Below are 72089 nucleotides of genomic sequence, written 5' to 3' on the forward strand. Positions count from 1 at the left end.
ATAATTTTAAAGTTTTTCAGTTGAACTGAAACTATTTGTTTAACAAGAAAGCTTGAGTAAACAAAAACCCAAGAGCTTAAAATCATGTTTCCCATCTGGTTCATACCATGGCACACACAGAAAGGGATTAGAAGCTGAAACTCTAGCCACTTAAAGAGGCCATTTTAGATACCACTAAGAAAGAAAAAATAATTTCTCCCACCTGTAATTGTTGAGGTTGGTTTCTGATGGGCATCATCTGCTGACTGGACATCTTCCTTCCCTCAGGCTCAGAAACCATCTGATGGTTTATCTCTCCCATGACATATTTTGCTTCATCAGTGTTTACATCCACTTTTCTATATCCATGACTTCCTATGCACACAATAACTTTTTGACTCCAGTGCTGAATTAGTGCATTTTATTGAAGACCCTTTGAGGGAAAGTCAACCCAAAACAAGCAGTACAACAATGTACATTTCTCAGCGGAAGTTAGGAGAATATGAACAGCTGCAACCAAGTTTAGTCAGACCATGACAATGATCTCATTAAGTTCACATGCAGAAGATGACAACCACCTCATCATGGCCACCAGGCCAAAAGCATTTGTAAAATGTTGATGGGGGAACACATTCAGATTTCAGCAATGTTAAATGAGAAGGGAAAATGTATATCATCTGTTGTTGTTCAGTCACTCAGTTGTGTCTGACTCTTTGAGACCCCATGAATGGCAGCACACCAGACTTCCCTGTCCTTCACTTATCTCCCAATGTTTGCTCAAATTCAAGTCCATTAAGTCAGTGATGCTATATAGCCATTTCATCCTCTGTCACCCCCTTCTCCTCCTGTCTTTAATCTTTCCCAGCATAAAGATAATCTCAAATGAGAAGGGGGTTACCTTATTATATCTATGGATTAAGGATAAATGGATAAGGCTTCTCTTGGACCAGAGTAACCAGTCTGAGGGTCATAGCAGCTCCAACCCACCCAGTTTCCCAAAGAAGAAGAACAAAGCTTGAGCACAGTCTGTTTTCTTTCTGGCACACTGATAAGAAGAGCCAACTTGGAAGAGTAGGGAGAGAATTTCTGGATAGTATTTCTCTAAATATGACTCTGAATTATTGTGACTAGTTGAGATGTCACAAATTAAAATCCACTTGACCAAAGTCATTATTTGCCTTTGGCTTTGCAGCCAAAGCTGAGGCAAGAAATGTCTTCTCATTCATTTTCATACTTTCAGAGAACTTGTTTTTGTGTACGTGGTTTGGTTTGGTTTGACAGCAGAAAGCCTTTGCAGATTCTTCAGGGGGCTGTGACACAATAAAATTGGTGTTTGGGAAGGTTTCTTTGGTGTCAAAGTGCAAACACGTGGTAGAGAGTGTGGCTGAGGTCGGGAGGCATGATCTCGGCTGCAAGCTGGCCTGCATATTTGAGTATTTCTAACTGGTAGAGGCTATTGCTCGGGAGCGGAATGTCAAAATATTTCCTCATACTCATTTCTGCCTTTCCCTCACCTTTTAAATCTGGCTCTAGGGTAGTACCACCCCTTCTAATATCACCCTACCCATGCAGGACAAAAGGGAAGTATTTCCAGTCCTCTCCCATTCTTCTCACTACATGAGGTAATGACTTTGGTTGTTGGCATCACAGCCCACCAGTATTCTACTTCCTGAGGAATGGAAACTGGCTTCCTTGGTTTTCGTGTTGACTTCAAGAGCGCGAACCAAACACTCTGAGTATAAGTCCCAGTCCTTGGCCTCTGTCCTCCTCCACACCTCACTCATTCCAACCTCGTTGGTCTCTCTTGTGAAAGCACACTGAAATCCTCCTACCAATTGTCTAGTCATCTTGACCTTGACACTCAGTCCTAGTGAAATGCAATCTATTCCCAAAGTGAAGTCGCTCAGTCGTGACCGACCCTTTGAGACCCCATGGACAGTAGCCTGCACAAAGTTCCTCCATCCATGGAATTTTCTAGGCAAGAGTACTGGAGTGGGTTGCCATTTTCTTCTCCAGGGGATCTTCCCGACCCAGGGATCGAACCCAGGTCTCCCGCACTATAGACAGACACTTCACTATCTGAGCTATTCCTAAAGTCATGTCCAAATTTAATGTTATTTTGTAAATAGGTAAAAAAAATAAGCATATGTAGAACTGAGTATCACATAAATTTCAGTACTTTGCTTCAAGCCTGCAAACACATGTTTACCTGCTTGATCCATACTGTGCATACACAATTCTGTTTTGTTTTGTTTATTTTCCTGTGAAACTTGCAGGCTGTGCTCAGGCCTCCATCTCACAGTCTGCTTGACTATAAATAGACTGACCATTAACCTGAACATTAGGCTGAATATTAGCATGACTGAGCACTCCTAATTATCCATCCATTCATTCATTTACTCACTCACTCACTCATTTAATAAATGTATGCCATGTGTCAGACATTATGTTGGGAATGGAAATACAAAAATAAAATGAAGTTTCGTTCTCTAGGAATTCATAATCTAGTAGTGGAAAAGTCACACATAAACAGGTAATTATAACACAGTGTAATGAGAACGCTGTCAAAGCCAGGCTCTGAGTATTAGGGAAGCAGAAAATCCAGAGTGCCCTAATTCTCTGAAACTCTGAAGTGAGACTCCCCTCCAGCAGATTTCCATCACCATGTGTGAGATTGCAGCTGAGTATTCAGAAGAGATGGTGCTTAGGCACAAGAATAGGAAACTACAGAACAGAAAGCTTTGTGTGCATTCTAGGTAAGGAAATGGAGGGTTAATAAAAGTAATCACACCAATGCAAAAGGAGGAGGAAGATAGCAAAGTATCAGGAATGCAGCTGGATGAATAATTGATGAGCTGGTGGCCTAACAGAGCATCTCATTAATATGATCCTGCAGGTTCATTAAGTACTGTTCCAGGCTTATCTAGGAGGGGGCCTCCTGTGTCTTGATTAGGATGGTGTGGCTTTTGCTTTGACATCAGAACTTTGGGTCTTGGGTTTTGAGGACTGCTTCCTAAGCTCCTATCCTTTTACCTCCGGCACCTTTGAGAAGCTCTTCCGGAGCCCCCTCTCACTAATCATGGGCCCCTAACCATGACAGTCAGTCCTAGTAAATAATATATCAAGATAAATGATAATTGTTCTGTTTTAAGTGTCTCCTAATGAGCATCGTAAATTAAAAATTAATATTGCAAAGACTGTATGAATAGCATCAAATCCATAAACAAAGCAGCGGGTACCACACCGGCAAATGAAAGCTAAACACCTCTCTTGTCCTCTTTTCCCTTCCCCACCTCTTTCTACCCTCCCCCTATTCCTTTCCCACCTCCATCCTCATTCAACAGATCTGAGATTCAAGCTATCAAGAATCACATTGAAAATAACAATACCAGCATTTTTTTTCCCCCACCGATCACGTCTGGCCTGCTACTGACTTATCTGGCTTAGTGTGATTTGAAGCCCTGATCCAGAAATTCTATTTCCCATTATTTCTTTTCACTAGCCTGAGATGAAGAAGGCAGAATTGAATTATGAAAAACTTTTCTGTGGGGTAGATGAACTAGGCCAGGGTTCACACAAAAGGTGAATATACAGTCATTTTTACTGGCATCAAGTTAGTCCTGCCCTTCCATCTTAAAGAATTATACTTAGAATGGAGCCACATTTTAAGGAAGATAATATACCAGAATATCAACAAAAGGTTTTTGTCTGTGTAGATTATACTTACTCTTTTATTTTTTTTGTTGCAGTACTGAATTTTCCAAATTTCTATAGTTTCTGCCAGTTTTGACAATTATTACTGTCACCTGTGTTGTAGAAAAAAGAAAATATTTTTCAAAGGGGAAAAAGAATACTTAGTCAGATGCAAAAATCCTGTCAGAAAGGTTAAAACAACTATCATTTTATAAGGCACCAGACGCTGTGCTCGATGTGTATAATCTCTATCCTTCACAGCAGCGTTCAAGGATAGATGATGTTCTTCCCAGCACCCAATGGCTGTTCAGAGGGAGAAAAAGGGCTTAGCCAACAGGCTAGGAGCATTTCAATTTCTCTTTTGGAGATGGACAAATAGACTGTCTAGGCCCTATGGCCTTAAATACTCCACTCATGTAAATCATGCTCCTTGTCGGAATTCCAGCGTCACCCAGCAACTTGCTAGTAATCATTTGACTTCTCCTGCAGGCTGCCAATGGTGCACACAGGTCGTGTTTGCATAAATATTCCAGACCACGTGTTGGTCGAATCTCGCACTATAAATGAACACATTGGCTATGTTCTTTATAAAATCAATTTGACAAAGAAAAACTTAGGTTGCTTTTGGACTAAGAGGATAAAGTTTTCCAAGCCCTTGTTGATTGCTGAACTCTCTATACCAAACACGTAGGAGCTCCCTAAATGCTTTCTTTTTGTCAATTCATTTATTTTACTCCTCTGAGCACTCACACATTCACAGAGCCGTACAGAGCCATATATGGAGAAAATGTAAAAACAATTCTCCTTTTTGGCAAGTGAGCTACATCGCCAAGAGAGGTAGGTTCACTTCAGGCCATTATTCAGATTACTTTTCCTAAAGTTAGCTGAAATGCCATTCTCCAGGCCTCTGAAGAATGCTCAGAATATACATCGAGGTTGGCATAGCTGTCACGGTCATTCCCTCACACAACTAGAAACACAGTAGTCATAATATGACAATAAAAAACTGGACCTCTCTTTCCATGGGATGCCCTAAACCCTGCAACGGCTAAGCCTCCCAAGAACCGGAGCGCACATAAGTATCCAATGCTTTCACTAATTAAATCCACTGCAGAACCAGGAGAATCCCAAGAACAGCAGTAACACATTTTTATTTGATAAAAATGCCCCCATTGCAACAGCAGATCTGAATGCAAATGTAAAATTAAGCCTTCGATAATGCTCTCTCCACATCTGTCAACATTTTAGAGAAACTTCAACCGGAAAGCATTTGTGGTTCTAGAAATTCTTACTTTTATGCCTGGAATACATTTAAGGTGACTTTGTTTTCTATGGTACCCCAATTTCAAATGAAAAATATCATGGAATTACAAACCTTTGAAGCTGGAAGGGATCAGGAGAGTCACATAGACCTAGTCCTTCATTTAACATGTGTGATGAGAGTTCAGAGAGGTTGAGGCAAGGTTCAAGGGTGTTCACAGGATTAGATTTCAAGAACTCTAAAAGCTAGAGAGAAATTGGGGGCAGATTTTCCATTGTACCCTTAGCATTTGAATGGCAAATGATTCCTTCTGAGATCAAGGGCTGAGCCAGACAAAATTCACTGGCCACCTGACCTTTCCATATTTTTATAAGCAGAATTAAATTGGCAATTGGAACATTTGCCTAAATTGCTTTGGTTAATTTACTGAGTTTTATTTAACATTTAAAAACAAAATTAAAAGCAAGAAATAAGGGTGAATAGGCTGTATGACACATCTTGTAGTGTTTAAATATTAACAAATTCACATCTGATGTAAAATTTGTTGTTTTTATTATGCCATACAAGAATATTTCATGAAAGTTTTCATGTTTTATATATATAATAACATGTATTTATATAAGTATATATATATTCATATATATTTATATATAAAACATGAAAAGTTTCATGAACTAATATACATACATATATATATATATATATATATACCCACACATATGCTAGATTATAATGTTTTTTACTGTGGGTCATACTAAAAGGATGGAAATTCATATCAATAAGAATTTCACTTTAGGCCCCCCTCAACCACTTTAAAACAAAACAAAAAACACCCTGAAATATAAAATAACACTTTCTCATAAAAATTTGGGGAACTTTACATTAAATAGTTACTTTTTAAAATCACTGTATGTCTTCTTTGGAGAAATGTCTATTTAGTTCTTTGGCCCATTTTTTGATTGGGTCATTTATTTTTCTGGAATTGAGCTGTAGGAGTTGCTTGTATATTTTTGAGATTAGTTGTTTGTCAGTTGCTTCATTTGCTATTATTTTCTCCCATTCTGAAGGCTGCCTTTTCACCTTGCTAATAGTTTCCTTTGTTGTGCAGAAGCTTTTAAGTTTAATTAGGTCCCATTTGTTTATTTTTGCTTTTATTTCCAATATTCTGGGAGGTGGGTCATAGAGGATCCTGCTGTGATGTATGTCGGAGAGTGTTTTGCCTATGTTCTCCTCTAGGAGTTTTATATACGAGACAGCAAAAGAGACACTGATGTATAGAACACAGTCTTATGGACTCTGTGGGAGAGGGAGAGGGTGGGAAGATTTGGGAGAATGGCATTGAAACATGTATAATATCATGTATGAAACGAGTTGCCAGTCCAGGTTCGATGCACGATACTGGATGCTTGGGGCTGGTGCACTGGGACGACCCAGAGGGATGGTATGGGGAGGGAGGAGGGAGGAGGGTTCAGGATGGGGAACACATGTATACCTGTGGCGGATTCATTTCGATATTTGGCAAAACCAATACAATATTGTAAAGTTTAAAAATAAAATAAAATTTAAAAAAAAACAAATAAAAAAATAAAATCACTGTAATATATGAAATTAAAAGACGCTTACTCCTTGGAAGAAAAGTTATGACCAACCTAGATAGCATATTCAAAAGCAGAGACATTACTTCTCCAACAAAGGTCCGTCTAGTCAAGGCTATGGTTTTTCCAGTGGTCATGTATGGATGTGAGAGTTGGACTGTGAAGAAAGCTGAGCGACAAAGAATTGATGCTTTTGAACTGTGGTGTTGGAGAAGACTCTTGAGAGTCCCTTGGACTGCAAGGAGATCCAACCAGACCATTCTAAAGGAGATCAGCCCTGGGTGTTCTTTGGAAAGAATGATGCTAAAGCTGAAGCTCCAGTACTTTGGCCACCTCATGCAAAGAGTTGACTCACTGGAAAAGACTCTGATGCTGGGAGAGATTGGAAGCAGGAGAAGAAGGGGACGACAGAGGATGAGATGGCTGGATGGCATCACCGACTCGATGGACATGAGTCTGAGTGAACTCCAGGAGTTGGTGATGGACAGGGAGGCCTGGCGTGCTGAAGTTCATGGGGTCGCTGAGTCGGACACGACTGAGCGACTGAACTGAACTGAACTGAATATACACTTTCTACTCTAGGCTGAGTACTATGTTCTGTAGATTACTAATAAGGAAAAATTAAACAAAAGAAACTAAGGGAAAGAACAAATGCATTACAGATGCAAAAGAAGTAGAACATCCATTCATGGTTTCAAGGTATATTATTTCTTTCCTGAAATCAAAGCTTGAAGTAGATAGCAAATTTAATTTACTCAGTTTCTGGCACAGAGTAAATGTTTAATAATATGTGTCTTTCCATGGAATGTTAATAGATAGCACATGAAAATCATCCATAACTGACAAGTCAACAGGTGGTCCCTTCACTAGATTTCTGTGTTCCTCCAACCTCATCTATGTAGTCATGATCATCCAATGAGCCTTGACTTCCTGACTCAGAAACAATGGCCTCTAAAGCAGAAATAGGCATAGAGAATAGATGTATGGGTACCAAGGGGGAAGGCAGGAGTGGGGTGAATTGGGAGATTGAGACTGACATATATACACTACTACGTATAAAATAGATAACTAGTGAGAACCTACTGTATAGCACAGGGAACTCTACTCAGTACTCTTTGGTGACCTAAATGGGAAGGAAATCCAAAGAAGAGGGGATATATGTATCTGTTTGGCTGATTCCCTTTGTTGTACAAGAGAAATACTAATACAACAGTGTAAAGCAACCACACTCCAATTAAAAAAAAATCAATCTTTCCTAAAAAAATAAAGAAATAAAGAAGAAAAATTCAAAGACCAAAAAGTAATCACTTCATATTTCTTTAATAGAAAAGAAAATGTATAGCCAACTACATAGATCAGAATCTATTAAGTCCCTCCAACTAAAGCACAATAATTTGGGCTGTGAATTTAGTGACCTCTCTTTTACTTTTCATACAGCCTTTATTTTCACACATTTGATCTTTCACAAAAAGGAGAGAGAAACAAAAGACATTTTTGATTCAAATCAATATTTTGACCCAGAGACAGCACAGCAGTAGGTGCTGTGCACCCTTCCTTCAGGAGTGGTTCTGTAGAATCAGCATCTACTTATAGGCTGAAAATTAGCACAAGCGTCACTCACTGCATCTGTGATTTGGGGAGAAAAAGGGAGCCAGATGAGTGCCATTTTTGGAGCTGTATCTGCCATCACCTACAGCTGCCACTCTGGTCTGCAACATAAGAGTTAGGAAACAAAGACTCTGGTCTGAAAAAAACGAAAAACTCTGGTCTGCAACTCAGGTCTGCAACACAAGAGTCAGGAAACAAAACTAACCTGATAACCCTATCTGTAAAGAAATTGAAGTGTGGGTAGCCAGAGAGCATGGTTTATTTGGGGAAGTATAGCGTGATAGTTAAACATGTAATGTTAAAGTAACAAATCACTGAGAACTCTATCAGTTCCTTATGCAAAATGGGGATAAAACTGGAACTTGTCTCATGAGTTGCATATAGAATTAAACAAGAAATATATTTGTAAGGATTCGACCCAATATTTATAGTAAGTACTCAGTATATGGTATCCATTTTTGTTATGATATATTAATAACTAAATCCAGATCATGATTAAGAGATCAAGAATTCAGAAATTTTAAATGATATACTGGTGTATTAATAGACGTAGTTTTCTGTGAAGTAAAATGCTTGAGAAGGACATTGGAGATGGATACACATTGAAATGGAAACTTCTGCTGTTTTCATGGTCCACTTTGTGCATTTTACTGCAGCAGATGGCTTGGAAGAGTTGGAGAAAACCAATTGGTCACCCTTAGATGATTAGCAAATATTATACTTAGTGGGTAAAATGGGAAGTAAGAGAATCATGACATAGGTTTCCATTCTTTGTTTAAAACTGCAGCACACTTTGGACCACAACTCTATACTTTGCAGCCCTTCTGCCATCCTGAGGCTTGCATTTGCCAACAAATACTCTTAGTTATCATTGTTAAGCACAGATATTTTACACTGTAGTCTCTCATCATCTGTATGTGGTCAAAGACGGCTTCCATTCACCTTGGCGGGGATTACTGCCATTCTTTTATCTAAGTGGAGACAGAAACACAGAGAGAAGCAGCAGTTTGTTCAACAGGCCCACAGTCAACACAAGTCACTGGGTGAGTAGAGGCTTAAATATGAAGATCAGCTATATGGTCACGCCGATGCCTCAGCCATTCCACCCAGCAAATAAATACAAATCAGATTCAAATTCCAGACAGATCAGGTTCACACTCACTCATCTAGAGCTGCTCCAGCCGTGAGCACCAGCCTCAATTCTCGCAGGTGTCTGAATCGCAGACATGGTTGACAGGCTGACACAGGGTATATTTGGGGTGGAAAATAAGACAAAGACTTAATTAAGGGGTATTCTAAAGAAGGCAGAAGAAATTACACAACCTATTTGCACACCACACACTGGAAATGAATGGGTTCTTTAGTGTTTGGGACATTTTAGTGTTATAAAAATGTAGACTATAGAGCTATTATATCAAGTAATTTATGGGATGAATATTGTAATTCATTGAATGTCACGACTTATCTTTTATTCATATAGTTACTATTCCATTACCAGCGAGGGAGGTTTGTCAAAGGTTAATTATTTTAAATTGCTCCAGCAAATTTATTTTGATTTGTACAATTTTTTTGAATAATCACAGGTCTATATATTCATACATCTTTATGAGGCTTCTTTTTAAAAAATAATATTCTTTGATGAGGCTGTTAAAGTTAGATAAATGCTTTAGTGATATCTTTTAAATATATTCTCTTTAATTCTGTATTAGATCTACAAAGAATTATTATTATATTATTATTATTATTATTGATATTAACAGTCTTTTTGAGAACTTTCTACTTTTCCAAGAAAAATTCCAAATCAAAATGGCCAGGAAATTGAACTTTGACTTTCTCAAGGGGTTGGTCATGGTTCCTAATTACCTTTTAGCTCAGGGTCATTATTTGGAATGCCCCTCTGAATGGTGGATGAGGAAAACTGTTGACATCTGTTCTCTGTACCCACCTGGGTTTCACTTGAGGCTGCCCTGTGGCCAGGACTACATCTCCTCAGGGCATGAAAATTGGTCCTTGTGGGGAAAAAAATTGTAGAAGGTAGGTATAGAATACCTTAAAAGTTGGAAAAATTATCTTGAATTATTAAGCCTAAATTAGAAAGGAAGCTGGAAGCCAAAAAAGGCTACAGTGTAGAAAGGCTACAATGCATACAATATGTACAATATACAGATTAACCTAGTTCCTTTTCCTGCAAAACCTATTGCCTCTCTCAAGAAGCCTTTCTGATTATGCTTGTTTTCTTTATTTTTCTCAAATGCTTATGTATCAAGCCTACATTTCATTAATATGATCTTGTTGTTATGTAGCTTTTTAATTATTCGTAAATCATTTGCGAGTTAGCGAGATATAGTGGGAAAAGTTTCAATTTGAAGGCAGAAGACCTAGGCTCATGTTTAAGCTCTGCAGTTTATTATCTGTGTGGGTTTAGGTCTATTTGTTTGAAACTCAGTTTCTTTATGTCAAAGAATAGGAAAACCTACCTATGTACTTGATGGAGTTGGCAATACGTCACCTAATAATTGCACACTACCTCAGGTTTATAAAATTCTTGCATAAGTATCTTGCTTAATCCCCAAACAACAGTATAAGATGAGCACTATTACCCATTCATTTTTATGTGAATTACTCAAAAATACTGTTTTTAACACCATAAGGTATTATTATTTTTAGTCTGCCAATTTTATATCATCAATTTAATATTAACATCCCTAGGATCTAGGTTATATCTATCTTTTATTTCTTTTTTATTTTATTCTTCCCTCATATTCCTTTCTTTTAAGTGATTTGATGAATAGATTCAGAAGATAGATTTTTCCAGTACAGATAACAAAATGCTTTGACAAATAAATGCTCAGTAAGATTGTGTCTGCATGTTGCCAGAGTAACTGATTAATTTTACTTGATGCCAGGAAGAAAATAATAATCTACCATTTGATCAATATTTTTACTTTTTAATCATTTGTATTGCTCTTGTGCACATAGTAAAATGTTCTCAGAGAGCACAGCAATTTTGGAAGTACAGAAATAAAACACACATCTTCTCTATAATGCTGTTGATCAAACAAAAGACTCAGTACATGATTCTGGAAAGCATAAATGGTAGCTCAGGTACAGAGGCTGCAAGCTGTTTTGTAATTACTTACCCTACTAGAGGGCAAACTCTATCCAAAATAGGCCCTTGCCTGTCTTATTCACACTCAGTATTTTGGGTGTCTGGTTCATAGTTGGTGCACAATGAATATTAGCTAAGTATAAAGTCTCCCATTAAGCTTATACAAATCAGACCTCTCAGTTCAGTTCAGTTCAGTCGCTCAGTTGTGTCCAACTCTTTGCAACCCCATGAATCGCAGCACGCCAGGCCTCCCTGTCCATTACCATCTCCCAGAGTTCACTCAAACTCATGTCCATAGAGTGGGTGATGCCATCCAGCCATCTCATCCTCTGTCGTCCCTTTTCCTCCTGCCCCCAATCCCTCCCAGCATCAGAGTCTTTTCCAATGAGTCAACTCTTCACATGAGGTGGCCAAAGTACTGGAGTTTCAGCTTCAGCATCATTCCTTCCAAAGAAATCCCAGGGCTGATCTCCTTTAGAATGGACTGGTTGGATCTCCTTGCAGTCCAAGGAACTCTCAAGAGTCTTCTCCAATACCACAGTTCAAAAGCACCAATTCTTCGGAGCTCAGCTTTCAGAAGACTATGAAATTTGCAGTTGAAGAACATGGAATTTTGAAATGGATTCAGGAAAGAGAAACAATGTTGGAGATGGGAGTCATAAAAGAAAATTAAATAACCTTTAAAAATGATACAAATAAACTTATTTACAAAACAGAAATAGACCCACAGACATAGAAAACCAATTTATGATTCCCAAAGGAGAAAGGTGTGAGGATGGGATAAATCAGCAGTTTGGGATTAACAGATAAACACTGCTGTGTATAAAATATATAATCAGCAAGAACCTACTGTATAGCACAGGGAACCATGTACATTTGAGGTAACCTGTAATTGAAAAAATACGAAAAATATTCACATGTATAACTGAATCACTTTGCTGCACATCTGAAACTAACACAACATTGTAAATCAACTATGCTTCAATTAAAACAAAAAAGTTTCTCTTATTCAAAAAGAGAAAGGAAAGGGGAGATTTTGAGTATCATAGACCTATAGTCTAATAGAACATGTTGGCAAGGGGCTCCTTACCTCTGCTGTGAATAAAAGCAGGGGAAATATGTTAATTTGTGATACAAAAGGTGTACATTAGTAAAGGTAAATAAATATGCAAATGCATACATGTGAATACATATAAACTAATTCCTCACTAAGTGGTAGAAAGTGAATAGGAAAATTGAGTTGAGTTGTGCTGGATCAAGCACATATGCTGTGTGTCTAGGTACTGGACTTCCATTGTCTCATTAAACAAGTTCTCTGTGGTCAATATTATCATAGATGAGGAAATAAAGGCTAGGAGTAATTAAATGACTAGTCTAAAGTCACATGCTAGTTGTCAGCAAAGCCTGGAATTAGTGCACATCTGGACCTTCTGGATCAAGGTGGTCATTTGAGACACCCGCCACATTCAATCTCAATGACCAGCTCTACAGCATTTCTTCCGTGGAGCCTAGATGATCCTACAACCGGTCTCTATGTTTACTTAATAGACTACATGAGAGTAAAATCTAAATGCCAGTTGTGATTATGTAAAACCTATACTAACGCTGCCTACAGACTTAGTTTTATAAAAAAAGATATAATACCTATGCCAATATCTTACTCTTACTAAATCTTCCTTTTCCAGATTTCACAATAAAATTAGATACCATTAGGATAGGATCCCTGAATCGGCAAATAGATTTTACTCTCAAAAGAGAATCCATGGTCCTGAACATTTTCCTGTCACCTAAGTATACACCAGTAAAAGGGTCTTTTCAATGAATTATTCCAGACTGTTGTGTAAACTCAATCAGTTAGCTGTATAGTCATCAAACATCCCCTTACTTTCTTTTTCACTGGAGGATAATTGCTTTACAGGGCTTCCCAGGTGGTGCTAGTGGTAAAGAACCTACCTGCCAATGCAGGAGACATAAGAGACATGGGTTTGATCCCTGGGTCAGGAAGATCCCCTAGAGGAGGACATGGCAACCCACTCCAATATTCTTGCCGGGAGAATCCCATGGACAGAAGAGCCTGGTGAACTACAGTCCATAGCGTCGCACAGAATTGGACACAACTGGAGCGACTTAGCACACATGCAAGCAATTGCTGTAGAAGGGAATGGCAACCCACTCCAGTATTCTTCCTGCCTCCTCCTGTGGACGGAGGAGCCTGGTGGGCTGCTGTCCATGGGGTTGCATAGAGTCAATCACTATTGAAGTGACTTAGCATGCATGCATACACTGAAGAAGGAAATGGTAACCTACTCCAGTATTCTTGCCTGGAGAATCCCAGGGACAGAGGAGCCTGGTGGGCTGCCGTCTATGGGGTCACAGTCGGACACGACTGAGGCGACTTAGCAGCAGCAGCAACAGCAGCAAGCAATTGCTCTAGACTGTTGTGTTGGAGCCTCCCTCCCACCCCTTCATCCCACCCATCTATTGTCTCAGGTGGGATTTTGGTGTGAGGAGACACTGGGCCATGGTATGAGCAGTACTGACAGCAATTTTGTGACTGTAACAGTCCAGGGTATTGCTGGAAATCATCAAGATGGCAAATGAAAGGCCCCAGAGAATACCATGGCAGCAATGAGCCCACCCACTTTCCAATTCTATCAAGAACTACCAGAGAAAGTGTTCTGCATCCAGCATCTTATACCAGAAACAATCTGATTCCTTTGGATTGGGACATTTTCTATTTTTAATTCTCCTTAACAAAGACCTCTAAGTCCAGAAGCTTCCTGAAAGGCCTGTGAAGGGCTATTCTGATCACCCCTTCATGTTTCTGAGATGCTCTGGGATAATGTTGGGGAGGGGAGGCCGCCAGGGGAACAGCTGATTGGATTCTGGCAAGAAGGACCAAACATCTGCTTCAAACAAAGGACATCTGCATATTTCACATTTATTTTTCATAATTTACAGAAGCAACCTGCCAAAATTCAGCAAGGGAGAATACGCTAGCACGTAATTAGCTTAAAGTTTGCTTGCTTTAGAAGTGTGAGCGTGAAGCTAGGAGCTCACCTGGGAGGACAAGAAACAGTGGAACTGCTATCTGATTTCTGGAAATTCAGTTTTAGACCTCACATGCCAGCGCAGAAGCCCCAGCCCTGCTAGGCTTGGAAGGGATGAGTAAATATGCCAGAGGTGACACTAGGAGGCTCTTTTGTTCTCATGTCAAATAAAAAAACCTTCCCACCAAAGGGGTGGCCTAAGGTGCTCTCATTTATTAAATAAGATTTGATTAAGCAGAAAGAGTTTGCCTCTGCCCTCTAGCACTGCAGAACCCAGGTCAGATAACAGTGCGATGCTCCATGACTTATCGTTTAAAGTGCATATAGAAAAATATACAAATATCATGCTGAGAAATCACATGTAGGGTGTTGCATTATTTTTCAAAGCATCAGAAAGTTGTTACTTAACAAAAGTACTATATTTGGAATATGTGATGAAAACAAAGAGAACAAGATATAATACACCTTGGTGGAAGGGATACAAAAAATTATCTGCCTTCTGTAAGCCATATCTTCCCAGTTGAATTTCAAACTTCACAAGGTCATTATGGTGTAAAATAACTAAAAATTGCTTAATAGAGAATAGAAGTGGAAGAAGGATTTTTTTATGAGAAAAAGAAAGATTTCTTTTCCTTTCCAGCGAAGGAATTTCAACCCCATGTCAAAAATACTGGTTATGAGATCCTCTGTTATTTCCCCTGATCTTAACTCCAATGGGAAAGTAAACTTAAAGCTAAGTTTGCAAAGTATTAGGTGCTATTGTTTTAAATATTTAAGACACAGGTCCCTGGTGGGAAGAGGGAGTAGTATTTTGGTTTTGCTGACTATTATCTTCCAGTCTTAGCCATTGCTTTATAAAAGCAATTGTATTCCTGATTTAGCTGTAGACCCAATGGTGACCCCATGCAAATTCCTGCAACAATAGCATGGCAGACAAAAAAACTTAACATCTTAAGATAGATGGGCTTCCCTGGTGGCTCAGACCATAAAGAATCTGCCTGAAATGCAGAAGACCGGGGATCGATCCCTGGGTCAGGAAGATCCCCTGAAGAAGGAAATGCCAACCCACTCCAATATTCCTGCCTGGAAAATTATCATGGATAGAGGTACCTGGAGGGCTACAGTACATGGGGTCATAAAGAGTTGGACATGGCTGAGCAACTAACAAGATACGTGTATGCTGTAGAAGCAACGTTTGCAATCCAAGCAATAATTCCTTGGTGACTTCTAACTGGTTCTAAGGAGTGACTTGCTTATGGCCATTCCAAATATCACTCTACGTGTGGTTCCGATAGCTGATGTAGCACTGTATGACATATACATGCCAAACTGCCTTGAAACATTAAATCAAATTCAAAGAGCTACTCCCATTTGAAAACAGTGATTTGTAATTATGCACCAACCTACTCTTCAACATTTGCTAATTATTCTTACACATTAAAAAAATTTTTTTCCAATGCACTTAAATTTCAAACCAGTATGTTACATATATGAACCTTTCATGTAATTATAAATGTTCTTCTCCCCTTTGCAATTGTATCATAACAGAAGAGCAGCTTGTTCTAAATAGACAAGCAGGACTTGATTTGAATCAGATCTATTTATTAATCTGGTTTCAACCATCTATAAACTGGGTGACCTCAGGAAAATTATTTAAACTCTCTAGGTCTTGATTTTCTCTCCTGTATACTAGGGTTGGTATTTTTGCTGTACAAGTTAAATGAGGTAGCTTGTGTAATCTGCACCTAAACTGGAATTCTGATTTGCCAAATTTTGAACTTGCTTAAATTTAGATACCTTACCTACCATCAGTTCAGTTCAGTTCAGTCGCTCAGTCATGTCTGACTCTTTGCAACCCCATGAATCAAAGCACATCAGGCCTCCCTGTTCATCACCAACACCTGGAGTCCACTCAGACTCATGTCTATCGAGTCAGTGATGCCATCCAGCCATCTCATCCTCTGTTGTCCCCTTCTCCTCCTGCCCCCAGTCCCTCCCAGCATCAGAGTCTTTTCCAATGAGTCAACTCTTTGCATGAGGTGGCCAAAGTACTGGAGTTTCAGCTTTAGCATCATTCCTTCCAAAGAAATCCCAGGGCTGATCTCCTTCAGAATGGACTGGTTGGATCTCCTTGCAGTCCAAGGGACTTTCAAGAGTCTTCTCCAACACCACAGTTCAAAAGCATCAATTCTTCGGTGCTCAGCCTTCTTCACAGTCCAACTCTCACATCCATACATGACCATAGGAAAAACCATAGCCTTGACTAGACGGACCTTTGTTGGCAAAGTAATGTCTCTGCTTTTGAATATGCTATCTAGGTTGGTCATAACTTTCCTTCCAAGGAGTAAGCATCTTTTAATTTCATGGCTGCAGTCACCATCTGCAGTGATTTTGGAGCCCAAAAAAGTAAAGTCTGACACTGTTTCCACATCTATTTCCCATGAAGTGATGGGACCGGATGCCATGATCTTCATTTTCTGAATGTTGAGCTTTAAGCCAACTTTTTCACTCTCCTCTTTCACTTTCATCAAGAGGCTTTTGAGTTCCTCTTCACTTTCTGCCATAAGGGTGGTGTCATCCGCATATCTGAGGTTATTGATATTTCTCTTGGCAATCTTGATTCCAGCTTGTGCTTCTTCCAGTCCAGCGTTTCTCATGATGTACTCTGCATAGAAGTTAAATAAGCAGGGTGACAATATACAGCCTTGACGTACTCCTTTTCCTATTTGGAACCAGTCTGTTGTTCCATGTCCAGTTCTAACTATTGCTTCCTGACCTGCATACAAATTTCTCAAGAGGCAGATCAGGTGGTCTGGTATTCCCATCTCTTTTAGAATTTTCCACAGTTTATTGTGATCCACACAGTCAAAGGCTTTGGCATAGTCAATAAAGCAGAAATAGATGTTTTTCTGGAACTCTCTTGCTTTTTCCATGATCCAGTGGATGTTGGCAATTTGATCTCTGGTTCCTCTGCCTTTTCTAAAACAAGCTTGAACATCAGGAAGTTCACGGTTCACGTATTGCTGAAGCCTGGCTTGGAGAATTTTGAGCATTTCTTTACTAGCATGTGAGATGAGTGCAATTGTGTGGTAGTTTGAGCATTCTTTGGCATTGCCTGTCTTTGGGATTGGAATGAAAACTGACCTTTTCCAGTCCTGTGGCCATTGCTGAGTTTTCCAAATTTGCTGGCATATTGAGTGCAGCACTTTCACAGCATCATCTTTCAGGATTTGAAATAGCTCCACTGGAATTCCATCACCTCCACTAGCTTTGTTCGTACTGATGCTTCCTAAGGCCCACTTGACTTCACATTCCAGGATGTCTGGCTCTAGGTCAGTGATCATACCATCATGATTATCTGGGTCATGAAAATCTTTTTTGTACAGTTCTTCTGTGTATTCCTGCCATCTCTTCTTAATATCTTCTGTTTCTGTTAAGTCCATACCATTTCTGTCCTTTATCGAGCCCATCTTTGCATGAAATGTCCCCTTGGTATCTCTAATTTTCTTGAAGAGATCCCTAGTCTTTCCCATTCTGTTGTTTTCCTCTATTTCTTTGCATTGATTGCTGAAGAAGGCTTTCTTATCTCTTCTTGCTATTCTTTGGAACTCTGCATTCAGATGCTTATATCTTTCCTTTTCTCCTTTGCTTTTCACTTCTCTTCTTTTCACAGCTATTTGTAAGGCCTCCCCAGACAGCCATTTTGCTTTTTTGCATTTCTTTTCCATGGGGATGGTCTTGATTCCTGTCTCCTGTACAATGTCATGAACCTCATTCCATAGAGCATCAGGCACTCTATCTATCAGATCTAGTCCCTTAAATCTATTTCTCACTTCCACTGTATAATCATAAGGAATTTGATTTAGGTCATACCTGAATGGTCTAGTGGTTTTCCCTACTTTCTTCAATTTAAGTCTGAATTTGGCAATAAGGAGTTCATGATCTGAGCCACAATCAGCTCCTGGTCTTGTTTTTGCTACCATAGAACTCTTCAAAAGGAAACTCTCATCCCAAAAGAACTTCAGGCAAGAAGACAAGCTTTGAAAACAAACCTTGTCTTTGATTGAGAAGAGTTTTGTTGTTGTTGTTGCTGTTGTTTAGTCACTAGGTTGTGTCTGACTCTTTTGGCACCGAGCCCATGGACTGTAGCCCTCCAGATTCCTCTGCCATGGAATTCTCCAGGCAAGAATATTGGAGTTGGTTGCCATTGCCTTCTCCAAGGGATTTTCCTGACCCAGGGATTGAACCTGAGTATCCTGTATGGGCAAGCGAATTCTTTACTACTGAGCCCCCAGGGAAGCACCCCCTTCCTTTTTTTTTTTCCTTTTCAGTAAAAGGCCAGAAAGTATGTTAACCTTTAAGAGGCATGGGATCTCTTGCTACTACTGCTCAATTTTGTCATTGCAGCATGAAAATAGCTATGGACAACACATATAAATAAATTATGTGGCTGTATTCAAATAAAACTTTGTTTATGGACAATGAAACATGAATTTCATATAGTTTTCAAAGGGCATAAAGTATGATTCTTCTTTTGATTTTCTTCAACCATGTAAGAGGTACAAATCATCTTAGTAAGCCGGCTGTACAAAAACTGGCTATACAAGCTGGATTTGGACAGGCCACAGTTAGCCAAAGCTAGGTTAAAGCAATGAGGTGAGAGGAGTAATGCTAACACATTGGTGTTTGTCATTCTATTATCTTAAGTGACTGTTGTAAATAACTAAAAGTAAAAATCAAAGGGTTGTTTCTCTAAAATTTCTACCACATGCTGGGGCATGATTTGTACTCTTTGGAGATCTATTGTCCTCAGTTCCAGAGCAGCACTGTGAGGACGTGTCAGGAGCAGTAACCTTGCCTGGTGGAAGCAGTGGGTTGTGGTGAGAGTTGGCAGTGGTCCTGGAACAAACAGTGGTAGAGGAAGATGGGATGTCCCCAGTGGAGGAAGCTGCCATCCTCAGAGAAAGAGAATTCCCCCAAAAGCACCTAGTGGGAGAAGCAGGAACTAGCAAAATGCCCAGGAAACATCAACTTGCACTGCACTGTACAATTTATGGGACCAGTAGCCACATGTAGCTATGTAAATCGGAACAAATAAAAATTGAAAACTCAGGTCCTCAGTTTTAGTAACAGATTCATCATTGCAGAAAGTTCTGTTGGACAACCGTTGAATAGCAGATGACAGGTTTTTCCAAAGCACATGTGAAAGTTTCCCTAGAGACCTTGGAAGGACTTGAAGATTGAGGCAGTGGGGGAAGGGAAGGGATGAGGTCTTGAAACAGCAGTTAGGAATAAGAATTGGCAACATAGGAGTTATTCTCTTGAACATGATCTCTTTTTACCTAAGCAAAAGGTGAGGAGATTCGGTGTATATATAGAAAACACCCAGCACGTCGCCTTGAACACAAAAGGCTTCAATAAATGTAAAATTACTGTCTGCTTAAGATCTCTGTGTTGGTGCTGGTAATTTCTAATATAACTGTCATTCTGTTGCTAGAATGACCTTCCTACTGCCTATTTTATATCATTAACCTCTTCAAAAGCTGCCAAAGACTCGTAATGGAATAAAGACCATGGTAGTGACTCAGACGGTAAAAAATCTGCCTGCAATGCAGGAGACCTGATTTCAATCCCTGGGTCAAGATCTCCTGGAGAAGGAAATGGCAACCCACTCCAGTATTCTTGCCTGGAGAATTCCATGGACAGAGGAGCCTAGCAGGCTATGGTCCATGGGGCCGCAGAGTCAGACACAACTGAAGGACTAACACATACATACAACACACACAAAGTCCCAAGACTCAGCTCTTGCCAATGTGAGCAGATGCTGGAGCTGGAAAGCCTGAGAGTGAATCCTGACTCTGGCAGTTGCTGGCTGTGGACCATGCATCATTAGTTAACCTCTCTGAGCCTCAGGCTTCTCATCCATAAAATGAGGAACATATTACCACTGACTTCATTAAGTTGTATTGAATGCATGGCACATCATCAGCATGAGGAAAGTGTTTGTTAAGTGAATGTTTGTATTCCTCAATGATTTAGTCCCTAATCACATTGCAAGTCGATCTTCCACGACACCTCCTTCTCTCTACATTTCAAATGTGCTATATTCTCCCAACTTGTCTTACATACCTTTTCCTCTCTTTGTATATATAAAAGTCATACTTATTCTGTGCATTTTGCTGTTTCTTCCTTTGGTCAGAGACATGCTTTTCTGGGATACAACCAAAGGTACTGCTATATTGCACATCATCCTTTCTAGTCAAAGATTTGCTTTGGAGGGGTCATTTGGAAAATATATGTTCATGATCTAGCATTTCATCATTTACCTATATAAATGATAAAGTCAATTTTAATTCTTAGAAATCAACAGCCCATTAAAAAAATAAGTCTGCTTGTCCACAGACAGAGCTACTCTGAGTCTGTCACTTTCCAGCTAGAGCAGTACCCATAGAGGATCATTTGGGCTTGGGGTTACTCTCCCCTGTGGTGAGTCTTTGGGATGCATTCAGAGGGTGCTTCAGAAATAATTTGCATGGAAAATTATCAAGAAGGTAAAATGTATCTTCCTAGAAGAATTTCTCCTAGAAGATTAGTTCTACAGCAGCATGCTCGTTCCTTATTCAGTAGCCTTCATATCATTCTATTCTGCCTTGTTCTTTATAGTTTGGTCTTTACTTGTCTGGACTCATCCTAGACTGTAAAGTTTCCACGAAGTTATTTATGCTTGCCTAAATTAGGTACTCAATAAATACTCATAAGATGGTAAGAAGAGGGAAAGGTATAGTATGCCTTTCAGACCAATTCTATGAAATACCCATCTTGAGTGCTATATTTTAGAATTCATGCATAAGTAGCTTTCCAAGGGCTTTCCTGGTGGCTCAGTGGTAAAGAATCTGCCTGACAATGCAGGAGAAGCAAGAGACATGGGTTGGGAAGATCCCCTGGAGAAGGGAATAGCAACCCATTCCAGTATCCTTCGGAGAAGGCAATGGCACCCCACTCCAGTACTCTTGCCTGGAAAATCCCATGGATGGAGGAGCCTGGTGGGCTGCAGTCCATGGGGTTGCTAGAGTCAGACACGATTGAGCAATTTCACTTTCACTTCTCACTTTCATGCATTGGAGAAGGAAATGGCAACCCACTCCAGTGTTCTTGCCTGGAGAATCCCAGGGACGGGGAAGCCTGGTGGGCTACCATCTATGGGGTCGCACAGAGTCGGAAATGACTGAAGCGACTTAGCAGCAGCAGCAGCAGCAACCAGTATCCTTGCCTGGAAAATCCCATGGACAGAGAAGCCTGCGGGCTGCAGCCCAGGGACTTTTCAAATTGTCTAAACACAATATCCTTCAGACGGTGTGTGCAAAAATTTGTTACTCTTCATTACATGATCTGCTTCATGCCAAATAGCTGGGCTTTTTTAAAAAAAAGATATGGCATCATGAAAGGACAGCCACAACCTGAGAGGACTGAAGTCATTCATATTAGATCTGTTTATCTTCTTGATAGTTTTCCATGCAAATTATTTCTGAAGCACCCTCTGGATGCATCCCAAAGACACACCAGGGAGGAGATTAACCCCAAGCCCAAATGATCCTCTATGAGTACTGCCCTAGCTAGAAAGTGATAGACTCAGAATAGCTCTGTCTGTGGACAAGAGAACTTATTTTTTTAATGGGCTGTTGATTTCTAAGAATTGCTATGCTATGCTAAGTCACTTCAGTCGTGTCGGACTCTGTGCGACCCCATAGACAGCAGCCCACCAGGCTCCCCTGTCCCTGGGATTCTCCAGGTAAGAACACTGGAGTGGGTTGCCATTTCCTTCTCCAATGCATGAAAGTGAAAAGTGAAAGTGAAGTCGCTCTGTCGTGTCCGACTCTTAGCGACCCCATGGATTGCAGCCTAACAGGCACCTCCATCCATGGGATTTTCCAGGCAAGAGTACTGGAGTGGGGTGCCATTGCCTTCTCCGTTCTAAGAATTAAAGTTGACTTTATCATTTATATAGAAAAATGATGAAATGCTAGATCATGAACATATATTTTCCAAATGACCCCTCCAAAGCAAATCTTTGACTAGAAAGGATGATGTGCAATACAGCAGTACATTTGGTTGTATCCCAGGAAAGCTTATCTCTGACCTAAGGAAGAAACAGCAAGATGCACAGAATAAGTATACCTGGACCATCCCATGGTAATTCTCCCATGAATGACCGTTGCCTGTATTTGTGTTGTAAGCCTATCTCATCCCTGGAAGGGATCCAAATTTCCACCCAGGGAAATTATTTTGAGTAACCAAGATGTGGATCATATCACAAATACATTGGCAGGATCATCTTCCATTGGGTGGCAGTGACTAACATTTCAAAAAATGCACCTCCATGCTCAGCATTTGAGTTTACTGATCCAGTCATGGCCACTAAGTCTTCTTACACGGGATCTTCGCTCTTTCCACTCACAAAGCAGATTAGTGTCTCCAGCTGGAGCCAATCTAAGGTTCACTCTGATTCAAGCATTAACTTTGAATAGTTTCTAGAGCATCTGTAAAAAAAAAAAAAAAAAAAACTGTTTAAAAAACCACAGGGATCACATCTAATTTTTTTCTACTGGGTCAGTGATTGAATTTTGGTTCATTCTCAATGTCACACCATAATGCACACATCTTGACCAGGTCTGTTGCAGTCTGTGAAGTGAAATCCTCTTTAGAGCCCCTCACTATCCTTATATTTACGAATAACTCTTAATAGGCAGGGGGAAAAAAAAAACCAAACACTTCTTCTTAGCCTCCAAACTTTCCTGGATAACTTTATGTCTTTGCTAGAAATATAAAATGTGGCTTTACGAGTCTTTAAAAGTCTAAAGAAAATAGCTACTAATGGTATCTTTTTATTGCCCACAATTCATCCTGCTGAAAAAGGCATTACCTTCTTAGAGTTGATTATTGCTCCATCTTAAATTTTCTAATTGTTTAAGATTTTTCACTTATTTTAGACATTTTCACTTGGCCCCCTAGAGTAAATTAAGATGAAAGGTAAGTTAAAAGAGAGGGAATTCAACATAAAGAGAATAAATAAATGAAACACAGATTGCAAAGCAGGAATGAAAACAAGGTCTCCCAACCCAATCTGTTAAAGGAATGCTACAAATGTGAAGTGTTTACTATTTTAAACATTAATCATGTACTCACTCTGTTTATTTAGCTATCAATGTTTTTCCTGTAACTCTGACTTGAAAATGTGTAAGCTGTTTAGAATTAGGACTCACACTGAAGCCAAATGATATTTTGATTATTTATATTGCGGAGCTTGTCTTGAAACTTCAGAGTTGCAGCCCTTTCGTTTCAATTCACACCTTTTTAAAAAGTCATTATTATTTTGTATAATGTGACATCTCGAATAACTTTGCTTGCCACCCACTACCAAACACCCAAGTCACAGCCATTAAAGACAGGCAGCCTGAGTTGCCCATCAAAGGACCCATTCAGAAGATCGCTGCCATCTTGCTTTCACCTAAAAACTAGGCAATGACACCAAAACACGGCATTAGAGGACTGGCTTCATCATCAGAATTATGAGTACCAAAAAGTCGTAAGTATCTCACGTTTCTGGCAGTATTTTCTTGATAGATATTCATTATTTTAAGTAAAATCTAACAATTTGGATCTGCTACTGAGACTTAGCCACCAAAGATCCTGCATACTCATCAAGAACAAGAGCTTCTCTTCAATCTCACAAAATTTCAAGTCCTGCTGAGGAGAGAAACTGATCACGTTAAGCTGACTTATTATTTCTATTACTGAAAGAAATAATTTCAATAACAATAAGAAAAAAAGCATAATAATTTTCTCCTAGACTAAAGATATGGAAAAAACCTACCCATTAGAAACCATAGACCGTGGCATGGACAGTTCAGTTAAGTTCATTTCAGTCGCTCAGTCGTGTCCGACTCTTTGTGAGGACTGCACACCCCGTGAACTGCAGCACACCAGGCTTCCCTGTCCATCACCAACTCTCGGAGCCTGCTCAAACTCATGTCCATTGAGTTGGTGATGCTATCCAACCATATCATCCTCTGTCATACCCTTCTCCTCCCACCTTCAATCTTTCCCAGCATCAGGGTCTTTTTAAATAAGTCAGTTATTCACATTAGGTGGCCAAATTATTAGAATTTCAGCTTCAGCATCAGTCCATCCAATGAATAGTCAGGAATGATTTCCTTTAGGATTGACTGGTTGGATCTCCTTGCAGTCCAAGGGACTCTCAAGAGTCTGGGAAAACCATAGCTTTGACTAGACAGACCTTTGTTGGAAAAGTAATGTCTCTGCTTTTTAAAATGCTGTCTAGGTTGGTCATAACCTTTTCTTCCAAGGAGCAAATGTCTTTTAATTTCATGGCTGCAGTCACCATCTGCAGTGATTTTGGAGCCCAGAAAAATAAAGTATCTCACTGTTTCCATTGTTTAACCATCTATTTGCCATGAAGGGATGGGACTGGATGCCATGATCTTAGTTTTCTGAATGTTGAGCTTTAAGCCAACTGTTTCACTCTCCTCTTTCACTTTATCAAGAGGCTCTTTAGTTCTTCTTCGCTTTCTGCCATAAGGGTGGTGTCATCTGCATATCTGAGGTTATTGATATTTCTCCCGGCAATCTTGATTCCAGCTTGTGCTTCATCCAGCCTGGCATTTTGCATGATGTGCTCTACATATAAGTTAAATAAGAAGGGTTACAATATATAGCCTTGACGTACTCCTTTCCTGATTTGAAACCAGTCTGTTGTCCATGTCCAGTTCTAACTGTTGCTTCCTAACCTGCATACAGATCTCTTAGGAGGAAGGTCAAGTGGTCTGGTATTCCCATCTCTAAGAATTTTCCACAGTTTGTTTTGATCCACACAGTCAAAGGCTTTGGCATAATCAATAAAGCAGAAGTAGATGTTTTTCTGGAACTCTCTTGCTTTTTCAATGATCCAACAGATGTTGGCAATTTGATCTCTGGTTCCTCTGCCTTTTCTAAAACCAGCTTGAACATCTGGAAGCTCATGGTTCACATACTGTTGAAGCCTGGTTTGGAGAATTTTGAGCATTACTTCACTAGCTTGTGAGATGAGTGCAATTGTGCAGTAGTTTGAGCATTCTTTGGCATTGCCTGTCTTTGGGATTGGAATGAAAACTGACCTTTTCCAGTCCTGTGGCCACTGCCGAGTTTTCCAAATTTGCTGGCATATTGAGTGCAGCACTTTCACAGCATCATCTTTTAGAATATGAAATAGCTCAACTGAAACTCCATCACCTCCACTGGCTTTGTTCATAGTGATGCTTCCTAAGGCCCACTTGACTTTGGGTTCCAGGATGTCTGGCTCTAGGTTAGTTATCACATCATAGTGGTTATCTGGGTTATGAAGATCTTTTTTGTACAGTTCTATGTATTCTTGCCACTCCTCCTTAATATCTTTTGCCTCCATTAGGTCCATATAATTTCTGTCCTTAATTGTCCCCATCTTTGCATGAAATGTTCCCTTGGTATTTCTAATTTTCTTGAAGAGATTTCTAGTCTTATCATTCTATTGTTTTCCTCTATTTGCACTGATCACTGAGGAAGGCTTTCTTATCTCTCCTTGCTAGTCTTTAGAACTTTGCATTCAAATAGTGAATCTTTCCTTTTCTCCTTCGACTTGAGCTTTACTTCTTTTCTCAGCTATTTGTAATGCCTCTTCAGACTACCATTTTGCCTTTTTGCATTTCTTTTTCTTGGGGATGGTCTTGATCACTGCCTCCTGTACAATGTCATGAACCTCTGTCCATAGTTCTTCAGGTACTCTGTCTACCAGATCTAATCTCTTGAATCTATTTGTCACTTCCAAATCCTTAATCATAAGGGATTTGATTTAAGTCATACTTGAATGGTCTAGTGGTTTTCCCTACTTTCTTTAAGTCTGAATTTGGCAATAAGGAGTTCATGATCTGAGCCACAGTCAGCTCCCAATCTTGGTTTTGCTGCCTGTATAGAGCTTCTCCATCTTTGGCTGCAAAGAATATAATCAATCTGATTTCGGTATTGCATGGACAAGATCCCCTCAAATACATTCTTTAAAAGTTGTTGTAGCCATTATAAAATTATCCAGGTATGCTAGAAAATTGTAGCATCTTTTTTTGTACAACTGACCTAAACTCTCCACCCTGCTCCTACTCTCAAACAGCGACCACTGCTCCACCCTGCTTCTTCTAATGTTAGCAGTTCAACCTCCTGTGACAGCTGTTTCTTCCCCTGCTCATGTCCTTCCCTAATTGGTGTAGCGATGCAGTGCTGCATGGTTGATCTTCATCTGGCCCTTGGGCTGTCATCTGCTGCAGGGTCTAGTTCTATGCTTGGTGGGAGTTGGCTGATTTTAATATATTTCATATTCAGTGTTCTAAGGATACCCAGCCTCTCATGCTGGCAAGACACCTGATGATGCCTTGCCTAGCCTTCTGCCCCATCAAATTCTTTAGGAAACTCACACTAGCTCTACCTACCTCTGTCCTTCTCTCCACAGTCTTTGAGAACCAGAAGAGCTTTCATTTATTTCCCCTTTCAGTCAGGCCATACAGGATTTCCTCCTGCCCCCATCTCATCATCCTTCCAAGGGTGGTATTTGCCTTCCCCTTTTTTCTATGGCTGTGAGAACAGAGTAGCTGTTGAGATTTGTTGTTGTTTGGTTGCTAAGTCATGTCCAACTCGTTATGACCCCAGGGACTATAGACCACCAGGCTCCTCTGTCCATGGGATTTCCCAGGCAAGAATACTGGAAGGGGTTGCCATTTTCTTCTCCTGGAGATCTTCCCAGCCCAGGGACTGAACCCAAGTCTCCTGCATTGGCAGTCGAATTCTTTACCACTGAGCGGCCTGGGAAGCCCAGCTGTTGAGTGTAGGACATACTTTATATGAGGAAACTTGAAAGCTTCATTAATCTCATAGTTTCTAATTTGCATCCCATTAGATTAAAAAACAGAGACATTACTTTGCCAACAAAGGTCCGTCTAGTCAAGGCTATGGTTTTTCCTATGGTCATGTATGGATGTGAGAGTTGGACTGTGAAGAAGGCTGAGCGCCGAAGAATTGTTGCTTTTGAACTGTGGTGTTGGAGAAGACTCTTGAGAGTCCCTTGGACTGCAAGGAGATCCAACCAGTCCATTCTGAAGGAGATCAGCCCTGGATTTCTTTCGAAGGAATGATGCTAAAGCTGAAACTCCAGTACTTTGGCCACCTCATGCAAAGAGTTGACTCATTGGAAAAGACTCTGATGCTGGGAGGGATTGGGGGCAGGAGGAGAAGGGGACGACAGAGGATGAGATGGCTGGATGGCATCACTGACTCGATAGACATGAGTCTGAGTGGACTCCAGGAGTTGGTGATGGACAGGGAGGCCTGGCGTGCTGTGATTCATGGGGTCGCAAAGAGTTAGACACAACTGAGCGACTGAACTGAACTGAACTGAGAGTCAGATAGAGGGCCCACTGCGGGGACACTAGGTCCTACATCCTTCCGGTCTCTCCTTTCTGTGTCCTTTACCACCTACCATCCTTCAGTGGTAACTCTACCCCTGTTCTCTAGGTGTCCAGTGCCCTCACCAGCTACTCACCTCCCTCAGACTAAACATTCTAACAAACTAACTCATAGACTCTCAATGTCTGATGCGACTTCAGGCATCACCTCTCTTAAGGGAATTAAAGAGGACTAAGCCAGATGAATCACTACAAACGGAATTCTGAGTGTTAGTGGCTGAAGAAGAGCATTAAGAACAGAAAAGGAGATTCCTGACTTCAGATTCCACTGAAATAATATCTTACAGATGAGATGACCTCCTGGTATTTTTCTGCTTATATGTTCAACCAGAGATGTACCCATAAGTGCATATGTACACCCATACACCTCAAATTGAAATATCAAAGCACATCAACAGGAGATTGACAAATATTAAAGAATCTTTAGTTTACAAATATGTTATAAATATATGGTGTCAGTGTGTGTCGACTCAGTGGACACAGACCTCCTTAAATAAATTTAATAGAGAATCACATAAAAAATAAAGAATTACGTAATGACATAAACTAGCCCAGGCAAATCCCAAATAACTCATTTGGCTCCAGAATCATCCAAAGAGCTTTTAGCATGGTGTTTTTACCTAGTGACAGAAATGGCCACAGGCATCTTGCTGTGACCATTGACAAAAATACCAACTATCCTATTTGGTAAAGGGTGTAATTTCAGTCAAACCTAAGCACATTGACAAATGCTTATTCTTGATGTTTGTTTGGTTGGTTTATTTTGTTTTGCGTTCATAGGCAATAGGAGTCTGAATTACTGGGGTTCTTAGTTACTGCAGCAAAAATAATTTCCAGTATTTTTAATACACAATAATTCTTAGAAACTATTTTCTTTTCTTACTTTCTCTTTTAAAATGATACATTTTAAAAATCATTTTGCTTTTTTTCCTGGAATTTCTGACAAGAGAAAACTGTTTGCGGTATTTGTCGATATGCCTCACCTTGATGTGGCAGCTCCGTTTATGCCTCATGATAACATTTTGAGGAACAAATCTGAATTTGCCCAGGTATCTCTACATGGGCATTTTTTCTGGACATGTCTAGACAAACTTCAGGGATGGTTTCACCACATTTGTTACATTCCTCCAGTGATGGTTTCATCACATTTGTTACCAATTATCTTTTCAAAATTCAGTTTGAAACTTCAGCCAAATTCCTTTCTTCCATTGCTAAAATGTTCACAAGTATCCATGAGAGAGTATGGCAACCATGTTGCTCTGAAGTGAAAAAGCCTCCAGCCTTGGGTGGTTATTGGCTTTTCTGGGTAGGTTTTCACCTTTAAGCAGGATCATTGTGTGCGTGCTAAGTTGCTTTGGTACACTGGTGAGCCTGTTATCTCACCAGGCTTCTCTGTCCATGGGATTCTCCAGGCAAGAATACTGGAGTGGGTTGCCATGTCCTCCTCCAGGGAATCGTCCCAATCCAGGGATCAAACCTGTAGATTCTTAGCTCTCCTGCATTGGCAGCTGGGTTTTTTACCACTAGCGGCACCTGGGAAGCCCAGGAAGGGTCATTACTACATTACTACTCAAGCTTCCTTCCTTTACAGCCCAAAGTGTGCCTGTTCACTGTGGCATTAATGTTGCAGAAGGTCCTGCATGTCAGGGATGCCTAAGGATGCTGTCATGTTTGCAGTGCATTTGCCCCCATGCTTTCAAGGCAATAGAGCAACTACACTTAATTCTCTGGATGAAAAAAAAAATGCATATATAGGAACCTACCTCCCACAGTGAGAAGTAGCATCCCCTCCCAAGGAAATTTGTTTGCCTACCACCACAGAAATAATTATCAATATTGCTGGAGTTCAGTTTGTGTGATCCCTCAACAACCAATACTTAAAATTAAGTTTATACATTATAATAATAGTGACTCCAATTTGGATGCTTATTATCTGCTTGATTCTACTGTTTTGTGTTTTATCAGATTATCTCCAAACTTCAATTATCCTCTGATGTAGATATTTTGGAGGAAATATAAGCTCAGACAAGGGATTTGTCCAAGTTTACACAGGCAGTAATGAAACAGCATGGTATTACAAACCCAATAATTCTGAGTCTTTGCCTGGTGCTGGATTTTATATTTAACAACTTGGGGATACCACCTTCAGTGCTTTCAGTTCATCTTTTACCCCAGCCACAGTGGTGGCAGCCAGTCTGACACGGGGATAAATGCAGTGTGTCTCAGCCATATGGCATATGTACGGGAGGTCCTCTGACACTGTGACACTGGGTTGACACACATGTAAATATCTTTTATGCACCTTGGAAGTGTCAGAGGCTAAAAGGCTTTGCATTTTCATTCTTTGGGACAATTCTGGAACATGTCTGCACAGCTCCTAAGAATGTGCCCACAGAATCAAACTTGTTAACTACATTGATGGCCTGCTCAATAAGGCACACTTGAATTATTTTACACTCCCAGTCACATTGCTTGTTCCCCTGGAACCACTTTCAAAAAAAAAAGTCTGTCTCAGGTTCTATTCCCCAGAGGAAACCCAGGGTAAGACAAGTACATTATGGCATACTCTAAAAGTACCAGCAGAATATATCAAATGGAGAATGATTTGTTTTTACTTGGGAAAACCCTTTAATGGGCTCTTTTGGATTTCAAAGCCAAGGCTTAAATTCTAATCTAAAAGTAAAGCCATGAGCAATGGGAAGCAAGCAGCGATGTAAACAGAATGTAGTCCAGTCTGTGAGGAAGAGCTAAGGGTATAGACGAGAAAAGGGAGAAAAGGGGAAAGGAAACTCCAATAAAGGTGAAGGTATAGACTCCAGAAATGTGACAGAAGACCTAGATCCAAGCAGAGAAATGACCAATGATCTGTGATGGAGCATGATCAACAGACTTCAAGACCAGCAGCATGTGTTCCAGGGCTGTCTGTGTTGTGTGGCTTTTGTCATTTCCCCATATTGTCAGCAAAGTTGCTTACCCATGCAACCTAATATTACTCTTGCAATATGGGGACTAGAGATAGAGACTGTGTCTATATTCAGGGAGCGGGGAGGAAGGACAAAGGCCATGGCCTCCCCAGGTGCTGAATGGAGAACAAGTGGCAACAACAGAGCAGCTTTGGGTAGCAGCCCAAGATGGGGACTGACAGGCAATGAATGGGGCACCTAAGCACCTACGAAGAATCAGAATATTAATTCAGGGGCAGGGTTTCCTACAGTTACATGGAAAATAAGTAGTTTGAGTTGTTTTATTTAGTTATTCAAGATTAAAAAAAAAAAAAGAAGAAGAACTTGGAACTATTTGGGCAACATACAAAAATATTGGGGCTTCCCTAGTGGCTCAGACACTAAAGAATCTGCCTGAAATGCAGGAAACTCAGGTTCAATCCCTGGTTGGGGAAGATCCCCTGGAGAAGAAAAGGGCACCCACTCCAGTATTCTTGCCTGGGAAATCCCACAGACAGAGGAGCCTGCGGGTTATAGTACATAGGGTCGCAAAGAGTCTAACATGACTTAGCAGCTAAATAGCAACAACAGTACCCAAATATGGAGTCAAAGAAACATGTAGAAAACATGCTATTCATACATTTCAGGGAAGACCCTAAATATTCATGTGTTCCCCAAATATTTATTAGAAATCCAGTATGTGCTAGGCACTGATTTAGACACAATGGAGAAACAATGAGGGAAGGCAGTGAATAAAACAGAAAAATTAATTATATTTTACTGGAATGATAGGGAAAAATAATAAAGCTATAAGTCTGTTAAACAAAAATAAGTTCTATAAATAAAATTTTAAATAAAGGGGAAATATAAATATCTGGAAAGTAGAGCAATAGGAAATATCAACACTATTTTCATGGTTCTTACAGAAGAGCAAGTTTTGGGGAGTAAGACCACCCAGACCGTGTATCTAGACCTATCAAACATATATTTCATGAATGTCCAGTGTTATCGGATTACTTACTATGGAGAAGGAAATGACACCCCACTCCAGTACCCTTGCCTGGAAAATCTCATGGACAGAGGAGCCTGGTAAGGCTATAGTCCAAGGGGTCACAAAGAGTCAGACACGACTGAGCAACTTCACTCTCACTTTCACTATGGGCAAAGTGCTGAGCTAGGAAACGGGGGGCCGGGGGTGGGTGGTGAAGACAAAGATGAACAAGAAATGTTTTCAAGGACCTTTCAGGCTAACAAAACAGCTTTTCATAATTGTGTTCCCACAGGAGAATTAAGGCCTAGTACCTTTAGGCATCCATTTTAAGTAATGAATTCCCCTCTCCTTATGCATCCAGGGTGTTATTAGTTACGAACCATCCTTGGGATAATTGAGAAAATAGATACACAAATCACTCTGTTTTCTGTGGTAGAGGTGAGGAACCCCCATTGAGAAAGGCAGAGAGAGGTATGGATGAAAAACAGATCCTAAACCTATTTGGCTTTGTTTTATTTTGGGTGGTAGTTGTTTACCTTTGCAGACATTCAAACCACCTATATTGGTGGCTGCTATTATGGGATAAATATACTAAGAAACAGCAAGATAATTTGGCCTCTATAATTTGTTTGGTTTTGACTAAATATTTACCCTGGAAGAATTATGTGTACAACATTCATAAAAAGAAATACAGCAGTCACCTTGTTACCTTCCTTGGAGTTTACTTGAGTGAGACTGAAATACCAAGTTATCACCAGAAGATACAGCAAAAAGCACAAAGATGAAGGCTATTCTATTCTTCAGCTTTTATTTCAACTGAGTTATTTTGTGTTGAGGCTTTGGCTGCTCCACCATACAGGGAGATTTCTTAATGTTTAGCATTGGGAAATATGTTTATAAAATGCACTTGAGGATGTTGAAAACATTTTACAAGCTTGTTCATTTGAATCTTACTATTCAGTCGTTCTGTTCTGTTGTACTCTCCTTGTCTGGTGCCTTTGGTTATTTCCTGGGGTCGCAACCCACCTCACTTTCTCCTTTTAGTTGGAAAACTCTTCATTCAAAAAGACTTTTGTACCCCCCAAGGAAATAATCGATCAAGGTAGCCTTCATCCATTGCTGCCAAAACCATTAGGTAAAAGGTTAAGGGGAAATGTTATAATGGGTGAGTCAAGCTGATGCTACATGGGAAGCACTGATTGATTAACCAGGTACTTTGTGCTTATGGATATGATGCAATAGGAATGACATAGCAGTGCTTATGAATTTGTTTTGACCACAAATTTGAATCATAATCCTATGTAATGTCTAGATCTCATTAATGTTCAAGAAATATAGGTGATAGCGAAATCAGTTCACTGACACCACAAGGAAACAATCAACCAATCCATTCCTCAGAATAAAAAAATTATTGGTTACTCAGATTAAAAGTGGGAGAGGGGAGCTATTACAGAATAAAAGAAAATTAAGGGAATTAATAATCAAGTACAATCATGATGTAGGTTCCATAGAGTTCTGCCTACAGTGAACATTTCAGAAATTGCAGGGGCCACAAATCTGTATGACTTCCCAAGCAAAGCTTCTTAGCACATTGTCTCCACCAGCAGACATGTCTTATCTAGTTCTATTTAGAATTCTTCTGCTTGTTCTCTCCTTATCTCTTTTAGCTGAAACTCTGATTGTCATTGGATGATGACTTAATCTTTGTTATTAAAACAGCTTATTATGACTAATAAAATAAGCATGGGCAACAGCAAATTCAAACTTGGAGAAAATGCTGTAGAACTGCCTGATGATACTGTCTCCAAGATAACCCAAAATGCCTCAGAGCATTTTTTAAACTTGGCCACTAGATTAGGACTTCAGAGATTTTAATCACAGCAACTGCAGCCACATTGCAACTCATTCCAGCTCCCATATCCAGAAACCAAGCTTGGAGTTGGCATCGGAAGCTTGACATGCTACCTAACCATATCTAAGATCATCCACATTAGAAATCAGCAATTAGCCACTGGACTTTGAGTGGCAGCATTTTGACTTTATACACATGAATTTGCTCATTTCCTACCAAATCTGAGAAATTTGAAGTACTAGGTATTTCACAAAAATTATACTCTGAACATGGATGCTTTCAGCCTTCAATCTGTGCTAAGTTGTCTAGAATAGAGATATATCAGCAGAGTCTAATTCATAGCTTAAAACGATTGATTCAAGAGTAAATCAGCAACACCAATTTCTTGCAATGATAGTTACATATGGTGACATTAATATCCTCTTTTCAGAAATCCAGCTGAGAATCATTATTTAATGAAAGGCTTACAAATTGCATCCTATTTAATGGCTTTCATTGAAGATTCCTTTGTAGAAATGCACATGTAAGTGACCGTTTAAGTTCTATGCTGAATTTGCAATGAATTGGAAATTTTTATTTATATGCAAATGAAATATATATATATGTGTGCATATAATACCTAGTTATATATTATAGATACAACTTCACATATATATTACATGGATGCATAACATTGTATATAATATAGTACATATGTAATGTATTATTAATACATACACATATTTATATATAACATATATTAATATCAAGATATAATTATCATTTCACTCACTCAGTTGCTTAGTCATGTCCAACTCTTTGTGACCCCCATGGACTGTAGCCTACCAGGCTCCTAATTCTGATCTATAATTTTTAAATTCCTCAATTCCAGCAATAGCTTGTGAGAGACACATTAAAATTTGAGTTTTCATATCAAACTGCCTTGTGCTGGAATAGTAGTTATATCATTCATTAAATGTACACCCTTAATCAGTTTTACTCCCTAATATTTAGCTTCCTCATCTTTAAAAGAACAGTAATATTTATTCCCCATAGCGCTTTAAGAAAGATAAAAGAAAATTCAAGCAAACACTTTAACAGTATATCACATGCATTAGTTCTCTTTCTAATGTAAAACTAACAACAGAAGGAATCATAATTTATTAACAATAAACTCTATGGTTTGTGGATTTTTAGTTACCGAAGAGTTGAATGTAAGCAGGAAGATGAAACAAAAATCTGTGGGTAGTTCAGAGACAGACTGCAAAAGGAAAAAATGTCTGTGGAGAAATTCATATTTAAGCAAGAAGATTTTGAAATTTTTCTTTCAAATTGTGTTAAGCCACCTAATTCTTATGTATATATTATAATATATCACATACTATTCATACATATAGTAATATATATTTTTGCTACTTTGTTAACTAAATAAGATCAAGTTTGCTAGTCTTGGTTAATAAATACAAGCTTTCAGGTAAACATTGTGATTTGAATAATTCCAGATTTGTTGCACTTGAAAGATTAACAAAAAAAAATTAAAGGATTATTCAGAGCCTCACCCACTTGGATCTGTCAACTTGGCTTTTCTCTCATTAGGAAATAGACACAAGGTATTTTGCACAAACAGAATCACAAACTTAACTACTTGCAGGAAACGTTTTTCAAAGTAATCACAGAAAGGAATAGTCCAAGATTAAACCAGTAAATCCCTCTGGACAGGATGTCAGGGGGTAAAGCACCCATGTGCTCAGCCCAGAAAGTAATCACCTATTTCCTTGTACGATTTCCAAATAGAGCCACAGTCAGAGAATTTCCATGCAGTGGAATCCTTATTAATGTGACAATTGTGGCTACCTTGGCACTTGGCTACTTCATTAAGTATTTTGACTCAAAAAAAAAAAAAATCTGCTAAAACAGATCTTTTCTTTAGAGAAAAGAGTTGACTGTTTATTGAATTCATAATTTTTGTGTTGCCTAAGTATTCTTGATATAGACACATATAATCTATCTATAGTATATAAAATATGTGATACAAATATATCACTTTAAAAATTATTTAACAATATTAATAACAATCATAGTTTATCTATTTTGTAGACTAGAATACTCCATGGGCTTCCCAGGTAGCTTAATGGTAAAGAAACTGCCTGCCAATGCAGGAGACACAAGAGACGCTGGTCCGACCCTTGGTTCAGCAAGATTCCCTGGAGGAGGAACTGGTAACCCACTCCAGTGTTCTTGCCTGGAGGATTCCATGGACAGAGGAACCTGGCAGGATACAGTTCATGGGGTCATAAAGAGTCAGACACAACTGAGAAACTTAGCAGGATAGCATAGTACTTTCCCATATGTTGTATCCTTTCATCCTCACGATAGACTTTGAGCTACATATTAACCTCATTCTATACTTGAAAACAAGGCTGAGAAGTCACACAACAAATGTAGGTTTCTACGATTCATAAGTAGCTGCTCCAGAGATGTCCCCACCCCAAAAACCTTCTCTCTGTAGAAATGCCTGAGTGAGATAAGCGTGCCTTCTTCATACCTTCGGTATTTTTAATCACGAGTGAGTCAATAGCAGGTTTTCTTTCTTTAAAAAGAAAAAGAAATAGTTTACAATTTTCTAGATCCAGGAGAAGAATGATGTTTCACAGAAAGACCCCAAATGATTCTTATGCTCATTTGATAAACCCAAAAATGTGCAGAGTTCAGAGGAAGCTTCAAGCAATTGAAAGAAGCCACACACTCTCCATTTAAACCAAGGAGTCTAGTATCCATCTGTGCTGTCAGAAATTTGAAGGATATTCACATTTTCCATGTGCTTTATCAATAGCTACTTCAACATTTCTAAACTATCTGCCACTATAGTGCCTAGGTAATTAGATAGTGCTGCTCAAGCAGTGTATTATTTGAACATCATTTCCATGGAACAAAGACAGGTTGTACCATTTGTCATTATTTCGATGGGTTTCTTACCACTTAAATAACTAAAAGGGAAAATTACAACTTCCTCTAAATTCATTTGTAGTTAACTTTCACAAATAATTTTTGGCCACAGCTATCATATTGAACATTGGCTATGTGTCAGCTAAATCCTTGGAGATTATTTTAGCATAATTGATGGCCCTAGTTAATTTCCCAAAGGCTATTCTGAGAACTTTGTTCTTTTTTCCCAAGTATTTCTTTTTAAGGTTGGAAATCACTTTCAAATACACTTATTCTATTGGCTGTCTTTTCTAAAAAACCAATTGACATTGCATTATCTTTGATCGTAATATCTCTGATGTAAATCAAGAGATAAAGATTCTTAGATGATCTTAAACCATTGTGACTAGGTTTTGTGATCTGACTTTTGTATAGCCACTAGTAAAGAAAACATGTAGGATAATTTGGGGCTGTTTAATCTAGGGCAGAGGTTGGAAAATTACAAATCTGGATTACTAAACGATTTTATAAATAAAACTATTCTCAGTATGCTCATTACATGTTACCTATGGCCACTTTCGGAGAAGGCGATGGCACCCCACTCCAGTACTCCTGCCTGGAAAATCCCATGGATGGAGGAGCCTGGTGGGCTACAGTCCATGGGGTCGCTAAGAGTCAGACACGACTCTTAGTGTGTCTTTCACTTTTTTTAGCATGACTCACTTTCACTTTTCACTTTCATACACTGGAGAAGGAAATGGCAACCCACTCCAAGTGTTCTTGCTTGGAGAATCCCAGGGATGGGGGAGCCTGGTGGGCTGTCATCTATGGGGTCGCACAGAGTCGGACACAACTGAAGCGACTTAGTAGCAGCAGCAGCAGCATGGCCACTTTCAGCCTATAATGGCAGAGTCAAGTAGTTGAGACAGAGACCATATGGTTTACAGAGCTTATATATTTATTAACTGGCCCTTTATAAGAAAGATTGAAGACTTTTGATCTAGAAGGAATTTGGGGTCCTAGCGATAGCTTTAAAAAATTGAGGATAAAAAATTTATCTGATTTTTTCTTTTAGCCAGAAATCCAATATTTCCTCTCATCTCAGCATTCATGATTGATGGTCACAGTGATGTTCATGAGACACTGAAAAGTGTACTTGATGGTACTTGAAGTACCTCCTGAATCAACAAAGAGTAAATCTTACTCACTTTGGGTCTCTGTTGTCCAAATTCAGTCTCAAAACTGCTAGGGAGCTTCAAAATCATCTTTTACAAAAGAGCAAATACCTCTTCAGCTCTATGCTGTGGTCCTAAGGACATGTGGTCCTTAGGTCTCTAATTATAGACCCCATGAAAGGAGCACACAACTTCACATGATATCCATACAATTTGTGGTGGCCCTGACTCTTACTCTTGTAAAATTAGTTTTTTCCCCACTCTGAGTTGATACCTACTTCCTTGCCACTCACTTGCCCCCTTCTAATATTTGAACTGTTTGTAAATTATGAATGATATATCTGTACTGTTTTATTAATGAAAGATAAAACTTATTAAACAGAGCACTCTATCTTTCTACTCAGCTATATCATACTAGATAAAGTAGGTGTATAGAAACAGGAACAGGTTTTGAACTCAGATAGACCTGTGTTCTACTTCTCACCATTTAAAAAATGTTGTGGCCACAGGCAAATTAACTTCTCAGATCATCCATTTCCTCATTTACAATGGGGAAACATGAAAATTTGAAAGGAGGTACAGAGAGGATTCAGTATGACCCAAAAGGGGTGATTAGTAGTAGCAGGAATTAGTAGGCATTTTAAACATGCTATTGGAGAAGGAAATGGCAACCCACTCCAGTATTCTTGCCTGGAAAATTTCATGGACAGAGGAACCTGACAGGCTACAGTCCATAGGGTTGCAAAGAGTCAGACACAACTGAGCGACTAACACACTCTTCAATGTGCTAAGGGCAAATGTCAAGTTTGGGGCATTCCGAAGCCCCAAGCTGGAAGAAGCACTGGGTACATTTCAGGAACAAAGGATCATCCTACCTTTAAGAATTCCTCTAGAAAGGCTAGCATTACCTCATGTACGTCATAAATATTCCAGGACAATTGTTAATTTACCTAGTTTTTCACATGCTGCTATGCAGAAATAGCAGCTTAGTGCTTGACTTTAGCTGGTGAAGATCCCCAAAGAGTAAGTGGTGTAAACATCAAACATTCTAAATGTATTCAAAGGGATATTTGAAGAAGCATATTCAACTTTTCAATTCAGAAAAATAAATGATGCAAATGAAAGAAATTGCTTACCCCAGAAGGGCCAAATTATGAGAGTTCTTGTCTCTCTTACTTTGAATTATTGCATCTTGTGAGATCCAGCCATGTCTGTGGTATCTGATTTTAATATGGCAGTTCTCTCCTAGTCTTGATTCTTCTGCTTAAGACAGCATTGAATCTCTCGTGAGAAACTCGCCCTGTATTTGCTCAATGGAAAACATGAGGGTTTGCACTCGGAGCTACATATGCTCAGGTCCAAGTTTGCAAGGAAACAAGAGACTGCTCCTCTGTCTGCAAAGATGAACTGATGAATCACTCTCAGCCTGTTACAAACCTTGATTCTGAGTCAAATTCCAGTGTAGAGTCGAAAAAATGTCAACGTTTGTCATTTCTGCCTAGCAAACCCTAATGCTGTGGGGGCTGGCAGTTGAGCAATAGGCATTGGCTGATTTATCTCACCATTGTTTTCCCCTGAACTATTAGTGAAATACTGTCAGTGACAGCCAACTCCACACTGCACCTGTGTGTGAACGGCCTCCCATCATTTCCATCAGTAAAGCTAGAAGAGGGCCCTGTGCATTTCGGATGTGCTGGCCTACCATGTGGTCCTCGCAGGCCCATCTGTGGCTGCTAGTTCTCAGGTTCACACACTGGATCAAGCAAAGAATAATGGGACATACTACCTCTAAACTTTCACTGGCATGTGAATCCTTATGATTGATGCCATTTCTCAAATTCTTGAGTAGGAGACTTCCTTTACCATTCTTTAGCATTAATCACAACATACCTCATGGTAGGTACGAGTATAACTTTCATTCCCTAGAAAGTAAAACACAGAGAAGTTAAGTACTTTTCCTCAAGCTCCACTCAGTTTGTAAGTGATAACCCTGGGATTTGAGCCCAAGATGTGTTATGTCAAATTCATGCCCTTAACACATTATCCATCCATTTTTTTTCCTCTGTTTCAAATGAGAATGCCTATCCATTTGTTCATTCATTCATGTATTCAGGAGATATGGCCTAGACACCAATGCTGGGTCTTCTGGATGTAGTAGCAGACAAAAGAGACAAAGTCCCTCATGGAATTCACATTTTGTGCAGAAGACAGACAATAAACAAGAAGGCAAAAAGTACAAGACAGAGATGGGAATAGAATGGTAACATGGGAAATCAATACTGTGATTTTGAGAAGGTGAATTGGAAAAGACCATGGTATATTAATGGTTTTTCCTGTGGTCATATATGGATGTGAGAGTTGGACTGTGAAGAAGGCTGAGCACCGAAGAATTGATGCTTTTGAACTGTGGTGTTGGAGAAGACTTTTAAGAGTCCCTTGGACTGCAAGGAAATCCAATCAGTCCATTCTGAAGGAGATGAGCCCTGGGATTTCTTTGGAAAGAATGATGCTAAAGCTGAAACTCCAGTACTTTGGCCGCCTCATGCAAAGAGTTGACTCATTGGAAAAGACTCTGATGCTGGGAGGGATTGGGGGCAGGAGGAGAAGGGGACGACAGAGAATGAGATGGCTGGATGGCATCACTGACTCGATGGACGTGAATCTGAGTGAACTCCGGGAGTTGGTGATGGACAGGGAGGCCTGGTGTGGTGCGATTCACGGAGTCGCAAAGAGTCAGACACAATTGAGCGACTGAACTGAACTGAACTGATGTGCTTATGGATATGATGCAATAGGAATGACATAGCAATGCTTATGAATTTGTTTTTACCACAAATTTGAATCATAATCCTATGTAATGTCTAGATTTCATCTGAACTGATGGTATATTAAAAGTACAGAAAGGAACCAGATGAAGCAGAGGTAAAGAAAGGGCAGATCATTGTGGACCATAGAGAGTAAACTAGTTCATATTTTAGGTTAAGTGACAAGATATTGAAGAATTTTCATCATCTTTGAGGTAGAACAGTCCTTCGTTCCTATTGCAAAGGATCTGCATAGGTAGGTATGGAATACACTTGTGTATCAGAGAGGGGAAAATGTATTTGCCTCCCAGCTCCAAATAAATCTTTTTCTATATTGGCTTTAATTATGTGCATAAAAAGCATTTCAATTATCTCAAAAGATTAAAATTAGCTTATTTATTTATTTATGGTTAAGGAGAAAGTATACTAAGAAAGTATGCTACAATATAAAGGAGTGGCATGCACAAAAGGCAGGAAAAATTAAAAGAACCTGTTGAACATGTGAGTATCCACAAGTGGACTAAGTGTGACCCTTCAGCCTATCATCACACTCTGACCCCCTCCAAGGAAACTGACCCATCTCTTTGAAAAATCTCTGGTGCCCAGATTCCATGAGATTGGTCTTGCTTTGTTCCCTGTCTGTAGGTACCTGGCATGATATCTTGTTTAGCATAGGAGCACCGTGTTATTTGTAGAAGTTGGGATGTAAGGAAGGAGGACAGCAGAGAAAAGGAGAGGGAGGGAAGAAATGAGGAAGGTAAAATGAAAGCAGCACTTTCAGTTTGCGGTTGACATTTTTACCTCTTGGTTTTGTATCTTCTTGGCTGTTTCTTTATTCTCAGTATTCCCTAACCCATCTTCCTGGGACTTAAAAAAAAAAAAAAAAAAAACCCATCCAACATGACACTTCCAAAAGATTAATATTTTCATTTCAACATTTCTGAAAGTATTTCAGTGAAATTGCTTTCAAATGGTTTATTTTATATTAGATCATTGAGAGATAGATTAATGTCATAAACGTAGGTACTAGCAAGCAATATTTTTGTCTCCTATGTGCACACACTGTATATTTCATAACCTCTGATAACTTAAAGTCACTAATTTAAGTCAAATTAGGGAAAGGCCAGTATAATAATTGCTATATTTCCGCTCTTTCTTGATAACAAATGAGTCTTTTTTCCCCCTCCACCAGTATATAATAGTGTGCTTTTTCTCTGGCTAAGATATAAAAGCACTGCTCTACACGAACAAAAATATTTTTACTGGCTATGTTATTACTGAGAAATGCATTGGGAAAATGTAAAAATATTTCACCTTTATGTTGAAGAAAATAAACATAGTGGATTAAATAAAATTTTCACAGCTCCTGACACATGCCATATGTAATGCTTGGTGAACGTCAAAGAGGCCTTGCTGCTTCTGAGAATCACTGACTAAAACAGGAGAAGACCTTGAGTATTTATTTATCCACCACCCGACCCTCAACACATTGGACAAATGAGACCTGAAGATGTTGAAGGACAATCCTACAGGACTTCCAGGACTGAAAACCTTGTTATACAAGATCCAGCCCTGCATTAATTCCATCACAAAATGCTACCTCCTGCATGCTTCATTGCTTAGGGTTGAAAATTAGCTTGAAGAACAAGGAGCTGGGACTCTGGAATCAGGCTGACTGGACTTCAGGTCCTCACTTGGACCCTGACTAGCCCTGTGAGCCTGGACAACATATTCTAGCCTATGGAAGCCTGAGGTTTTCCTATAAAAACAAGATTTAATCATGCCGACTTCAAACATGTGTTTGAATGTCAAACAAAATAAAGTACTGGCACATCATAAGCGCTACATAAATGTCATCTATTAAAACTATTATTATTATTATTCAAACATATAGCATATGAAACTCAGTTTTGCTGACTTTTGAATGCACTTATTAGCTAAAATGGGACTTCTAAATTCTTATATTCACACATATATAAAACTCTATTCAGAAAGCTTTTAATAGTCTAACTCTAATGATCTAGATACTAAGTATGTTTTGACAATTTTGCAAACTCAAATAAATCAAAAAATATGTCACTAAAGCAATACTCTGTAAAGGATGAACAGGAGTTGACCCTTGCCTTCAAAGACCCTAGAGTCTGCATGCATGCTAAGTTGCTTCAGTCATGTCTGACTCTTTGCAACCCCATGGACTGTAGCCCACCAGGCTCCTCTGTCCATGGGATTCTCCAGGCAAGAATACTGGAGTGGGTTGCCATGCCCTCCTCCAGGGGATCTTGCTAACCCAGGGATCGAACCCACATCTCTTATGTGTCCTACATTGGCAGGCGGATTCTTCACCACTAACCCTCGTGGAAGAGAAAGACATGAATAGCCATGAAACTTATAAAAGACAGAATGTGGTGTATATACTATAACAGAAGTGACAAAGAGGGGCTATGGTAGCATAGCAGGAGGAAGAAATTCAGGCTGAGAAAAGCAAGAAAAGCTTCATGGAAGAAGGAGCATGCCTGCATGCCTCATGTTGTGGCCAAAAAGAAAATGTATATGACTCTAAATTATTACTAGAAATATAGAAAACCTAGGTTACCAAAAAGAACTACCAATTTGCCTGGTAGGTTAAAGACCTATGGCACAGTCTAGTAAAAATTTTATTCACATTTTTAATTTGTTTAGCTGTATAGAAAGTGAAAGTGAAGTTGCTCAGTCATGTCCAACTCTTTGCGACCCCATGGACTGTAGCCTACCATGCTCCTCTGTCCATGGGATTTTCCAGGCAAGAGTACTGGAGCAGTTTGCCATTTAACTGTATAAGCAGTAGATAAATGCATTTGGGTTGTGAAAGTAAAACCAGTACTGGAACAAGAAAGTAAAAAGTTAAAGTTATTCCTCAACTGGTGGTCTCCCAGTTCCCAGCATCAACTCATCCCATTAGTTTTTAGGAATTTAATGTTCCAAGATTATTTCTACACATTTATAATTACAAGTATGTATAACTTGTAAATTTCTTCAAATTGTACACTTTTTTTGCAGTGACCATCAACATCTGCAATTTAAGAAAAAATGAATGTTCTTGAACAGATAGAATGTAGAAATTATGTTTCTAATTCAAACAAAAGAATTAATTATCAAAAGATGCCTGAATTTAGTATACTCCAACATTATTATATGATATCAGGTATATTACAAGTTACATATATATATAATTGTAGAATATATTTGCGTTATTTAAATCAAACTTGTCCAAGTTAAAGGATTTTTATTACTTTTACATTTTAATTCTATTTTGACCTCTATCTCCAGTATAGCTTTTCTTTCTTCTTCTACTTTCAACCTCTTGAACCTACAATGATCCTCTGTTTTTCCATGTGCAAGTCTTTATATCATTTTTTCTAATTGACTTCTAAGGTCTCTAAATAACCTAATATAACTTCATTTCCAAACTGATTTTCCATTGTTCCCAACATACCACCCACTGCAGTCAAGCCTATCTTATCCATCTTTCTCATTCTTTCAGTCACTTAAGCACGTAGGAGATTTCCCTTGTCTTACCTCTCATTTCCCATAGATTCATACTCAGTTAGCTAATTGTTTCAGAAGCTTTCATTTTCTTACTCTGTTTTGCTTTGTGGTTTTTGTTTTTTTGTGTTTTTTTGAGTCACACAATTCATGCTTTTAAAGTGCACTATTTAGTGCTTTTTACTATATTAGCAAAGTTTTGCAACCCGCATCACTATTTGATTTCAGAACACTTTCATCATTCTAAAAAGAAACTTCACACCTGCTATCAGTCACTCCCCATTCCTCCCTTCTTCTAACCCTTGAAGACCACTAAAATACTTTCTGCCTCTAGGGATTTGCCTATTTGGGACATTTCATATGAAAGGAATGGTACCCTCTTGTGTCTGGTTTCTTTTACTTGGCAGAATGGTTTCAAGGTTCATCTTTGTTATAACATAAATCAGTACTTCATTTTACTGTCCATTGAATAGAAATACCATATTCTGTTTATTGAATTCATCAATGGGTTAATTCCACTTTTTGTCAAATATGAATAATGCTGCTATGAACATTCATGTACAAGATTTTCCATGAACATGTTTCAATAATTATTTTTGGCATTTACCTAGGAGTGGAATCGATGGATTTTATGGTAAGTCCGTGTTTAAGCTTCTTAGGAACTATCAAAACTGTTTCTGGAGGTTGCACCATATTATATTCCCACCAGTAATGTATGAAGGTTCCAATTACTTCACATACTGCCAATACATATTCATGTCTATCTTTTTGCTTAGAGCTGTTTTAGAGGGTGTAAAATAGTATGTCAGAGGAAATATCATCTCCTTAATGGTTAATCCTCTTGAGCATCTTTCAATATGGACATTTGCTTGGACATTTGCATAACATCTTTGAAAAATGTCTATTCAAATCCTTTGGGCAAGCTCAGGCATTTCAGTTGTGTCCGACTCTGTGTGACCCTATGGACTGTAGCCCCCCAGGCTCCTCTGTCCACGGGGATACCCATTTTTAAATTGGATTAAAATTTTTTTTATCATTAAGCTATAAGTGTTCTTTATCTATCCTGTATGAAAGTGAAAGAAAAGTGAAAGTGAAGTTGCTCAGTCTTGTCCAACTCTGCAACCCCATGGGCTCCTCCATACATGGGATTTTCCAGGCAAGAGTACTGGAGTGGGTTGCCACTTCCTTCTCCAGGAGATCTTCCTGACCTAGGGATCGAACCTGGGTCTCCTGCATTGCAGGCAGACACTTTACCATCTGAGCCACCAGGGAAGCCTCTATCCTGTATACTAAGCACTTATCAGATATATGATTTACAAATATTTTCTCCCATTCTGAGGGTTGTATTTTCAATTTCTTGATAGTGTATTTTGAAAAAATTTTAATTTGAGAAGTGCAATTTATCTATGTTTTTTCTTTGGTTGCTTGTGCTTATGGGGTTTTGTCTGAGAAACAATGACCTAATCCAGGGTCATAGACATTTATACTTATATTTTTCTAAGAGTTTTGCACTTTTAGCTATTACATTTAGGTCTTGATTCACTTTGAACTGATTATTATATATGGTATGAAATTGGGATCTAACTTCATTTATTTCCTGTGGATATAGCTGTCCCAGAACCATTCATTAAAACTACTATTTTTCTCCAATTAAGTTGTCTTGTCATCCTTGGCTTTATATGTTTGACTGATCTATATGTTTATTCTTATCTGTACAGTCTTTATTATTTTAAATTTTGCACTGTTTTTCAATTGTGAGTGTGAGTCCTCCAACTTAGTATTTTTCAAGATTGTTTTGGTTATCCTGGACTTCTTATATTTCTGTATGAATTTTAAGATCAGTCCACCAATTTCTTTAAAAAAAGCCAACTGGGATTTCAGTAGAGATTGAATCTGTAGATCAATAAGGGAAATATTTCCATCTGAATAATAAGTCTTATAATCCCTGAACATGTATGCTTTTCAATTTATTCAGATCCTCTTTAATTTCTTTCAACAATGTTTCATAGTTTTCAATATGCAAGTCTTCTACTTATTTAAAAAAGGTGCTATGGGCTTTAGTTTTGTACCTGTATTTCAAAATTAAGCTTATCCAAGGTGAGTACCATGTCTTATATCCCTTCTAAAGGGAAATCATTAGTTCTTACAATGACTTCTTTTAATTCAGGATAAATACATTCCATCAAAAGTAACTCTTCTTTCTAAATGGTTTTCCATACCCCAAACAACATATTCAAACCCTGTTTCCATGTATTTGCTCACTCTTCTTTGTATTTAAAATGGCATGTCTCCTCAGCTCTGCTGGCAGAATCCTTCAGATTTCTAACATCTATTCATAAAATACTTCCACCATTTCCTCTCCCTCTCAACATTTTCATTCATCAAATACATACAGCTAATTGCATTAGCTCTGTGATAAGTTATTTGGGTGTGTATGCAATTGCTACAACCAGATTATGAGCAAATTTTGGAACTGTTCTTAGTCATTTTTTAGTCCCATATATCTTAGACCATTAGTTACAAGTTAAAATTGTTGAACTTGTGTGTATTGCACAAATCTGAATAGAATCTTAGTCTACATCACATCAATGAAATCAGTAAATCAGTTAAAAGTGTTAACTTTCACTTTACTTTATGCAAATTATACTCAAAAATTATTTGAAAGCTGGCTAAATATAATTTTAAACTTGCTGTTTTTTTTTTTAATGCAGCACATGTCTATATGGAAACAGTTTATACAAGAGATTGGCAAATTTTTTATATAAAGGGCCAGATAGTAAATATTTCAGCCTTTGTGGTCTATATGATCACTTTTGTATTTACTGAATTCTGTCAATGTAGTATTGGAGAAGGAAATGGCAACCCACTCCAGTGTTCTTGCCTGGAGAATCCCAGGGATGGGGGAGCCTGGTGGGCTGCCATCTATGGGGTCGCACAGAGTCGGACGTCAATGTAGTATAAAAGTAGATCTAGACAATATATGACTGAATGTAGCTATGTTTCAATAAAACTTTGTTTACAAAAACAGGCAATAGACCAAACTGGGTACTGTAGTTTGTCAACCTCTAGGTTAGATCATGAAGAACTATTCTGCAGCACATTTACTTACTTGAATTATGACTTTTGTATAATTGTATTGTTGTTGTTTAGTCGCTAAGTCATGTCCCGCTCTTTTTGTGACTCCATGGACTGCTGCCTGCCAGGCTCCTCTGTCCTTGGGATTTCCCAGGCAAGAATACTGGAGTGAGTTGCCATTTCCTTCTCCACTAACTGTGTTATTAATGCATTATTTCCCCCTGTAGAGTGATGAGAGTAGAATTATAAATCTTACCATGGAAAAAATAAAGTCAAATTTCAAGTAGTTATTTTTATTTAAAAAAAAAAGGACAGAGATGTTATAGAACATAAGAGCAAATTAAAATGCTTAAGTTGCTTATTAGATCAAATTTGTTCCATTTGAGATATAAACCAGGAACACAGAAAGTAAGGACGAGAGCTTTAAGTTCTGTTTCCATTTGGCAAAACAATGCAAATGCTTCAGCAGTGTTGCAGCATGCTTTACTATGGTCTTTCCATCTTTGGAAATAAAAATTAATGCCAAAATAAAATTGATATGAAATATTATTCTGATATATGATGTTTTATGGCTTTGTTTTGTGTTTTTTAAGAGGAATTTTTTTTTTGTTCTAATGGTTAAGAATCTGCCTGCCAATGCAGGGGATACAGGTTCCATCCCTGGTCGGGGAAGATCTCACATGCTGTGGAGCAACAAAAGCCCATGAGTCACAACTAATGAAGGCCAAGCACCTAAAGCCCATGCCCTGCAACAAAGAGTAGCCCCCACATGAGGCAACAAAACTCCAGTGCAGCCAAAAGTAAATGAATAAATAAATAATTTTTTAAGAGGGTTTTTCTCAAAATGGCACTTGCCCAAGACCCCAGATGATGAATGGCAGATAAGTTTTCACCAATTCACAGGATTTGGTGGTAACAATGAGACGAACAAGCTGATTCCAGAAGGGATAGGACATTGGAGTGGAAGTCTGTGAAACGACTGGCAGTCCCTAAAGCAATGATTGTGATAGGTAAATGCCTCAGAGTAAACTCAACGAGACTAAGTCCTTCAAGGGTGGGGCCCACAGCTAAGTCATCCGTGTACCTGAGACTAGGGCAGCTCCTATTAATAAGAAGCACTCGTGTGTGTTTGATAAACTGCAGCAAACCCCAGTTTTTACATTTACCACGTCAACACAAATTAAAGTTTTCCTGAGTGAAAAGTTCTATTCAAGACATGGTGAAAAAATTAAAAAAGGAAATGTCCTCAGTCAAAGGAAATGATAATCCAATGGTACAGAAAAGAATCACACAGGAGAAAACTTCTCAGAGCTAGGAGATAAGTGTATCGATTTTCCTAATAACAATTAAAAATGATGAATTCTTCTTCTGAAGATTTTAAGGCATTGGTGCATACAGTTCTTGTCAATGTTCCCAAGAAAGAATAAAGAAGGTCTAATATTATTGAATCCATGGGACACATTAATTCCAAAACTAAGATAAGAATCTGCGTGCTTTTTTTCTTTCTATATCCTTATGTCTTTTATGGTGACTAATCCTTGGCTGACTAGTGCAAGTTCTGCTCATTTAAAGTGTCAAGGTTTAAACTTTACCCATACAAACAAATACTCTCTAATTTTGCCTGTATTCTACTTCCCTGGTGGCTCAGATGGTAAAGAATCTGCCTGTAATGTAGGAGACCTGGGTTCAATTCCTAGGCTGGGAAGATTCCCTGGAGAAGGGAATGGCTACCCACTCCAGTATCTTTGCCTGGAGAATTCCATGGACAGAGGAGCCATCATGTTTATAAACATAAATTCAGGAGCCAGACCATGTGAGTTTGAATTCTGGTGCCAGCACTTATCAGCTATGTGATTGGTCAAGTTTCTTAACCTCTTGGCCTCAGATTCTTTATATGTAAGATGAAAATTGCAATTATGCCAACCTCAGAGAAGTATGGTGAGCATTAATGCAGTTGTTTAAACAACTGTATGTAAAGTGCTTAGAACAATATCTAGCATAGAATAAATTCATTCTATACTTTTGTTATTATTGGTAATTCTACATTTACTTGCCAGTCATGTTTTATGAGACCTCATCAAATTTTTTAGATCAATCAGTAACAAGTTCATCCTAGTTACCAGCACCAAAAACCACAGGTATGTTTAAGTTCTCATTAAGGAAATAAGATACTCCAAATTTCATGCAAGGATTGAAACTCTAAAATACAACCTTTGCTCTTAAATACAACTATTCATAACATTGCTGATTTTCTATTTCCACCTCAGGTCCACACATCTGTCACACATATTATAAGATTTAAAGTTCCTTAAAATATAATCGTCAGGGAATCCAAGTGGAGAAGTGTGCCAGGCTATGATGTTTCCATAATTATTCTTCCATATATATATATGGAAGAATATATATATTCTTCCACATATATATATATTCTTCCATATATATGTATATATATATACAGATATATATACACACATATATAATACAGATATATATATATGTATTAGCAATTCTTTTTTCATTTCTGTTAGTTGAATTTATACAGCAATTTTTGTTAAGAAATATCTTCTTTCTTAATTTTTCCATTTATGCTCACTGTGTAATGGAAGCAGTAGCAATATTTTTCTTTAGAATATTGCTCTTTTTTCAATGTTGAACTGAATTCATATTATGAAGGGAATGGAAAAATGCCACAGAAAATACAGATGGCTTGTACCAATGTGGTAGTATTTTAATTAGTAACTCTCCAATTACAAGACAATCTTTCATTTTCTTATGAAGATGTTATTATTTTAAAGGAACATTTGAGAAAATCTCAGTTCTTTTATTAAAATTTTCATCCCACCTCTTCAGATGTGCCCTGTAAAATTTTATATTATTTATAATAAAACACATGATATACTTTCTTTTCTAGACATGTTACTCAATCTGGTGTCAGCCAGCTTCAGCATGACTTAATTTTTGAAGTCAAAGCTTATGGGAAATACTAGCAATTTTCAGTGACCTGATAATACCAAAGAAAACAGCATAAATGCGTGTCTTGGAGATAAGTGGATGCTGGTGTAGGCCTTGTAAGTTAAAAGCAACATTTTATAATCTCGGTAAGATGTAATGGGTAGTCAAAGTAATGAAGCTAACCCAGGCGTAATGATTAATCTCTGTGTGAGTCACGACCCCGGCAGCTGCATTCTAAATGAACAGCAATCTATATAATGCATTCTCGGGAAGACCAGACAACAAGAAGTTGCATTAGTCCACAGTGCAGATGGTCAGACTGCATGTAGAAACATACTCAGCTCTGGCCTAAAAGACCAGAGGGCTCGGTTCAGCAATATTCATAAAAAGACGCTGAGATACCATGGATATTTATCAAAACAGAATGCAGCATTAACCCTTACCTGCTTTGACTAACCAGCTATGAGCTCGGATATTTAATAAAGGCTCCATGGGAGAGGTAAAACTGAGCAGAATCTAGTAAGATGGGTGGGAGCAGAAAGGCCATTCCAGGTAAGAGACACAACAGGAACAAAGCTATTGTGGTAGAAATAACAAGGTGTGTTTGAAGCCAAGTGACTATCCTTGACAGGTGGAAGAATAGAATCGATGTTAAGAACAGTGGAAAATAAACGTGAGGTGTGCCCCATGAGTAACACATTTTAACAATTCTCTTTGAGAAAGACCAGCAAGGCCTGTTGTAACTAACTAGTGGTAATGATTGGGACCAAGTGCTGGCAATAAACCCTACCATTTTGATAGATAGCTTTCAAGATACACAGATGAATAATCTGGAGAATGGTTCAGGAGACTTATAAAAGAGGATCTGTTCCAGATGAAGATCATAAGATGGGACTCATAATAATTATTGGATTGAATCTGTTTTTAATAAGGACTCAAAGTTAGCATGGTGTCATGGAATGGGCACAGCACAGGATGAGATGGCACTACCAATATCTGCCTACAGGACTCACTTCTCTGGGTCCAGTTGTCTATAAAAGGAAAATATTGGGCCAGATGATTCTTGAGAACCCACCTTTGAAAAATATTTCCACATGACACTTTATTATAAGGACTTCAATGATTTGGTGTGTTTGTTGTTGGTCAGGTCCTCACTGTGGTCAGGGGCAAGTATTACAATAAACATACACATAAAAAATGTTCTCATTGCCTCTCTACATTCATACACTTTTATTCATATACAGTTTTTAAACTGTATATGAGTGTAAACAAGCAGTCTCAGCATGAAGTCTCACAGGCTACTAGATGCATATGGTGGTCACAACCAAGGACTTTATATATATTCATTTAGTTCTTCCCATCTTATAGTTGAAGCAGAGACACAGAGAGGTTCTATAATTTGCCTCAAGTTGCACAGCTAATTGGGGCTTCCCAGAAAATCCGATGGACGGAGGAGCTTGGTAGGCTGCAGTCCATGGGGTCGCTAAGAGTCGGACACGACTGAGCGACTTCACTTTCACTTTTCACTTTCACGCATTGGAGAAGGAAATGGCAACCCGCTCCAGTGTTCTTGCCTGGAGAATCCCAGGGACGGGAGAGCCTGGTGGGCTGCCGTCTATGGGGTCGCACAGAGTCGGACACGACTGAAGTGACTTAGCAGCAGCAGCAGATGATACTAGTGGTAAAGAACCTACCTGCCAATCCAGGAGACATAAAGGATACAGGTTTCATCCTTGGGTTGGGAAGATCCCCTGGAGGAGGGCATGGCAACCCATTCCGGATTCTTGGCTGGAGAATCCCCATAGACAGAGAAGTCTGGTGGGCTACAGTCCATAAGAGTCACAAAGAGTCAGACACAACTGAAGCAACTTAGCATGCATGCACGCACAGCTAATTAATGACTGAGCTGGGATTCAAAGGTAGGCAGTAGGTTCTGGGGTCTGCCCTCTTACAGCCTTCTGTATGGGTTGCTTCTCCAAACACAAGTCTGTCATTGTCACCTGATATGTATGGTACACATCGTGGAGCTGTCTGGACAAGCAAGAACTCCCAGAAGGAAGGTCTTGGATGAGCCATCTTCTTTAAGGGAACTGGTGTGGTAAGAGGCTTTGTTCCTTATTAGTGGCCATGGCCACTGTTGTGAGGTTCCTTCTAGAAACTGTTCAAGGCCATATCCTTGATAGAAATGTGCTTTTCTATGAAAGGCCTGATGTTCATTTAGAACCACATTATCTCCAGGTCCACGAGTCTTTACATATTTTCCCTTTTGGCCCCTCCAGGTCTGAATGGTTCACATCAACAGAATGTATCGATCTCTTCTTTCCCACCTTTGCTGCCTCTCTTAATATTAGTATCTGCCCCAACTCAGATGGTAAAGAATCTGTCTGTAATGCAGGAGACCTGGGCTCAATCCTTGGGTTGGGAAGATCACCTGGAGGGCATGGCAACACATTCCAGTATTCTTGCCTGGAGAATCCCTACAGAGGAGCCTGGTAAGCTACAGCCCATGGGGTCACAAAGAGTCATACACGACTGAATGATTAAGCACAGCACAGCTCAGCTTGGGAAGGGAAGGGAATAAGCATATGAAGCTAGTCTGCCTACGAAAGTCAAACTTGATGCATACGGATTTTGCTTTCATTGAAAAGCCAAGAACTCTTTTGTGCCCTGAACATTTCACCTTGAAGATCCAGGGAAGAGGAATCAAGAATGACTCATCAGGGATCATAATCTCTGCCACGGGCTCCGCCCCCAAATATTAATTCATTCTCTCTAATGCTTGCATGACAGTCTAAATTCACTCCTAAACCATGTCAGCTGCTCCTCAAGCTGATTTAAGTCTGTGTCATTAGAGACTCTGGTTAAAAGCCCCAAGTACTTCTCACTCCAACCAGGGTGTCAGAGGTAAAAAGTCCTTGAGGGTTTTTTCTGCTGATCCATCCAAGCCCTCCATACCCAACACACCCTCCAGATGGCAAGTTGTCTGCCTTTAAGTCACCGTTAATAGATGTTTGAAGGCTTATTGCAGAGACGACGTACTTTCCTTGCAGCTCATTTTACTAAATTAAAAACATTAAACACAAATGTCTCTTGAGGTGCTTTTTTCTCCCTCAAAAATTATTTCCCTGAATTAAAATGTGTTTATACAATTTCAGATCAGAATGAAGCAATCCCTTCTTTTTTCACCTGCCAGTGGATGTGTGAGTATACAGAGGCTTTCTGAGAGCAGGAGGTCCCCAGGGTTACTAGTGTAATTCTTTTTACTCTGGGGTGCTCAAGCACAGAATTGCCTACAATCAATTTGCTTTCACATCCTGGCATTAAACTCACTGTATATAAAAGTATCACAAGTATTTTCAATATAATTCTAAGTAGCAGTGATTTAAAAGGCTTTTTATTGTAATGAAAAAAATTACAAGGCATAGTAAAAACTGCACAGCCTGTTTGACTGAATCCAATCAAATACATGTAAAATTCCCCATAACCTCAAAATGGGTAAAAATGATGTAAAAATTAAGAAGGACAGCTGATAGGAGTCATTTTGATGTCTGACAGATGAAGCAATATACCTGAACAATATTTTGACCTTCTGGTTTCTAAGAATATAGGATGAATCATAATTTAACTCAGTGCTATGGGAAAACAGATTCTTTTCGAAGATGTAGCTATAGCTATAAAAATACAGGTATTGATATAACATAATTTTCTAAGTATATAGCTATCTTTAAAGGAGAAATGAAAAGACCTCCAATAAAATATGCATCATTAATTATCACGAGTACTCTTGATGCCTATTATTGATGTTTGATTCAAAGGCAAGAAGCATGATTTAGGCATCCACAGCCATTGCTATACAAAATGATCACCATTAATATCCAGGTACACTCAATACCCTTGAACCTGAACATAAGTGTAAGCATAGAAATACTGTTATAACTGCCACACAGTTTCTGACACATAGTAGGCCTTCAATTTGTCAAATGAATGAAAAACAGAATAATGAATAAATGAATAACATATCCAGAGGTAGTCTGCTTTCCTATACTATTTTGATGAAGTCATTTTCACTTTTGCCTTTAACGCAAAATGAGTAAAACGAATCAGAAAATTGAATTACAATCTGTGGCTTCATAGTCTGATATTCTTAGCCCTTCCACAGTATCAAAACCATGTCTTCTGACTTAGTTCTCAGTCTCTGGTTCAAAGGTCTCTCAGTGTTTATGCCAAAGCAAACACCCCTTCCACCACCACCAAATGGCATAATATTGAGCCCAATCAGAGTTGACAGAAGCAGCACTGAGTTTATTTTATTCACGGAAGAGGTAGAAGAAATAAAGTTACCACTTAAAATACAGGAACCCCAATTAAGTTGAATTTTGATAAACCATGAATAATCTTGTCATATAAGTATGTCCTAAATATTGTATGAGATACTTATCCTAAAAATTATTCGTGTCTATTTGAAGAAACTCTAATTTAACTGGGTGCCACGTATTTCCTTTGCTAACTCTGACAACCTCAGAAAGAAAGCAAATGTTTTTGACTAAATACTGTGTTTCTAAGTGGGCAGACTCTGAGAGAGGAGACAAACCTTTGGGTACAAGGTCATAGCAGAATTATCTTGAGGCGGTATTCAGTGGCAGACAATTTCCTACAGTTCACTAAAATGACATCTTTAAATAGGCTCGATCTTACAAGCATGCTGCATGTTGAATGCTTCTAAAGACAATGAGAATATTACATACAGACAAAGAATGATTATGAAAAGTGAAGAAAGCAAAGACCTGGGAGATGTCAAGAGGTAGAATAAACATTTTTTTACATTAACAGTCCTTTTTAAGAGGATATCGGCATGCATATATGTTTCTATAGACATATACTCAGATCAAAGATAAAAGTGAACCCTGGAAAAGTCTTAAATTTCAATAAAATGTCAGTTGTATTTTTATACTGAGAAAAATTTAGTGCTTATGAAAGGTGGCATATTGATTGATTGAATAATTATTAATATTTATTGCATACCAGCAAGAAGCTAGAGGCTATTTGAACACACAGGCTGAGTTTCCATAGCCTCAGAGGAAGTGGGCTGTCTTGGAGCAGTGGGTGACAAGGTCTCAAAGGGCAGAATGACATATGTTGTTGCTGAGGAGTGGGTTGAGATATTTGTTCAAATGAGATCTGACAATCCACAAGAGAGCTAGAAAATTCTTAAAATCCACAGTGTTCATAATCTGAAAACTGAAACTACCTTTCCCTCTTATTTCAAGAGTCCCCTTGATATCCAACAATCAAGCAAATCTCTGACAGCAGTTAAGTTTCCCCGTGTTCAGAGTTTGGGGCTCAGCTGGAGTAGTTTAAGGGTTTTATGATATTAACACTTGAGCTTGATCAGGACTTTAGAATTATTTTCTAATAAAGTGCCAAATTTTGAAAGCTGGACTTCCAAAGCCTTTCTAAGGGAGAATGGGACACATTTTCAACCATATTTATTATCAATACAATCAGAAGGATATTCTTAGGATATTCTAATATTGGAGAGTAATATTTCTTTAGGTCACAACCTTTTCTAGGTGTTATATAAGCATTGTTCATTTTAATTCTCATAGCAACAATGTATGATTTGATTATTTTTTCTTATTTTACCAATGATAATTGCTGATTCTAAGAGGACTTAAGTAGTTACCCAAGATTACAGAACCAAATATTGGTGAATCTGAGATGCCAATTCAGACATATCTGACTAATCTTGCAACAGAATGCTTCCAAATCTGAAACCATCTCCTTCACCATTAGATAAAACACCAGAATCTTGAGTTAGTCAAAGATAAAACTTTATGTAATGAGAAGGCAAAAAGATAATTGAATGGTTTTACTTTCAATGATGACATTTCCTTAAGTGAATTATGAAATGATGATTCCACGGCAAAGAAAAAAATGTTGTTTACTATCATGAAACTCTCTCATCTATTTTCGGTGTCTGGCATTTCCCAAAATAAATCATGAGAGACAAAAAACTTAAAGTCACATTATCCATTTAACACCAAAATTAAAGACAGAAAGTTAATTGGGGGAAAAAACTCTGTTAACTTCAATTTCAACTCCTAAAAGTTATTGCTAAATAAAAACAAACTATAAAATAGAAACTTTAGGTCACAGCACAAAATATGCTTCAACTCAGATGGTTAGAGGCTATAAAAGCTTGACTTCTATAGCTATGTAGCCCAGATTAGAATCACAACCTTGCCTCTTACAAACTGTGTGATTCTGGCAAATTGCACAACTCTGTACCATAGTCTCCTTGTCTATAAAATAAATATGATAATAGTACCCACCTCATACAGTTATCATGAAGACTAAATAAGATATTATATGTAATCTGTTTGGCATAGAACCCAGAACATATCAGGCAGTCTTATTTTTATCATTTAAATGTTTTCTTAAAAAATGAATATGCTAATATAAAATGAGGGATCTGTATCGATCTCTGCATTTTTCAAAACTAAGATTACCAGACACCAAATCCCCCAAAGGGTATTTTCTAAATCAATATCAAAATGTTCCTGGTAAAAGCTGTCTTTTAAATAACTCATTTTCTAAAACTGAAACAAAAAATCCAAAATCCCAGGCTGAGCCCATTTACACTGTTCTGTTTTGTGTAGCCTCAGAATTTAAGCCACTCAGGGTTTTTTTTTAATCAATGTTAATCCAAAATGGAATCTACAAGTATGATGTGTGTGTGCACATAAGTATTTTCAGAGAGATGGATACAATCTGGAGAAGTAGGGGAAACATGACCTCGCCTAAGACTCGCTACATCAGCTCCCACTGCAGTTGGGTGAGTCGCACGGTGACCTCAAAGCACAGGGGCTGCTGTCAGCTGGTATAGCTTCTAGGGATTCCACCAAGTGAGCCTCAAAGAGCAAAAGCTAAGCATACTGTACTTTCCCCTCTAAAGAAATTTACAGGCCATTTTCTCACCCTTCCCCCTGAGCTAGGATATTGAGCTTAAAATGTACCTACTGAGTAGGTAATGTATTTGGTATTAAGGATCCATCGCATGCGTATGTCTTCTGAGCATAATGGTTCCTTTGGAGCTATTACAGATATGCCGTGAATAGATATTAGGAATAATACACAAAGAGTGGTTGAAGGAGATCCCATATTAACTACTGTCAGACTTTTAACAGTATTTGAAACTAGACTTTTTTTTTTTAATTCCTGGGGTTTAATGCCTCTATACTTTGTAAACTGAGCGCTTTTCAAAGAGAGCTCCAAATTCCTACGGAGCTGTCTTTAGGTGAGCTTTGATCTTTGCAGAGCACCTATCTTGTGTTTCTATAATTGCCCTGGTTTAACAAGGCAGCCTAGCACGTGAAAGGGGAAAATCCTTTTATTAAGGCTATAAACCTAACTGACCACAGTAATGGAATGTGCAGTTCGTGGGTAGCCCTTCGTTGCCCAGGAAAGAAAAAAATGGGGAACTGAGGAAAGTTTTCATGTTCAAACAAAATGAAATATTTATTAAACATGTTTCTGGTGTCCCAGGTGGTAAGAGACTGCCCTGTGGTCCGCTGAAAGGTTTGATCTTTGTTAAGTATTGTGAATGCTGATTTCTATAATGGGGTGAAAGCTGAGGAAGTTATGGCTGAAATTTTGGCTAAAGATGACAGCTCCGGGTTTCAAATTGCACAAAGCAGTCTGAGGGATTAAACCAACAAAGCCTGCTCCAAAGTATCGAGTTTCCTAAAGTGTAATCTTCGTACCGGTGATTCACACTCCTAGGACGGGGAGGACACTTCCTTTATTTTGACTTTGCCATATTAATCTTACTTTACAAATACACACGGTGATTTAGATCATGTTTAATTAACTGATTGAGGGCTCCAGTGGTAAAAATGGCATCGCATTAAGCTCCGTCCGTATGGCAGATTCGAATCACATCTTTAGCCTTGCAAGAACAAAATATCCCAAGAGTCCCTGATGACAGGATGTAGGAATTGAAATCAGGTCCCTCCTGTTGTTTGAGAATCCAGGGAGGGTGCCTGCCATATGCCCGTCACTTTCCGGGGGAAAAATGACAGGATAAAAGAAAGGAAGGCTCTGGTTCTTCCAATATGTTCAAACCTCAGATGAAAATGATTGTGCAGAAGTGCTGTAGAGAGGCCAAGATTCGTATGAAAGTACATCCCAAACTTTGCAGAGAGCATCATGAGAGGGATGTATGGTGTAGGGATATGTGTTGTTTTTTTTTTTTTCTGAAACGGCTGCTTGGGGTTTTTGAGAACTGATAGATGAAAATGTTGCGGTCTGCAGCTGAATTTAATAAGTAGGAAAATAAGAAAATAAATAAATAAAAGAGGGAATTCTTATCTAATAAAATATATGTGCACGCTGATTCAGTAAAAAGCAAATTAAGTTTGACTGCTAAAAAAACCACACATTGGGATACCAGTTTCAGAGTTTGCATTTTGGGAAGTGGGAGTTGTCTAATTTTTTTCCTCAAAAATCTGTGGTGATCATTTATGACATCTCAGGAAAAAAAATGTAAATTGACTACTGATTTCTTTCAAGTAATTTCTTTGAAATTTTAAAATGCACTTACAATTATCCTTAGTAATAGAGCATAACACAATTTTGAAAAGAAAGCAAAAAATCAGTTTCACTCCTTAACATGATGATTAACATTAGTGGGCATCCTCTTTTAGTGTTTTATTATTTGCATGTCTGAAAATCATTATAATCATATTATACTGTAAGCTTGTAACCTAACTTTTTTCATTGTAATGTTTTATACATATTTCCCTTACTTCTATGTGCCCATGATGTTTATTGACTGCATAATATTTTGTCAAATGAATGTTATCATTTGTCTAACCACACTTCCACTGTTAGATATTAAAACACCTTCCAATGTTTGTTATCATAAATAACATTATACAGACAACTTTTATGGATATGGTTTTTTCCACATTTTGAATTATTTCCTTAAGATAGAGTCCTTTAAGATAAGTTTCTTTAAATGATGTATAAGTAAAGAAATTTTCTTCCAAGGGCCAGAGGAAAGTAAAACATTCTGTGAGGCATCACTAGATAGAAAATCTGACCTCTGTGTGGAATATTTTAAAAAGTCAAACTCATAGGAACAGAGACTTGAAAAGTGGTTGTGAGGGAGGGGGACAGGTGGGAAAAGGAGAAAACGGGGAGAAGTTAGTAAAAGGGTATAAACTTTGTGCTATGAGATGGAAGGATCTGAGGATCTGATGTGAAATGTGGTGACTGTAGTTGATAATATCATATGTTTAATTTAAATTTGCTAAGCATGTAGAACTTAAATGTTCTTACATACACACACACACAAAGACAAATATGTGAAGTGATAGATGTGTTAATTAACTGGGTAGAAAGAATCCTTTCACAGTGTGTACATATATCAAATCTCCATGATGTCTACTTTAAATAACCTACTATTTGTCAAGTATACTTTTATAAATCTGAAATTTAAAAAGAAAAGGAATAAATGAAAATCTTACCTGAAATTAACATACAAGCCAAGGGTGACATCTTCAATCCTGTAGGGAAGTATTGGCAACATGAGAAAAGTATTTTATTTTCACTACTGTGGCCTTCCCTGATTTCTTTAAACAAAGTATACCGTAACAGTGAAATAAAATCAGGATTCCCTCTTTTTGTACTCATCATTTGGCATTTCTCTCCAGAAAAGAATAAAAAAAGTATCCCATTAAGTATCATTAAAGTTTCAAAAATGTATAATAGTTTCCTAGCGAGTATTGAACCCAGTTCACTTTCTAAAATGACCATGATTTTAGTTATCCCCGAAGTGTGGTCCTAATAATTAATTATCCTAGATGTTTTCATGGCATGAACTCAGAGTATGATGAATTGGGTAAGTTAGACAATATATTTTAACTAAAACCACTTTGCATTTTGACAAGGAACTCAAACTTTTCAACTGCGGTCTGTAACTGCAGAGGCAGCTTGTAAAAAGAATAATCACCTCAACTTTTTCAACTTCCTGAGATCACTCAAAACAGAGTAGTTGAAGATTTTTTCATTTGGAAGCAATAAGTTCTAAAACATAGTGTGCTGCAGTATATTTTAATTATTGGTTTCAATTCTCAAAATTCTATATTTTCTTAATCACGCTTTCTGTGTTTACTGTCAAAATATACATGATCATAAAATTGTTATTTGCAGCATTTAATCAAGAAATTATTTATTTATATTGGTCTGTGATTTCATGAAACACCCTCAAATTCAGTTCAAGTCTGTATTAGTGTTCAAATGACATATTTTTAACAATTTTGGAGTCAAGAAATGCATTTTTTTTTAGTTGATGTTATTATCGGACTGAGATAACATAACATCTTTTGTTTTCCAAGTCTATTCCTTTCAGTGAAATCTATTTCCTTTTCACAGTTTTAAAACAAAAGATAAACATCCCTTATGAGACACTGGAAGGAGAGGCAATTAAAGTGAATTTGATAAAACATAATGTACTGGACTGATAGTTAAAAGGCTATGCTTGTTTGATTGTTGACTAGTTTTGTCTTTAAATAATGATCTTCTTTTGGCATTTAATGTATATTTGTTCGCAATAAACATAATTTATGAATATTTTAACACATGTGTACTCAGTGGGGTGGATTATCATACTGATATAAATAGAATTAATGAGCAGTCAACCTGCCACATGTCATGACATATGACTGGGCAGCTAGAGCACAGAAATCACTCTCGTAGTTTCATAATAAACCTTTTTTCTTAGTTTAACTTCTAAAAACTACTAACTGCCTTTATCTGCACTTTATTTTGGAGTATGGCTCATCCACTGGTAAACAGGATTAAGGTTTCCTACAAGACTCTCCTTTTTGACATTCAAAAACTATTCTCTTGCCTTCTGTAAGACTGAATAAATGCATTTGAACAAATGAACCACGCTCAGCCAAATTTCAGAGAAATGGTCATAAATAATAATTTTACTTATTTCTGCTAGAAAAAAATCAATAGATCTCTTTTCATTTTGCTGCAAGAGTATGATCATGCCCAATGGCTACTAGTAGATCTTTACAAGAACAAAAACTTTTTAAATGCTTCTAAATTCTAAAACAAATCTGATGACCATATCGGCTAGATAAAACTATCCTGAAGAAAACATCTTCTTAGCCAGTTATTTGCTTTCCTTGCACACAAAGCAACAATCTGTTAAGCGTGCCTAATAAGATTTTTTTTAAAAAAGAAATAAACCCAGTGGTCTAAAGCCACCTCTTCAAACGGTAGATATAGTGGTAAACGCCGGCATGCAAAATCTCCAGTTCAATCAGACTTCATTTGACAAAGAATTATTTTCATGAGGAAGCAAATTGAAATTTAAGATTCCCCTCTATTTCCTTTTGTTATTTTTATAGCTTGATTATGGGAAAAATTAAACTAGCACATAGACAGCATTGCCCAGATGATCTGGCAGAAGGAAAGCCTTGGCAAAGAAATATTGTATCAGGACTTTCTTGAGACACAGATGGTAGGGTTGCAGCCTTTATTCCTCTTATCTTCATTTTCAAAGGGACTATTCCAAGCTTTTTGCCACCACCACCCCTCCACTCCTACCTTCACATTTAAAAACACTGTCTCCCCCAAACCAAAGCAGCATGCTCTAGGAAAATGGCAGGACACCACACTCCTGGTCCTCTGTTAGAAGAGGGGACGACACTAGAAAGGGCTGGGGGCTGGTGAACTTCCCTGGAGTGACTCCCTTGGGGAAATCCAGCACTTTCACTGGCAAAGAAAATGGGCACCACCTAGTGCTTTTTTGATGCAAAGGCTGTTTGTGCTGGCGTGGGCGTGAGTGGGCATGCGTTGGGTGGCTGACCTTTACAAAGGAAAAAAGAAAGGAGTCAGTTGGCTTCAAACCTTAGGCCAAAAAAAAAAAAAAAAAAAAAAAAAGGGAAATAAAAAAAGCAAACAATAATCTTAAGACAAATGAAGTTAGTGCTTCCAAATCAGAGATTTCCTCAGGGTTGTTGCTTTTTCCTTTTTTTTTTTTTTTAACATTGTTGATCTGTTCATGAGAAATAACATTTTTATTTACTAAGATGCTAATGCTAACTTCCCCTGTATCATTTTACCTCTTCAATTTGTAAAAAATTTCTAAGAATTTTCCCTTCATCCAAAGTAACAAAGCAGAGCAAGCTGTCCCACCACCCCTGCCACACATACCCCAAATCTATCCTAACAAGGGGCCTGTCTGGAGTTCTCCTAACACAACAAATAGCTTTTATGAAAAATGGTTTGTAGCACAAAATCTTTTGCAATGCAATAAGATCAACTGAACCCTCATGCCTCTAGGAAAAAAGCTTAGGAAGTTTTATTTGATTGATAAAATGGACCCAGATATGAGTTCAAGGATCGAGTACATTTTGATGAAATGTCACAGCCATGAAGTCTGATTATCTGAATGATTGCTTAAGCCCCTTAAAAAAATAACTCAAGGAAGCACTAGATTTTTTCTGTTGGGAAAACAGATGGTCCTATAGGAAACAGGAGAATCACCATTCTGTACTGTTTGCCTTTTCTATAGCACTTTTCTGAGAATTACTCTCACCACTGTTGGTGTTTAAGAAATAACAATAATGGATTCTCTGTTGCTAAAAGGTAGAATGTTCTGTGATAAAATTAGAAAACTTAGTGTAGGCAGGGTAGAGGGTAGAGATGGGGAAAATAAGGAACCTGTGACACATAACCAGGTTAACAGGGCCTGCTACACATCCAGAAACTAACTAGCTGACTTGGAATTCATTAGGGATACGTTTATTCAATATGCTATCCAATAGAATCCAAACAGAAAACAGACTTCAAAGAAACAGATAAAAATGATTATAACTCCTCTCTGTTAATAGCTCAGTGTCTGTGCTGAGAAACCTGGATAGAAGGAAATGAAGAAAGCATAACCCAAGATTCTGAACTTTGCCTACAGAAAAGATTCTCTTTTGCCTACAGCAAAGTTCTCTCTTTATAAGATGCTGATAGTATAACTTGGATCCAGCACTTGACAATCGTGTTGTGAGATAAGTTAAAAAGTCCAAAGTGTGCTCGTATCTTTAACCATTTTATTGCTATAATTTAAGATATTAGCTATGTCATTTACCATGAAAGTGAAAATGTTAGTCACTCAGTAATGTCCAACTCTTTGTGACCCCATGGACTAGCCCGCTAGCCTCCTCTGTCCATGGGATTCTCTAGGCAAGAATACTGGAGTGGGTTGCCATTATTTAATATAACAAATTCAAAAATGTATGTGTATGTGTGCTAGCCATGTCAGACTCATTGTGACCCCATGGACTGTATAGCCCACCAGACTTCTCTGTTCATGGGATTCTCCAGGCAAGAATGCTAGAACAGGTTGCTATTTCCTCCTCCAGGGGATCTTCCTGATCCTGAGATCAAACTCATGTCTCTTGTGTCTCCTACATTGGCAAGCAGATTCTTTACCACTGTGCCACCTGGGAAGCTCCTTTAAAATGTATAGGGGAAGAAAATGTCTTAAAATAGGTTTCTTCTACAAGCAGCAGGAAAAATAAAATGAGCTGATATCTTTGGAATTTCACTGATACAAAATGTGCATCTTTAGGTTTTTACCTAAATAGGAGATCTTGTCTTGACAGGTCTAAGATGCAGATGAATTGATTAGCTGAAGCAGTAGAATGTTTTACCAACTATGCACCCACAGGATAACGGAAGGACGTGGCTATCTTAATCACCTTTTAAATAAAAGCAGCACTAGGTTCTACATTCAAAATGAGTTCTTAAATTCAGTCTCATCACCATTCCTGTCAGCCTCTTAAAAGAAGAAAACTTCTTTTTCTCCCATCCCCTCCTTTCCATCTGCCCCCCATCTCCCTGCCTCCTTTTCTCTCCTGCCTGCTCCCTGAATGCTATAGTTCACAGTGAAACCCTCTGGTAATGACAGCCCTGAAGTGATAATGTACTTTCCTGCCTTCCTGTTAACAGTAACACTTGATCCCGCCATGAGTGCCAGCTCAGTGGCAGAAGGACGCGTTCGTATTTTCTCGAGGTAAACGGGACCATTTTGATTTTACTGCCTATACTAACTCAGCAGTTTCACTAAGTTCTGGTTCAAAAAACTGATGTTTTATTAAAGAAGAAGAAAAGAGGAGTGAAGCAGGAAAAGGAGAAAAAGGAAGAAGAGAAAAAGAAAAGAAGGGGTAAAGAGGGGAATCAGTCTCTGTTTTATGCTCAGTACTGTGTCAGTGAAACCAAATAATAGGGTTTTTTTTCCTTCTAGCTGGGATCCTACATGGTTAATAAGGAGTTAAGGTGAATAATAGCAGACAAAATCATGGGATTTGGAGGGAAAACAAAGGAGGTCTTCCTGTGGTAATGTGGGCTCTCTGTGGAACAAGGTGTGAAGGTCACTGTGTGATAATACATGATTCTCTCAACCCCGCCACTCACCTCTGATGGGCGGAGGCTGTGCATCCAGGAGTGGCCTCCAGGCGCGTGGCCCCGTGGCATCCGACAGCCCCGTCAGCCCAGCTGCTGAGCGCACTGGGATGGTGCGCTCCCATTTCTGGTAAGGAGCATCTCATTGTGCTGAGGGAACCAAACAGAAAACAATCAATGCTGCTGCTGCTAGGTCGCTTCAGTCATGTCCGACTCTGTGCAACCCCTGAGAAGGCAGCCCACCAGGCTCCCCCATCCCTGGGATTCTCCAGGCAAGAACACTGGAGTGGGTTGCCATTTCCTTCTCCAATGCATGAAAGTGAAAAGTGAAAGTGAAGTCGCTCAGTCATGTCCGACTCTTAGCGACCCCATGGACTGCAGCCTACCAGACTCTTCCATCCATGGGATTCTCCAAGCAAGAGTACTGGAGTGGGGTGCTATTGCCTTCTCCGGAAAACAATCAATAGTTCTAACCAAATACTTGTTATTTTAAGAATAAGGGCAGAGTGATTCTTAGCTGTGAAAAACATGGGAGACACTATTTGTTGTAGTTTAAATAAAATTGATTTTCTTTGCTTCAGGACCTAGATCACTCAACGTGCTCCTAGTGTATCAAGCCTGGATAAACATATACTATAGAAAACAGTCATATCTTTTTTTTAATGTTTTTATTTTTTTTTCTTTACAATATTGTATTGGCTTTTTTTTTTTTTTTTTTTTTTTGCTAAAGCTGAAACTCCAGTACTTTGGCCACCTCATGCAAAGAGTTGACTCATTGGAAAGGACTCTGATGCTGGGAGGGATTGGGGGCAAGAGGAGAAGGGGGCGACAGAGGATGAGATGGCTGGATGGCATCACTGACTCGATGGACGTGAGTCTGGGTGAACTCTGGGAGTTGGTGATGGACAGGGAGGCCTGGCGTGCTGTGATTCATGGGGTCGCAAAGAGTCGGACATGGCTGAGCAACTGATCTGATCTGATCTGATCTGATTGGTTTTGCTATACATCAACATGCATCCACCACGGGTGTACACGTGTTCCCCATCCTGAACGCCCCCATCCCACCTCCCTCCCCATACCATCCCTCTGGGTCATCCCAGTGCACCAGCCCCCAGCTTCCTGTATCCTGCATAGAACCTGGACTGGCGATTCATTTCTTATATGATATTATACATGTTTTAATGCCAATCTCCCAAATCATCCCCTCCTCCCTCTCCCACAGAGTCCAAAAGACTGTTCTATACATCTGTGTCTCTTTTGCTCTCTCGCATACAGGGTTGTCGTTACCATCTTTCTAAATTCTATATACATGCGTTAGTATACCGAGGAAACCAGAATTGAAAGAGACACGTGTACCCCAATGTTCATCGCAGCACTGTTTGTAATAGCCAGGACGTGGAAGCAACCTAGATGTCCATCAGCAGATGAATGGATAAGAAAGCTGTGGTACATATACACAATGGAGTATTACTCAGCAATTAAAAAGAATGCATTTGAGTCAGTTCTAATGAGGTGGATGAAACTGGAGCCTATTATACAGAGTGACATAAGCCAGAAAGAAAAACAGTCATATCTTTTAACTGGGAGATCCTTCGTTTGCTAACGTCAGTTTCATAAGTCAGGTCCGCAGGGGAAAGGGTAGAGGGGTTCTGTGGATGCAGGCAGAAAGAAGGGACATTCTTTTCAGTGTCTGTTATGTCATACACATAGTTCCACCCTCTTTTCCATATAACAAGACAATGAGTTAGACATTTGAAGCCAAACGTTTTTGTCCCAGAGCCCAGCTTTTTCTGCTGTACCAATGATCAAAAAACTAACAGTGAGGAATATGTTTTGTAACATAACCTGATACACACATACATTGTTGAAACAAAGTTTCATGAAACAGCATTTACCTTTATACACGTAATTTACTCTGATTTTACTCATCCTATTCTCTTACAGTTCAATTCTTGCGAATTCTGTGGCAAGTCCACCCTGTTGGCCTTACCATCTAGTGTGGTAGCTGACCTACAACGTGACATCAGTTGCACTGTGCCGTCCTGCCCTTCAGAGTTACTAATATTGGAACTGGCATCCGATCCAGACCAAACATGTGCTTGCAGATAGTGTACAGAAAGTTCCATCCATAAGATCCAAGTTTTCAAGATTTTCATCTAAGAATTGACAGTTCTAATATTTACCCTCTTATCGAGTTGAACTCATTGGTAGTGTTCATTTGCTTCTCAATCTAGGGTAAGAATAATGCAACACTGAGATGGTAAGTTTTGTGGCAAGAAAAGCCATAAAGAGGAATAATTTTTATTATCATTGCTATTGGTAATAATCAGTGTAAACTCACTAGCAGCTGCCAGCCACTGTTCCAAGAGCTTTAAAGATGGCAACTAGTTTAATTCTATCACTTTTATGAGGTCAGTGTTATTACTTCTACTTTATAGCCAGATGGCTTCCCTGGTGACTCAAATGGTAAAGAATCTGCCTGCAATGCAGGAGGCCCAGGTTCCTTCCCTGGGTCTGGAAGATCTCCTGGAAAAGAGAATGGTGGATCACAATAAACTGTGGAAAATTCTGAAAGAGATGGGAATACCAGACCACCTGATCTGCCTCTTGAGAAATCTGTATGCAGGTCAGGAAGCAACAGTTAGAACTGGACATGGAACAACAGACTGGTTCCAAATAGGAAAAGGAGTACGTCAAGGCTGTATATTGTCACCCTGCTTATTTAACTTCTATGCAGAGTACATCATGAGAAACGCTGGGCTGGAAGAAACACAAGCTGGAATCAAGGTTGCCAGGAGAAAATCAATAACCTCAGATATGCAGATGACACCACCCTTATAGCAGAAAGTGAAGAGGAACTAAAAGCCTCTTGATGAAAGTAAAAGAGGAGAGTGAAAAAGTTGGCTTAAAGCTCAACATTCAGAAAACGAAGATCATGGCATCTGGTCCCATCACTTCATGGGAAATAGATGGGCAAACAGTGGAAACAGTGTCAGACTTTATTTTTCTGGGCTCCAAAATCACTGTAGATGGTGACTGCAGCCATGAAATTAAAAGACGCTTACTCCTTGGAAGATAGCATATTGAAAAGCAGAGACATTACTTTGCCAACAAAGGTCCGTCTAGTCAAGGCTATGGTTTTTCCAGTGGTCATGTATGGATGTGAGAGTTGGACTGTGAAGAAGGCTGAATGCTGAAGAATTGATGCTTTTGAACTGTGGTGTTGGAGAAGACTCTTGAGAGTCCCCTGGACTGCAAGGAGATCCAACCAGTCCATTCTAAAGGAGATCAGCCCTGGGATTTCTTTGGAAGGAATGATGCTAAAGCTGAAACTCCAGTACTTTGGCCACCTCATGCGAAGAGTTGACTCATTGGAAAAGACTCTGATGCTGGGAGGGATTGGGGGCAGGAGGAGAAGGGGACGACAGAGGATGAGATGGCTGGATGGCATCAGTGACTTGATGGACGTCAGTCTGGGTGAACTCCGGGAGTTGGTGATGGACAGGGAGGCCTGGCATGCTGCGAATCATGGGGTCGCAAAGAGTTGGACACGACTGAGCAACTGAACTGAACTGAACTGAACCAACTTCAGTAGAATTCTCTTGCCTGGAGAATTCCATGGACAGAGGAGCCGGGTGGACTACAGTCCATGGTGTCTCAAAGAGTCTGATAAGACTGAGTGATTAACACTTTCACTTATAGCCAGAATTCTTTTATCTTCTTTATCAAAATGTGTATCTCTAAAATGTTATTATATAACTCAAAAGATAAATGCAATTGTAACTATGACTCAGAAATCTGCATTTCTTTGATTTGTTTGGATGAAATATAAAAGCCTATATTATCTGGTTGGCTTGATGAACAATTGGCTTTTTTGTTTTTTTTCTTTTTTATTGGCTTTTTAATAATAAATCATGAAATTTTACAAGTCTTTTGCAGAAAACTTCCACACTATACAGCAATTGATTAGAATGTGTTTGCCTTTAAGTAACACAGAGTCTCTGTCATAAGTCTATAATACCTGAAAGTTCAAGGGCAATTCCACTTCCAGGGCTAGTTGATTCAGTGGCTCTTCAGTGTCCTTGAGGATGCAGAGTCTTCCCATCTTCCCACCCTCCCATCCCTCACCAGCTTTGCCTTTACTGTACAGTTCCAGGGATCATCTCCAGACTCTACAGTAGTGAGATGAAAGGTCTCTTCCGCAGGATTGATTTAAATGCTCCTTAAGTTTTGTCAGCATTTTTCTTTTTTAAGCTAAAAAAGAAATGTGCTTCTCTAGTGGCTCAGATGGTAAAGAATCTGCTGTTAGCGCAGACACAGGTTCAATCCCTGAGTTGGGAAGATCACTAACCTGGTTGGTTAGAAGGGAATGGCAACCCACCCCAGTATTCTTGCCTACAGAATTCCATGGACAGAGGATCCTGGTGGGCTACAGTCCATGGGTTCCCAAAGAGTCAGACATGACTGAGAAACTAACACCTTCACTTTTAAGCTACACATGGATTCCTAAACCAGTCACTTGCAAGGGAAATGGGGTCACTGTGATGGGATTAGGAAAGCTCCACCCTCACAAAACAGAGATAAGCCTGCCTACCCTCAACCACACAGATCTATGGACAAGAAAGGTGTTGTCTTGTGAAAAATAAACATTGAGAAGTTCTAATGTAAAAAGATGGAAAAGATTTAGAAAGAAAGATTTGGCAAAAGTATATGATAAAGTAGAACCATTCCTCATATTTAATGCATTTAATATTTCACGTGCTGTGCTAAGTCACTTCAGTTGTGTCCAACTCTTTGCAGCCCTATAGACCATAGCCCGCCAGGCTCCTCTGTCCCTGGGATTCTCCAGGCAAGAATACTGGAGTGGGTTACAGTGCTCTTCTCCAGGGGTTCTTCCCAACCCAGGGATCGAACTCACATTTACATCTCCTGCATTGGCAGGCAAGTTCTTTACCACTAACACTTCATAAAAATTAGCAATTTAAGAACAAGGTAACACATCCATAAAGAATCCACTATGTATTTTTATTTGCTCTTAAATTAACCAGATCCAGTGGTTTTACTACCAGAAAGAATAAAACTAGGTAGGCTAATAAAACAAACATCTGAAAAGTATCAGAATTCATGAAAATAAATGGATATCCTCCTATTTAGTACAATGAAGGCAAGTAGGCATTTGCCAACAACTACAAGGTAAAATGTTACAGAAATTACTGCTTCCTCCCTTCCAGTTGAATTTGTTCTAATTAATTAACATGACTTCCTATGTGAAAATTTGGTCATATATTTTTAAAAAGGTTATACTACATTTATAGGTATTATAAAATATTGGCTATATTCACTGTGTTGTACAATATATCCTTGTAGATTATTTTATACATAATAGTTTGCACCTCTTAATTCCCCACTCTTATATTGCCCTTCCCAGCTTCCCTCTCCCCACTTGTAACCACTAGTTTGTTCCCTACATCTGTGAGTCTGCTTCTTTTTTTGTTATATTCACTAGTGTGTTGTGTTTTTTTTAGGTTCCGCATATAAGTGAAACCATGGGCAGAAGGACCGAATAGACATTATTCCAAGGAGAAAATGCAGACGGCCAACAGACACATGAAAAGATGTTCAATATTGCTAAGCATCAGTTCAGTTCAGTTCAGTTGCTCAGTTGTGTCCGACTCTTTGCGACCCCATGAATCGCAGCACGCCAGGCCTCCGTGTCTATCACCAACTCCCGGAGTTCACCCAGACTCACGTCCATCGAGTCGGTGATGCCATCCAGCCATCTCATCCTCTGTCATCCCCTTCTCCTCCTGCCCCCAATCCCTCCCAGCATCAGAGTCTTTTCCAATGAGTCAACTCTTCGCATGAAGCATCAGGGAAATGCAAATCAAAACCACAATGAGATGTCACCTCACATCAGTCAGTAAAAGGAATGCTTGTATACTTTTGGTGGTGCAACCATTGTGGAAAACAATAAGGCAGTTGCTCAAAAAAGTAAAAGTATAACTACCATATAACCTAGCAATTCCATTCCTGGGTATTTATCCAGAAAAAACAAAAACACTAATTCAGAGAGATACATGCACCCCAATGTCCATAGCAGCATTATTTACAATAGCCAAGATACGGAAGCAACCAAAGTGTTCATCAACAGATAAATGGATAAAGAAGATGCCATATATATATATATATATATATATATATATATACACATACATACATACAATAGACTATTACTCAGCCTTAAAAAATGAAATTTTTGCCTTTTGCAGCAACATGGATGGACTTGGAGGTATATGCTAAGTGAAATATCAGACAGGAGTTAATTGCAGTTTTGAAAAACATTCATGTGAAAATATATACACTAATAATGTTCTGCTAAGTTTTAATAGAACAGTTTCCCATGTTTAGTTTGTTTTTTTCTTGCTATCTTTTTGCTTCTGGACAATCTGTTCCCCTGTCAAAAACAGATAAATGGGTTTTACTCTTTAAACTTTTAATTTTGACATAATATTAGACTTAAGGGCTTCCCTGGTAGTTCAGTGGTAAGAATCTGCCTGCAATGCAGGATCCACAGGAGACACAAGTTCAATACCTGGGTCAGAAAGATCCCCTGGTGGAGGGCATGGCAACCCACCCAGTATCCTTCCTGGAGAATCCCGTGGACAGAGGAACCTCGAAGGTTACAGTCCACGGGGTCGCAAAGAGTCGAAAATGACTGAGGCAATGAAGCATGCACTCCTGCAATGTTAGACTCACAGAAAAGAGCTGCAAGAATGGCTCAAAGAATATATACAAGCTGCATCTGTATTTCCCAGATATTAGCATTTTGCCACATTTGCTTTCTCTCTGTTATGAGTGTATACAGACACATTTGCAGACAAACACACATATGTATATGCCTTTTGCGTACATATATGGGGTATGTGATGTTTGTTAAGAGTTATTCACTTATTCAAATCCAACTCTTTGTGACCCCATGGACTGTAGCCCACAAGGCTCCTCTCTCCCTGGGATTTTCCAGGCAAGAATACTGGAGTGAGTTGCTGTGCCCTTCTCCAGGGGATCTTCCCTACCCAGGGGTGGAACCCCTGTCTCTTATGTCTCCTGCATTGGCAGGCAGATTCTTTACCAGTAGCACTACCTAGGAAGCCCAATAAAGAATGACATCCTCCTACAAAACTATATACACTTAACAAAATCAGAAAATCAACATTAACACAATACTATTATCTGCTGCTGCTGCTGCTGCTACTAAGTCACTTAAGTCATGTTCGACTCCATGGGCTGCAGCCTACCAGGCTCCTCCTTCCAGGCAAGAGTACTGGAGTGGGTTGCCATTGCCTTCTCTGACTATTATCTAGTCTATAGATTTTATTTAGATTGTACTAAGTATCCCAATAATGATTTTATGGCCAAAAAAATAATTCATAGATCATGCTCTATTCAGTGTTATTTCTGTATTCAGGAGTTATTTCTCTTTATCTCCTTTATTCTAAAACATATCCTTGGTCTTTACTTGGCAAACTGCCTCTACTATTGGTTTTCAGCAAAATATAAATAA

At 38.8% G+C, this 72089-nt stretch overlaps 2 long non-coding RNA genes across 2 annotated transcripts; one reads left to right on the plus strand and one right to left on the minus strand.

Annotated features, from left to right (window-relative positions):
* Positions 1-22464: 22464 nt before the first annotated feature.
* LOC129622479 (uncharacterized) lies at positions 22465-50781 on the minus strand. The gene is made up of 3 exons (XR_008700009.1): positions 50494-50781; positions 47133-47319; positions 22465-22832 (listed from the first exon to the last, which is right to left on the minus strand). It is a non-coding gene; the product is annotated as an uncharacterized LOC129622479 (long non-coding RNA).
* A 695-nt stretch (positions 50782-51476) lies between these two features.
* Positions 51477-53134, plus strand: LOC129622480 (uncharacterized). The gene is made up of 2 exons (XR_008700010.1): positions 51477-52148; positions 52330-53134. It is a non-coding gene; the product is annotated as an uncharacterized LOC129622480 (long non-coding RNA).
* Positions 53135-72089: the final 18955 nt, after the last annotated feature.

The sequence above is a fragment of the Bubalus kerabau genome, chromosome 11 (genome assembly GCF_029407905.1).
Source record: "Bubalus kerabau isolate K-KA32 ecotype Philippines breed swamp buffalo chromosome 11, PCC_UOA_SB_1v2, whole genome shotgun sequence".
In the NCBI taxonomy this organism is placed as follows: domain Eukaryota; kingdom Metazoa; phylum Chordata; class Mammalia; order Artiodactyla; family Bovidae; genus Bubalus; species Bubalus kerabau.